Source organism: Chelonia mydas, chromosome 2, assembly GCF_015237465.2.
Source record: "Chelonia mydas isolate rCheMyd1 chromosome 2, rCheMyd1.pri.v2, whole genome shotgun sequence".
Classification (NCBI taxonomy): domain Eukaryota; kingdom Metazoa; phylum Chordata; order Testudines; family Cheloniidae; genus Chelonia; species Chelonia mydas.
In genome coordinates, this window is record NC_057850.1 from 225,937,077 (window position 1) to 226,008,806 (window position 71,730).

At 40.3% G+C, this 71,730-nt stretch overlaps 3 protein-coding genes and 1 long non-coding RNA gene across 8 annotated transcripts in view; 3 read left to right on the forward strand and 1 right to left on the reverse strand.

The window, feature by feature from the left end:
• Nucleotides 1–8,970: 8,970 nt before the first annotated feature.
• Nucleotides 8,971–33,888, reverse strand: LOC122464748. Of its 2 annotated transcripts, none has more exons than XR_006289068.1 (3): nucleotides 33,630–33,888; nucleotides 30,928–31,027; nucleotides 8,971–14,226 (listed from the first exon to the last, which is right to left on the reverse strand). It is a non-coding gene; the product is annotated as an uncharacterized LOC122464748 (long non-coding RNA). The 2 variants fall into 2 exon arrangements; XR_006289069.1 differs by having other exon boundaries at nucleotides 32,038–33,888.
• COMMD3 (COMM domain containing 3) lies at nucleotides 33,834–38,311 on the forward strand. 2 transcript variants are annotated; one of them, XM_007058507.4, is made up of 8 exons: nucleotides 33,841–34,018; nucleotides 35,684–35,795; nucleotides 35,895–35,958; nucleotides 36,044–36,078; nucleotides 36,422–36,482; nucleotides 36,570–36,626; nucleotides 36,722–36,781; nucleotides 37,865–38,311. In XM_007058507.4, the coding sequence occupies exons 1-8, from the start codon at nucleotides 33,880–33,882 to the stop codon at nucleotides 37,922–37,924; spliced, it is 588 nt and encodes a 195-aa protein (XP_007058569.2). In that variant the 5' UTR covers nucleotides 33,841–33,879; the 3' UTR covers nucleotides 37,925–38,311. The 2 variants fall into 2 exon arrangements, 1 of the variants encoding a protein (XP_007058569.2); XR_005224056.2 differs by having other exon boundaries at nucleotides 33,834–34,018; nucleotides 36,427–36,626.
• A 1,953-nt stretch (nucleotides 38,312–40,264) lies between these two features.
• Nucleotides 40,265–51,742, forward strand: LOC102936272 (polycomb complex protein BMI-1). Of its 3 annotated transcripts, none has more exons than XM_007058471.4 (10): nucleotides 40,265–41,201; nucleotides 46,171–46,304; nucleotides 46,653–46,749; nucleotides 47,484–47,539; nucleotides 47,639–47,689; nucleotides 47,959–48,067; nucleotides 48,154–48,199; nucleotides 48,788–48,886; nucleotides 49,420–49,500; nucleotides 49,586–51,742. In XM_007058471.4, exons 2-10 carry the CDS (start codon nucleotides 46,193–46,195, stop codon nucleotides 49,913–49,915), a joined length of 981 nt encoding a protein of 326 aa, XP_007058533.1. In that variant the 5' UTR covers nucleotides 40,265–41,201; nucleotides 46,171–46,192; the 3' UTR covers nucleotides 49,916–51,742. The 3 variants fall into 3 exon arrangements, with proteins under 3 accessions (XP_007058533.1, XP_037746768.1, XP_043397252.1); XM_043541317.1 differs by lacking the exon at nucleotides 40,265–41,201 and adding an exon at nucleotides 45,545–45,656; XM_037890840.2 differs by lacking the exon at nucleotides 49,420–49,500 and having other exon boundaries at nucleotides 40,642–41,201.
• Nucleotides 51,743–66,689: 14,947 nt separating this feature from the next.
• The window catches only part of SPAG6 (sperm associated antigen 6), a 45,703-nt gene continuing 40,662 nt past the window's right edge, over nucleotides 66,690–71,730 (forward strand). The window contains exons 1-2 of the mRNA XM_037890841.2: nucleotides 66,690–67,051; nucleotides 67,197–67,292. Coding sequence (XP_037746769.1) covers nucleotides 67,027–67,051; nucleotides 67,197–67,292 — 121 coding nt within the window. The 5' untranslated portion in view covers nucleotides 66,690–67,026. The remainder of the gene's footprint in view (nucleotides 67,052–67,196; nucleotides 67,293–71,730) is intronic.

Here is a 71,730-nt window from a genome sequence, read left to right on the forward strand (position 1 = left end):
CCTAGGATATCCTCAGGACCAGCATGGTACTAATCAATAATTTGGGAGTGCTTTTGAGCCTTGATCCCATTGGTTTACGTACATGTTTTACTTTACACACATGAGTAATCCTACTGAATTCAATGGACATACATAAGCCATTAGAAGACTGGAGTGTTGGAGCTTGCATGTAAGAGAGCGATGATGTAGGAAGTGGGAAGGGATTGGGTACTGTTTAAACGGACTTTACACATATCCTATACCCTGTGCCCTCCTTAAAAAAAAATGCAGTTTGATGAGCTAGAAAACTGAGAAAAAGTTTCACGTGTAATTTCAGCACTATGGGGGCTGGAGTCAGAGGGCTCTCCCAATTACACAATAAAATTACCAAATTATTAACTACATTCCTACACTTTTTCTTGGGAAGCGTCCTTTCTGCAATTTGCTTTAAATGTATACAGACCTAGAAGAGTAATTTATCATTCTATACATCATTTTCTGAAAGCTAGCTGCTTTCAGGGTGCCATCCATTCTAGAGCCCAGCTAAACAGCCTTCTAGACATTGCAAATGTGGAAACACCCACTCCCATGTCTTCCAAAACATATTAATTGCTTATTCTGGTGTTGAAGCTTGGAGATATAGCTTAATCCTTCAGAGTTTCTTGCACCTTTCTATGAAATATCTGGTGCCAGCCACTCTCAGAGCTAGAATACTGAACTAGATGGGCCACTGGTCTAATCCAGTATGGCAATTACTAAGTTTCTATGACAAAAAATAATCAAAGGCTGATTTCCCTCTGGAAATCCCATGGGCCAACTTTTATTTTTACAGAGCTCCCAACCACAAATCATAGAAAAGTGTGGTTTCAAAAGAGGGGTTCAAAACTGAGGACGATTAAAGAGCAAGCTGGTTTTCTTGACTGAGAAAAATATTTTTATTCCCCCAGTAAAATGTATTTGTGAATGGCATCCATAGTCTTTGTATTTTTATCTGTATTATTTTAAATAAACATTGGTTAGTCATGAATTTTGAAAATGATTTAATACATGTTGGGTCTTTATTAGCTGTTGCTAATCGCAGGGTATTTAGTAACATCGGAAGTCAATCATTGTTCAGAATGTTTCAGAGAGTCATCTTTTATAGGAAGGGAAAATGGGGTAAGCTGCATGGTTCTGGATCACAAGGCTCAGTCAATACCATGTGACAGTCATTCAGTGACAGAGAGTATGTGAACTGAGTTGGTCGTCTCAGCCCAGTTCTTTCCTAACAGTCAAGTGTCAACATCACAGAACACCCACCACTACTGGCCATAATTCACAACCTGGCCGGCAATATCAGCTGAGGGGCTAAGGACTGAATGAGAGAGAACTATCCGCTTACTCCTAGGCATGATCTCATCTGAGGCACAATAGTAAGAAAGTAAAGGGAGTTTGCATTGCCACTCCTTGTAATGTACCTGTCCTGTGGATAATGTGAGCACTTCAGTCTTTAGGACTGTCAATTTAGCAGCTTTCACAAGCACTAAAAGAAACTCCTCAAATATAGAAAAGCATTTTAAAAATGGGAAGAGGAATAAAAATGGTCACTAGTACAAAAAGTATGAATCATGCCAGTGATGGCTACACTGATGTAGCTTCCACATGTCTCACGCACAATTCTGTTTGACAGACCTTGGAAAGGGTAATCCTTGTCTTTGCAGTTTTGTAGAACTGCATCTACTTTTATCACTTCTTGCTCTACAAATTGCTTCAGAGCTAGGAGAGACAAAGTGGAGAAGTTATTCTTTTCTGTTTAATATTTGGAAGCTTTATTTTTTGATAATCCAATTGCTGCTGCCCCCTCCCCCCAAACACTCAGAGTTCCAAATGACTATTCTTTTTGACAATCCTGAGATAAATTTGGCTTCAGGTTTATAAGTAGTATTGAAGACAAATGTACCAGAATTATTTTGCTAGATTCCCTTATTTCCAAGGAAATGTCTCACTGTCTTTGTTTCTATACCTCACCACAGAGCTCAATAACAAAAGATCATAAAGCTGAAATCTGTTGTTATCCTTTTGGCTGGAACATTGTTTCTTTCTTTTTCTTTTTTTTCTATTAGGGGCCTCACTGTGTAAGTAGAAACTGCCATAAAACCAAATAATTGTATATACTCAGAAGGAGTTAAAAAGGGAATCTCTTGTGGTTTGCAACAAATCCTAAATTTGCAACACTGCTATTATCACTTACTGGAGCTTGAATAGCTTGTGAAATATAATTAATACTGAATATTGTTGAGATAAATAAGTCTGATGCTACTCAACTTTAGTGCAGCCACTACTGACTGAATGTTTTATGGAACACGGAGGGAGGCAGATGAATTCCTAGATTCTACGCTCCCAGAGGCAGCAAAGCTTTTCTAAGGTTCCTGGTGGTCCAGCACTCTGAGGTTCAATATCCAAAAATTGGCTGCATCCAGGAAAGTAGGCTTATTCAGGACAGCACTTAAGCATGTGCTGAAGTCCCACTGAAGTCTAATTAGGAGTAGATCGCAGTTTACGGTAGGATTTTCTTAAATTGGTAATGATGGGAGGACAAATTCTAAAGCAGATTCAAACATTTAGAACTTTAAAAATCTTCTCTCAATTTGAAGAAAATAAGTGGATTTGTACCCTTACTGTACCTGTCACTTTGCTCAATAGATAAGCCCAAAGTGAATTAAAAATATAAAGACAAAAAACACTTTTTCCTAAAAGGTTGATTGCCTGGCATTTAGTCCAAGATGAGCACCTTCATCTCCCTTCTGCAAAGCCTCTAAAATTGGGTTGCCAGTTGGTTTCTGTATGGTTGAGCCAGGATATGTTGGGTGGTTAGATAAGCATGCCTACCATTCCTCTCTATTTCCCCTCATTATAAGTGATATCCTTCAATATAGACTGCCTGACACAAATGCTGTGATATCTTGGTTGTACATTACTTACATCATGCATGCCAACTCATAAGAGTCCAGTTACATAACGTTATAGATGCTAATCAATCCTTCATATTTTAAGAGTCCTGCTCAGTTTTTTTCTATGTTTACCATGTTTTAGGATAGGTCTTCATCCAAAGTGTCACAAAATTTGAATCTTAGTAGTCCAAGAAACAATATTCCCCACTAATTTCAGCATTGCCAAAAAAGATTCAGTGGATTGAAGAGTCTATATATTCCCAAATCCTTAATAAACTAATTTCCAAAAGCATCTACTTCAGCTCCTGTCAAAATTAAGCAACATGGCCAACCACATTAGGGGAAAAAGCAGATAGTCCTATGGCTTCACTACAGACATTTCCAACTAGTGTCTTAAATCTATTTAAGGGTGTTTTCTGCCAGCTCAAAAATTTTGGTAATCCAGCCAACAATCTCAGGGAATTTAAAATGGCAAGTCTAATTAACATGATGGGCCCTTTCCTGAGGCCTTTGCCTAATCAGGAAATTTAAGAGAGGAGACTAACATCAAATTCAGGTGTTAATGCTTCTTTATGGGCACATTTACACCCTTATGTGGTTCCTGCGTTGCATATCAAAGGCCTTTTCGAGGGAGGTCTCTGTATAATCTGACACACAGAGTCTAAAGAACCACACTAAGGACTCCATATATTTTAGGCCTTCTGGGCTGCCTACAGTTCTCTGATAATGGAGTTCAGCTGTCAAAATTGGGGGCCCAAACTTTCATTTAATCTAATCTTCTATTGTGAAAATAATCTTAAACTACCTGGGGTTAGCCCTGGCATAATTCTGCCTGAATCCTCTCTCCCTGAGAAGCAGTGCTAAGAAGCTCCTTTCCATCACTGTCTACCTCAGTTGTCACTTGTAACACCAGAGGGATCCTGGTGAACTCCAGGACAGCATGAAATCTGATAGCCCAAACCTGCAAGAAAATATTGCTTCCCATGGTTAGTGCAGAAATGATGTGACTCAGGAAGCGTTATTTCTTTCCCAAAAGGATTCTTTAAAAGGTATTTAGAGTCCCCAGACAAAAGCAAGAGGCTATTCCTGCTTCTGCTTTGTGATTTGGGAAAGTGGTCAAGCACCAAATGTCTATCGGACTAAGAAAAGGGATCCAGATCAGACATGCCAAACCTGCAAAAAAACACAGAAATTTGGCTTGTTTTCGGCTTAATTGGCTTGTGAGTTGCTTGTTGGCTAGTTTTGGGCTTTTGGCTTGTTTGGCTTGTAGCTTGTTGCGTCTTTTTTTTTTTTTTTTGATTGGCTCCCAGCAAGCAGGGGCAAGGGGCAAGCAGGGGCAAGGGGAAGGAGAGAGTCAGGGGTGCACAGCAGGCCCACCACAGTCCCAGACTGCATGCCAGGGGGATCTAGTCACATAGAGTGTTGGATTTCTTAGGGATTGGCTTGTTTTGGCCTTGTTTTGAAATGGGATTATCTTGATTTTTGGCTTATTGTGAAAGTTGGGGTGCTTATTTACCAAGTGAAAGTTGGCAACTGTGATCCAGACCTATATATTTGAATTAATTAAGTCAGTATAGGCCCTTTCAGCCAAGGAACCTGAGGTGAAAATACATCTTGCTAATCCAATGAATGAAAACATCAGAATAAAACCAATGTGAAGATTGCATTCAAACATCTTCTCATGTTTCTGAGAGGCACAGATGCTATGGAAATGGAGGCCCAAAGCATACCTATATATAAAAGTGAGATTGATGGTCTTCTCAGTACTAGGAAGGATAGGGGACAAAAATGGGACGTGGGTGCGGAGTAACAACATTTATATTTAAAACCATTAAATGGAGGACAAAAAACAACTTTTCCTTCTTATAATTCTGGTAATTAAAATGAATCCTGCTTTATGATGACTTAACATATGTAGGGATTTGTGGAGACATTCTAAGTTAGATCTACAGGCACAGAGATTCAGGCAGTAAGGTAACAAGACTAAGGAAGTGATTTCCTTCTTCTGTGCTTCTGTCTTGGAGCAAATAAAGAGATAATGAATGAAAAATAAATCTCTGGGTCCTAAAATTGAATGTATCTATCTGTGACATTCTGTACCTTGGGGGAGGACTCTGTAACCCCCATATTCCTCATTTACGTATGATTGTGATCTTGCATATAAAGCATGCCTTGTAAGGTATCAGGGGAAAGGTTAGGAGTACTTGTGGCACCTTAGAGACTAACAAATTTATTTGAGCATAAGCTTTCATGAGCTACAGCTCACTTCATCGGATGCATGCATGTAGCTCATGAAAGCTTATGCTCAAATAAATTTGTTAGTCTCTAAGGTGCCACAAGTACTCCTTTTCTTTTTGCGGATACAGACTAACACGGCTACTACTCTGAAACCTGTCATTATGCAAGGGGAAAGGTTATGATCTGCTGAAAGTCATTTCTCTATCCGTACATGTATATCGCATCCATAGAGGAGTGTAGGAACAACAATTATCTTCTAGACCTGGATCTTGGTGTCCTGCCATTGGTCACGGTCTGTGAAAATGCATCAGAGAAATTTCCCAAAGGAAGCACTTGCGCACTGGATCTTGTGCTGGATCTGTCGATTTCTGCATTTTGAGAAAGTTGGCTACTGAGGTAGCAAAAGTGCTCAACTGTCTCCAAAGTCTGACCCTCGATGGTGATTTGTGGTGGGTCATGTGCAAGGCCTGAAGCATGTGGATAGAGCACTTTAGTCTTCTCAATATTGAGTGAGAGTGACCTATCAACAGCACCTCAAGGATTTGGAGAGGTATCACCAATGATGTCTCTGGAAGACCCTTTGCGTCAAGTGGCAAGATCACCGTACTAATGCCAGCATCCTTGCTGAAGCCAAGGATTGAAGCAATGATCCTCATGCACCAGCTTCACTGGGTTGGATATTGTATGTGGATGCTAGACTCTCACCTCAAGTTGTTGTAGCTTGTTGCTTCTTTTTTCTTGATTGGCTCCTGGCAAGCAGGGGTGGGGGGGCAAGCAGGGGCAAAGGAGGAGAGAGTCAGGGGTGCACAGCGGGGCCACCACAGTCCCAGACTGCACGCCGGGGGATCTAGTCACATAGAGTGTTGGGGTTCTTAGGGATTGGCTTGTTTTGGCATTGTTTTGAAATGGGATTAGCTTGATTTTTGTGACAAGTCGGGGTGCTTATTTACCACATGAAAGTTGGTAACTGTGACAATGGCCACATGGGGGGGCCTTTTCTCCTGACCCCACCTATGCTACAAGCAACAAAGACACTGAGAAGAAGACTGAAGACCCCAACAGAGGAGACTGGCCCAGATTTAAGGGACAATTCTGTATATTAAGGATTGCAATATCCAGTGGGGTGAGAAAAACTGCTTAATCTAGTTGCTGCCCAGTCTAACAGGGTTGAGAGTTTAGACTGCATGCTTATATTTTATTTCTTTTGGTAACTAACTCTGACTTTTTGTCTATCACTTAATATCACTTAAAATCTATCTTTTATAGTCAATAAATTTGCTTAACTGTTTATCTCTACCAGCGAGTTTGTATGAAGTGTGTGGGAAATCTGCTCAGATTTTGCAAAGACTGGTGTATGTCCACTTTCCATTGATGAAGTGGTGAACCAATTAATAAATTAGCACTACTCCTCTTGAGCAGTGCAAGACGGTATCTTCCTGGGGTACAGTGCTGGGAGCTGTGGGGGGGGGGGATTTGGCTCTAATGCCTTTCTCAGTGTGATTCATGAGTGGTTCTGGATGCATTCATGCAATCTAGCTGGGTGTGGGGCTCCACATGCTGTTGTTCTGAGTGATCACAGTGCCTGAAGGGGCTTGCTGCTGGGCACTAGCAAGGCATTGTGAAAGACAGCTCAGGCTGGAGAGCGTTCAGGGGGCACAGCAGTCCGACAGTTCCAAGCTGCACCCCGGGGATCCCATCACACTATCTATCTGTCTTTAGTGACTGATCCTGGAGAAAGAGGAAAAGAGAAAGAAAAGGGTGCAGAGAACAAAAGAAGGGAAGAAAATAAAGATATAAGGGAAAAGAGGACAGAAAGAGAACCAAGAGAAAAAAAGCAAAGGAAAAACATAAAAAGGAAGTATAATATTAAGATTCATTTTTTAGCAGTGCCATATTCTTGCTTCCTTGGATTTTTTGCCAATAGAAAGGTGCCATTTTTGCAGCTTCAGCAGCCTCTGGTGGGATTGTTGGCAAATGGAGAGAATACAGAGGGAATTAGCTTCTCTTAATGCCCCAGTTACTGCTGCCTTCTTGGATGGTGGAGTCTCCACTAAGGCAAAAGAACAGACAAGGTACCTATTGATTTACTCACAGTCAAGCCTCCCCCTCTTCCTTCTCTTGGCCCCTGGCTTCTCAGATCTTTCTATTAAACTTTTAATAGTGGGAAACCCTGGGCTCAGGGTAGCACTGCAGTCATTCATTAATGTCTACCTAGCAAACAAATAACTCTTTAGCTGCACCCTAGGTGTCCAGCTTGCTTTGTGCCTGGAGGGGGATTTGTAATCGAAACAGGGAAGCGCAGGAGCAAAGGGAAAAAATGGGCTATAATAACCTGGGAACGGGCCTTTCATTCAGGTAATGTACAAGACACATGTTAATGATTTCAGCTTAAGTACCAGGCAGAGAACTAACTAACCATGCAGAAAACCACCTGCATGTACCAATGTAGTTGCACAGGGACTTCTAAGGAAAGGGACAACAAAAGGTAGGTTGCTGGATTTGGGGGGGAATTGTTTTGTTGTTTCTTGTTTTATTCTTTTCAAAAATATCTTTTAAAATATCTCCCTAATGGAACAACATGCTAAAAATTCTCCCAGATATGTCCTCCTGTCCTTTTGGCATAATGTAGTTCTGTGGTTGGATTAGCAGTTTTTATGGATATTTAGATACAGTGAATTGACTTTTTTGGCAGCTGTACTGTAAATAGAACCAGGAGAGCAGGCAGGTATGGACTAGGGTGGGAGAAGAAAAGACTGCAGTGTAATTAAGTCCATCTTCAGAATTCAAAATCTGCTTTGCAAAGACATTCAGGATGAATTTTTGTGCATAGCAAATTAACAAAAATATAGATACAAAGGAATCTAGTTTTGCTTTCTAGAATGTTATATCCAAAATGATTTGGATGCAAAAAGGACTTTTCTCATCTCTTTCTTCTTCTTCTTCTTCTATTTGTCCATCTAGGTCTGTCCTCTCTACAATGCCAGCTGACTGAGGCACTAATTTGTCCACATTGCTGATGCCATAAGATGGACACACCAGACTGCTGCATGTAATAGTGAGATAATATAATAAATAATAATAATAATAAGATAAATACAACAAAAGGAAAATGACTTTAAAAAGGGGGAGAGGACTGTAAATTCCTTAAATAGAGGCTAGATTTCCTTTTTCATCCCTAAATATTTGCAATCAATACTTCACTACTACCCAGGCTACTCAATAATCCAATGACAGTATCAGAGATGTAGTTAGTTACTACAAATTGCCAACGGGGCTTTGATGGCTCCTACAGAAGAGCTATCATTTTTTGGATAATCTCTTACAGAACACCCTGGAGCCTTAGACTTTAATATAAAAATATGTCTATAGGAAGGGAACTGGAGTGATATTTAGGTTTCATCCCAATCCCTTTGAAATTAGCTGATGCTATTTTGTAGCATCATGTGCTAAAACAATGACAAAAGGTAAAAGAGGGGTATATTACTAATGTCTAAAAGTCTGAATGTAATGTACAAGATATTAAGAGTCCTAAAAGCATTTGGACATTAAGTGAAGCTGAGCAGGTCCATAGGCAAACAAGCCAAGGTAAGGGTGCTTTATATAATGACCCATAGTCCTTTCTTCTCATCTCTGTTGACTTTCCCATGGGGGACTTCAGAGGAATGTTATTAATTATTAACTATCATTATTAGTCCCTGTTATAATCTATTACAGAGGTAACAATGACCTAAATCCTTCTCACTTTGCACAATTCGTTCGACTCATTTCAACAGGCCTACTCATGTCAGTAAGCCAAGAAGAATTTATGCATACAAAAATAAAGAAGGTTATTAAGATTCTTTAATGCTTAAGAATAGGAAATATCAGTTCTCTGCTGCTTAATATATTTGGGCTAAAATCCAGACATCAGCACCTAGCTCAAGCAGCCACAACATGCATTGAAATGTACAAGGCCTCGTGGAAAGGGATCCTCCCATCCAAGCGACTCCAGGGCTGCAGAGTACATTCTTCAGCCCTTGGCACAGCCCTCCTATGGGGTGGAGAATGGCAGGATCTGCAGAGCAACAAATCCCTGACACGGCTCAAACCCAGCTTTCCCACTCTCCCCCTACATGCTGTGATGCAGAGACCCTGCACAATCAGCTCCATAACAGGCGGGAGATGTACATCCCCCTGTGACTCTTGGCATCCAGCCAGCTTCCCTCCCTTGGGCAGTAGAACCACACCTGCTCAACTGCACAGGAGTGCCCTATAGCTGCAGGAGGGGCCCCTTAGTCTCCCTCCCCCTCTTTCTGTCATTATATGAAGTCCATTCTAAATTTCCTGAGGTTCCTATTTGAATTATATTATAACTGAGTGCTCAGTTTACATACCTGAAATTCAACTTCAGTAAAGCAAAAATGAAATACAAAAGGGCATATATAGCCACGGTCATTGTGTAGGCACCTCGGGATCACACTCTGAGATACTTATGTTTAACACAAATCTTTCAAAAGAACATAATCCAAAATTGTTTCCTTTTTCCACATTCCCTTACATTAACTAAAAAGGATTGTAATTAACTGTTTTTTTCTCACATTGCAGGTTGCTACGCTACATACCTTCTGATCAGTGTCCAGGAGAAACTTTACCTCATTGGAAGTACAAAACATGAAAAACATATGACCACGTATGGCTTAAATGTTATGGCCCTGCTATTCTTGCCATTACACAGTTAACTGGCATTTAAAATATTGTAATAACATTTACATCGCTTTAACAATTGGTTTCTTTATGTATTCGGAATTTCCAGATTTTCACAGAGTTTACTTTGCTTTCTTTGCAATATATAAAAATAATATGTTAACCTGCTTACAGAGAAGACGTGTGTGCCTGTTTATGCACCTGGAAACCTTTAATCTTTTTTTTTTCTTCAATTAAAATAATCCATTCAATTGTACGGTTCAAAACATTCCACTCCCAAAAAGATAAGTAAGCAACCCTAAAACAGCTCTTGTTTTCTGAATTTGTTCTATATGTTTTAAATACATGATTTGGTTAAATTTGTTAAAATCTCAAGCCAAACAATATAAGCTGGAACAACCCATTAATATAAAACCAATACAGAAAATAATAATAATTATGATCTTCTATAAATATCTAAGGGCCCTATTCAACAAAAATTCACCCAGCCCTTGTGTCCTACATGGCCATAGAGAACCACAGAAGCATTGAAAAAATCATGTTTTGGGGCTTCTTCCACCTTTAACAGGATTTCGCTGCCTAGTCAATAGATGTATTTTTATCTAATACAGCCAAAAGCCATTAACCCGCTCCCCAACCCATATTTCTCTTAAATTACATAAATTGGAAAATTGCTCACTTCCTCTTCCTCCAGTTGTGGCTTAATATATCATGAATTTAGCTAAATTGTGCTGAGAATGGATGTGAGATTACACTTATATACAGATATCCTTGCATAAAACTATTCAGTGATGCAAAACACCCAGGGACTTCAACTATTATTATATTATAAATAAGGCCCTTCTTGAACTGAGGGATGATTGTCAAAAAATTGTTGCTGAGCTCTGGACAAGCCATGGAAAATTGCAGAAAAGTAATAATGGACCTTATTATTTGTGGTAATAAAGTCCATTATTACTTCTCCACGATACTGTATTCCGCTGTTGGCTGCCTGGGGCTGAGAGCGGGGTCTCCTGCTGTCGGCTGCCCAGGGCTAAGAGTAGGGGTCCAGGGCTGACAGGGGAAACATGGAGCAGAGAGCGGGGGGCTTCTCCTGTTGGCCGCCCATGGCTGAGAGCTGGGTTTCCCACTGTCAGCTGCCTGGGGCTGAGAGTGAGGGCTCCCGCTGACAGCTGCTCAGGGCTGATAGCGGGGGCCCAGGGCTGACAGCGGCCGCCTGGGACTGACAGCGGGGGCTCCCGCTCTCAGCCCCAGAGTGTCTGGGGTTCCCACTGTTAGCCATGCACGTAGCGGGGCTCCTGCTGTCAAAACTGAGGTGGAACTAAGTCTAATGTTGCAGAATCTGCAATTTCTGCAATATTATAATCTAAGTAGACCCTTAATTATAAAACATATCACCGCATTTTTAAGTGTATTTCAATAATGCTTACTGTTTGTCCTAAGTAAAAAACAATGGAAGAGGGATGTATAAAGGAACTGATTATTTTAGCATTTAATATTATCAATACTATTAGATACATTTACAGAGGTTTTGGAGCCCAGCCCTGGAAACCTGACTCAGTAATTTTCACTGGTGTAAGTACTCATGTCAGGGAGGGTTACAAGATTGAGCCCTTCATTCCCATGTAATATAATATAAATTTAGGGGGGAAATCAATCTAGGGGCCTGATCCTGCAATCCTATTCCTCTGAGAGAAGTCAATGGGACTATTTGCCTAAATAAGATTTATTCAGGTGAGTAAACATTGCAGGATTGAGTCCTAGATTCAAGAGCTTTATAGTGCATTTAGTAAAAGGAGACTCATCACACTACCTTTGTACTTTGTGTCAAGTCCTGCTCACCCTGCTCATATGGGTAGTTCTATTGACTTGAATGGGATTATGTGCATAAATAAGGAAGCAGAATTTTTGCCTTAAATGTAAAGTATGCTGACTGACATTAATAATATGAAGATCATAGACTGGTGTTTATTAAATCTGAGTTTAGTAGTCTAGATAGAGGATTGTGTCAGCATTGCCATTATAAATCCAATTTTTAACTAAAGCTGGCACACCAGGACTCAGCCCAGGAGAATCTTCTCTACTTGACATTTGCAAAATATGTTTTGTTCATTTTTATGTCATACAAGTGAGGAAATTGATTACTATTCTGAACTATGCTTGTGCAACTAAACATTGGGTTGGCTGCAAGTATGCACAGTAACTAGTATTTGTAAGGATTTTTAGAATGAATACTTAATTCCTATTTTTAAAACATAAAATTTAGCAGCTACATACAATCATCACAAGGTACATGTAAATAAAATGTGTTTCAAAATATATATACATTTATAGGTACATTATCGATTAAACTATCACAAACATTCTCTTTAGTACATTTGCTTTTCAGTTCAAATTTGTACTGTCTTTGCATAGATGTATGAGTCACACACAAGTCTTCTGACATTTTAAGGATGCAATCTTGCAAATACTTATGCACTTGAGTAACTTCACTCAGATCGGTGGTCCAACTGAGCTCCATGATACTAGTCATCTGAATAAAGCTACTCACATATGTGTTTGCAGGATCAAGCCCTAACAAAGAGCACAGAAATCCCTAGCCAAATCTTGTTTGTCTTACACAAAAAGTCCAACATTTTAAGTTAGGAGACTACCTACACGAGTAAGGTGAACAAAATCTGGCCCCACATCTGACAACAAGACTTCTATATACCAGACAGAGCAGCAAAGAAAAGAACATAATTCATTCATATGAGCAAACTGTACGTATCTAACCATAAAACCAACTATGAGACTTAAAATAACTAGCGCACACTGATAACTTTTTAAACATGTATTTTTTTAAATCTTGAAGCTTTCATCTGTATATTATTTTTTAAGAAATTATCAAATAACTAGTACAGCTGTTCCTCAGTGATTAGTAACTATACTTTTATCCATTATCTGAAGAGATAGTCTATGATGCACTAACTTCTAGTCTTTGTTACTTGTTTATTTTTATAACATGTTCCTATTCTAAGCTTTAGGTGAATGCAAAATTTCATAATTTAAAAATACATAGACACGCCTTGTTCTATTACAAAGTTCAGATTTTTTTTAAATCATGTTAATCTGATTATGATTTACATGACATTTAAAATCAATATTGAATTGTGCCTGCTTTCAAATAATTACAATTATTATTTCAATTTAATTACATTTATTTCTGTATATATTTTGGTGCCTTATATTTCCTTCTGGCATGTATCAAGAATAAATCGTGAACCACAGGAATTCCAGAAGACTAAAAATTTTAAAACTTCCTACAGACTTGGAATTTGACAGACTCTTTGTTTTAATTTTATATGATTTGCCTCGGGTAACATCTTGTGAAATTGTTCTTAAAATAATTACCTCTAAAAACTATTTAAACTGAAGGGACATTAAAAGGTCTGAATTTCACAGACTTTTTACTTTACTAATAAAAAACTACAAATGAACCAAATATACTTTTTGCTACTTTTGAGTCTCTTGTAAACATAAAAGACATGGATCCTGTTCCCAAGAAGTCAATTGCAAAACTCCCATTGATTTCAGCAAGATCAGGAGCAGCAGGTCCAAAGCAGAAGCAATGCATATTGGTTCGTAGCATAAAACAGTCCTTAGAACAATCATCTTCTGGACCATCTCCCTGCCAAATCATGCTCCAATTTGTGATTGTACAAAACACACAACTACACACATACAATATGTTTGTTGTCCTCTGAGCTTAGCTTGACCCCTCCAGCCTAGTGCATCTCTTCCCAGACACTAATTCTTTCCTCCATCTCCACCCCAATCCCACTTTCCAGCTCTTTCTCCAGGTCCCATACACCGAACTCCCTTGGGTGCACTAGTGACTGCTTCCTGGCTCCTCCCAACTCTGTGCTCTTTCTCCCATCTGGACTACCTTCCTCTCCTCTGTTACCAATCTCCTTACTTCCCTCAGACGTCACGCTCCTTCCTCCCACCCAACCCCACACTACTTCCTCCTGCCAGACTTCTAGGCAGCTCCTTTGCTCCAGTGCCTGATTTCTCTCTTCCTCCTGTCTAGTCCTGTTGTTCACCAATCCCCTGGTTATTTCCTCTCTCTTCCCTCCTCAAAGTACCTCCTTGGCCTGGGGACAAGGCCTTTATTTTGACTCCCTTGCCTCTGGCATGTGCTGGGGAGGCTGGTGGCTTGAGTCTACAGTGTGGCTGTTCTTGGAGGGGGAAGAAGGAGGAGGCTTTTTTTCAGCACAGCTCATTTGATAATACAGTCGCCTTTACTGGCAGCTCCTCTTTCCTTCTACAGATGTCCTGGCTGCAGTGCATCAAGGGCTTAGAACCAGAAGTCTAGCTCTCTGAGGGTCACTGGGAAGGGCTCTGTTAGGATCCTCTGCGATACATAAAACATAACAATTACACATTAACGTTACTGGATACATATACTTTTATTACAATTATAAAATATCAAGCTATTGTTATAAATATAATAATATGAAACAAAAATACATCGCAGTCTATCAGACACCCCTAAATAAAGACCATATATACCTCCCATATAGCTCACTGGCAAAGAAAAAGAAAAAGAAAAAGAAAAAGAAAAAGAAAAAGAAAAAGAAAAAGAAAAAGAAAGAAAGAAAGAAAGAAAGAAAGAAAGAAAGACCCCATGGATTTCAGTGTGAGTAAAGTCAGGCTGCTGCCTATTATAGCAAAATAAGTTTATTCTAATGTAAGGTCACAGCAACACTAAAGCAACTATTTTAAAAACACGACATGTACCAAAGTTACGACAGATAACCTCATAGCCTTTTAATAAAAGATTCAAGTTTCAAAAGTGAAATTTATGTTTAATATTATTTGCACATTTTTCTCGTACTCTGTGCTGCTTTAGTTTTACTATTGCACATCAATCTTAAATGCAATTGTGTCACACAAAGAAGAGGACACAAATGACTGTGTACCAGAAATAACTGTTAAGAACTACTGGATTTCTTTGCTGCCAGCTATGGTCTAACTCTGGATCCAATCCTGCTGCTGCTGAAGATAATGGGAATTTTGCCATTGAGTTAAATGGGAGCAAGATTGACAAGGTTTCATAAATCAATTATATTGTCTGTGTGAATATTCTGGGACTTCGTTGTCTCATTGCACCCAGCCGAACCAAAACAACATTTTGAAGTATTAAACCATTTCAGTTATTGTCTTTACATTTTGTTGTAACAGAGATCTTCTAAAATTCAGTTAAAATAATGTATTAAATTGAAATAAAACGTAAGACCTGATCCTGCAGTTCTCAGTCCCACTGACGTCAATGGAAGTTTTGCCTGAGAAATGACTGCAGGATCAGGAGCAAGGAAAGAATACAATGTTTAATCAATAACATAAAAAAGACTATTTAACAACATGCTACCAGACAATGAACTTTGGATGCACTTGCCCTTGTTGGAGATGGAACACCATACTAGGGGAATCTAAAGGAGACATAATCTCTCTCCAAGCAGACCAAGGAGTGGGTGTAGTGGGCAGACTGCACCATCCTTTAGGATGGCACAGCCTGCTCATCCTGGGGTGGTACAAAAGTGGAGACACAGCCATGACCCTGCCTTCTCCTTGCTCCATGTGAGGGGATGTCCATCTCCCAGGAATGCATAGAGGGAACGACCCTAGGCACAGGTTCTGTAACTGAAGCTGGACCTTGCATACTATCATACCAGTTCCGTTGTGTAAAGGCCAGTCGCAATCCAGCCCATAACATATTAATCCAATCTGCGGCATCTATCCGGTTCCTCAAGAACAACTGGATTGTCAGTTCCATAAATCTATCCATCAGCTGTTGGGAAACCCAGTGCTCTTTCACAGTGAAAGGAGCCTTACATGAAAGGAATATTTGAGGTGGGGAGGAACATGAATGTCTGCATCCACGTGTATCAGGAAGAAGCCTTCTACCTTGAATCGGAAATGCTTTATTATTGGAGTCTCATACAAGAACATTTTATTACAATTTTATTTTTTCTATTATTCAGTATTTATATAACACTATAGGTTTGTGTGGTCATGTACAGAAAACACTTGTAAGAATACCCTTTTCTGGGATTCAGACAATCAGCAAACATGTATAATTATCTATTTCCTGGAATGCTATGTAGAGAAATGATGCTCAGAGCTTGTCATTCTTTTATATGTCTTACAGTTAGGAAGAAGAGAAGAATCATTATTAAGCAACACTATTAAAAGGGATTTTTAAACAAAATCTCAGTAGCAGAAGGTACAGTAGATAAATGATACACAGCAGATCACTGGAAATCAATCATCATCATCATGATTTCAAGGGCAACCAGACTGAGCCAAGTCCTGTTTGCCCGACACGTCTGAAGAGTCCCATTGAGTTCATGTGAGTAAGGAGAGCAGGATTTAAATTTAATAGTATTTTAAAACATATATTTTATCATGCTCAGCTAACTCAAAAACAGGTAAACAGATTTAGCTCTTTTTTAAAAAATCACCTTTAGGATCATAATAAAGGTATCACATGCAGGAGTACTGTGAGAAACTAATCTTTAGTTCTTTGCTCCAGTCACATGACATTGGTCCGAGTTATAAAAGATTATACCATCACATGGCATAAGGGTCAGTTTCCACTGATTCCAGGGGCTACTGTGACAGGGGCCAGGCAACCACAGCAAGTTTCAGCCCAAAAGTTGAATGTTTTGAGAGATTTATGAGAAAGTAAAAACTGCGATTTCTAATAAAAATTTGTGTGTAACCTCAATATAACATTTTTGGGTAGAGAATGCTTTTATATACTGTGCATAATATTACAGTTTTATAGTAGTAACTTCCAGTTGTGGCAACAGAGATTATTTAGTTTTCCTATAAACTACACAATACTGATCTCAAATAGAAGCAAACCTACATCACAATTTAACAAATTGGACCAGTAGCATACAAAACAAAACATTATTCTTTAATCCAAGACAAAATTAAGAAGAATATGAATAATGTATCAAGAAACTCTATTTTCAAGTAATAATTCAGCATTTTTCACACATTTATATATTTGTTTAGAAATCTAATATAAATTCTCATTATTCCATCATTGCAAATAACCTCACCATCACATTCTGCAGACAGTGTAGTAAAGTTTATTAGGGCTGTCAAATTATTAAAAAAATTAATCATGAGGTTAAAAAAATAATCATGATCAATTGCATTTTTAATCGCACTGTTAAACAATAATAGAATACCATTTATTTAAATATTTTTGCGTGTTTTCTACATACCACACTGCTTTGGATAGGTATGGAGCAGAACCCATCATCAGCATCGAAGCATGTCCTTTGGAACATTGGTCGAAGCATGAAGGGGCATACGAATGTTTAGCATATCTGGCACATAATACCTTGTAATGCCAGCTACAGAAGTACCATGTAAATGCCTGTTCTCACTTTCAGGTGTCATTGTAAATAAGAAGTGGGCAGCATTATCTCCCATAAATGTAAACAAACTTTTTTGTCTCAGCAACTAGCTGAACAAGAAGTAGGACTGAGTGGACTTGTAAGCTCTAAAGTTTTACACTGGGTTTTTTTTAGTGCAGTTATGTAACAAAAAAATCTACATTTGTAAATTGCACTTTCATGATAAAGAGATTGCACTACAGTGCTTGTATGAGGTGAATTGAAAAATATTATTTCTTTTGTTTATTTTTTTACAGTGCAAATATTTGTAATAAAAATAATATAAAGTGAGCACTGTACACTTTGTATTCTGTGTTGTAAATGAAATCAATATATTTGAAAATGCAGAAAATCATCCAAAAATATTTATAATAATTTCAACTGGTATTCAATTGTTGTTTAACAGTGTGATTAAAACTGCGATTACTTGTAATTAATTAGTTTTGAGTTATTCGCTTGAGTTAACTGCGATTGACATCCCTAACATTTATATAAAATAATTTTATAACTGGACCCCATAATAACCTCTCTTAATTAAAGGCAGACTTTGTATATGCATTGGCTAGTTATCCATAGACTACATTAAAATACAAAAATATAGGTGTTTCTTTATTTTAAAACTATATACACATTGGTGTTTTTTATATGTGACATTATAATTCACTACTATTACCTATTCCTGCTCCCACTGAAGTCAGTGGCAAACCTCCACTTACACCACTGGGAGTGAGAGCAGGTCTTGCTTCTCATTTTATAACAGATGACAGGTAAAATATCCAACTTTTCCCACTCCTTATAAATGGAAATAGCAAACAAAGCTAGTTTTGAATAAAAAGCACTGTCATATAGATACCACTTTTTCTAAGTAATTAGTCCATCTATCTAGAAAACCATTTCAGAAAGCATGAACATGCACAAGATTATCCAGTATGAATGCTTAATTTGAATGAATGCATCTTAGAAATGTGGGGTGTTAAGTGATTTGTACCAGATGTAGGATATTACTTCAATCAAAAGCTATACTAAATAAAAGTAGAAGTACTGAGTCTTGTCCTAGTGAAGATTAACACTCTATCAAAAAGAAAGACAGGAGGCTAAATCTTTTGTCATTTAAACAGGTGCCACCTCACTGGAGTCAAAAGTCAATGGGGGCTGCGGGAGTGTAACTGAGAGCATATTCTGTCCCATTGTAGGCACAATCCTGCAGTTTTTACCCAGCCAAAATTCCCATGACTTTGATGGTCATTTTGCCTGAGACCCTAAGAGTGCTGCATTGCTTTTTCTATAGAAGCAGCATTAATAAATGAGCTGTCAGTCAAAATGTTGCAGCCATACAAAGTAATACATTTCTAATAGTGCACAAAAGATTGACATACACTGAATATTTATTTGGTTAGTTAAACTTGTGCATCAGCAGCAGTATATTTCTGTATCAGGAAGGTATCATCAAGAGCGACCTGAATTCTAGAAATGGATTCTGCTTCAGAGAAAACCAGACACATTTTATTCAAAATATGAAAAAATAAACAACAAAGTTTTATATCGAATAGTGCAATAATTCATGAAAATTAATACTATGAGCAGGTTATCCTCTCATTTTGACAGCACTGGTCAACAAAATAAATGAAGAGTAAGAGTAAATGGGAATCAATGCAAAGGCCTAGAGAGTAATTACTATTTTAAAATATATTAATTCTGTACCTAGTGTCAAATGCAATGACAGTAGGTACTGAATAAAATACAAAACTGCTTTGGCATTGCCATTTTCTTTTCAAGATGAAAAATGCACTGGTTTGGAATGTTTATTTTGAACCAACCATATGGTATTACTGTAGAGAGCCTGGAAGTGAATGTATTCTTTGGAAGTACAGTATCATAATAAATTATTCTAGCAAGCATGCAGAATGAACACAGATCACAGACACAATCTGATTTGGCAGTCCAAATGCAGACACTGCCTGCACTCCTAGAGGCAAGCCTGTATAGCAGCTATAAGTTACCAGCAATGGGCCCAATCCTGCATTACATATTCAGGAACACTCTCACTGATTTCAGTAGGAGTTTTGCCGACATGAAAAGTAAAAGATCAAGTTCAATATTTAAATTTATTAGCACACATGATGGGATTAATCACATTCTCACTGAAATCAACAAATAAAAATCCCATGAACTCCAATGGGGACAAGATCAGGCTCATTATGTGCTACATATATATTCTTCCAATTGTTACAGTATTTTGTTTTATTGAGTGTTTGTCTCTTACTACTAATATGATTGTGACTTAAGTCCTCACTACTGCAGTGCTGGTGACATAACAGCACGTTGCTATATGAAGCACTGGAAAGCCAAAGAAATCAGTTTGGCCCAAAATTTCCACAACAAACTGATGCACAGATCTTTTGTTCAGATATTCTAATAAAGAGTGCACACAGTCATGAAATCTGTTTATATCCTGGCTCCTGCAATTATTAATGATGAAGTACTTCATAGTACCATAATCAATCTTTCTGTAGCTATTTAATAGCTACGTGAGGCAAATCAAAAAGATTATTCTCCTAACCAGTGATAAAATAGTGACCAAACCCAACACATTTTGTAATCCATCAAATCGGAAACTACTGTACTGGTGTAATATTAATGCCCCAAAACAAACTGTCAGGCTGAAATAATATTAATGTTGTGATGTGACGTTTAAAAGTAAGAGAATTCAAAATAAGGGCTGAAATGTAGCCCTGGACTTGCCTTGTCGTGGCACTGCAGTAACTAGTCGTAACAGGATAAATTATGGATGGGGTGGTTGAGAGTTTCAGTTTTAACATTCCATTCCCTTCCTTTGGTTAATATTGTCATAACCTTCATGTTGCCTACATATTGGTTGTTATTATTGTTATTAGCCCAGTCCTGCAGCCCTTTGGCAAATCTCCCAGTGATGTCAAAGGGAATTTTGCCTGAATGACTGATGCAGCATCAGATATTATTTATTCATCTGTCTACCACATAAAACCATATATTTACAAAACAATTATGGAAGCATCATCTCTTCACAGGTAAGGTTGAAGCCAGCTTCCCATAATAATATAGATATTGCTTAGAACTTATATAACACTTTTTACCTTCAGTGAGCTGTACAGACATTAACTAATGAACCTAGATCTCAGCGTGAATTAAATTCTGGGAATTTTCTTCATTTACTGATGTTTTAAGTTAACTATTTTATCTTAACTCTGTTTCAATTCTGTGTAACTTGTTTATTTGCAAAAATGGTCAACATAAGCAATAACATTTGATTGATTGGTTAATTGAAGTAATTAGTCTGTAAAATATCGATAACGTGATTTTAAAGAGATGGAGCCAAATTCTTTGCTGGCACAAATTGGCACAACTCCACAGACTTCACTGGAGCTGAACCATTTATACCAGCAGAGAATTTGGCTCATAACATTTGACTAGCAGACTGTAATACATAATGGATTAGGTAAATAGGTACTTTGTAAGTCTCTACCTTTGAAAATTCATATTATTGGCCTGATAAAAAGAGCTTTTTAAAGTCAATCAGGTATTCAGCTATATTGGTGAGCCATCTATTTCTTAAACTATATTATAAAGGAACAGCTCTCTTGGATCCATTACAATATATTCTGAATTCTGCCTCATTTGTGTAAAGTACTGTCATTTTATGACAATATAGACTGACACAGCTACATAATCAAATCTGTTAATCTCATAAACTGTACATAAACGGTATGTGTTTGTTTTTATCCACATGCCCAAAATCCTGATGAAATTTTTCTAGCAGAAATTTTTCTAGCAGAATGGCTCAAATCCTCTTCTTATCCCCTCTAAATAACTGGCCTGGGTGCTTGGGAGCAGGCAAAGAAATCTGCCTCCTAGGCTGTGATGGGGTTCTACAACTGCTACTCCAACATAAGGACAGAATAACTTCTTTGGCACTAGCAGCCCCATATCACAGGGTGGGGAAACTCCCACAATCAGTGCAGCCTATGGATCATCAGCCCTATCACTGCCACTTCCCTGGTTTGTCACTACTCTGGGGTTCAAAGCCAAGGACTTTCTATTCAGGACAAAATTCATTTTAATAATAAAATATATAAATAAAAATTTTACTATGTGTTTAGCACCAACAACGTGCTTAGAGCTATATAATGCAGAAAAATAGCAGTCCTTGCCAGGAAAAGTTTGCAGTCTAAATGATGCACACACAGAAGGCGCAACATTCAGGGAAATCAAGAGGTAAGGATAACCGAGGTTTATCTTTACCTTCTTCTTCTTACTTTTTTTTTTTTCCCCCTCAGCACTTTCTCTCGGGTTTCATCAACTAAAGTTCAAAATTTCTCAGCATTGGTTCCTTGTAAAGCTCCTTGAAATCAAGGCTTTGCCATAGCCTCTGCCTATCATGGAGCAAAAATCAGACTGACCCCATATGCTAATTCAGATCTACACTGATGGCTTCAAGCTGTCTCAACGGGGCCTTCTCAGAGAAAATACTAAAAGAATAACAACATCCTTACTTGCAGGTTGGAGAAAATTTTGGCCCTGTTCACACACCAATGGACTACATCCCCATTCACTGTCATTGAAAGAAAGAGAGACAGAGAAGGAAAAGGGGAGGGGGGACGGGGACAGAAGATAGACTGAGACAGAAGGCAGCAGCAGAAACAAAGAATCAGTAGCTAGAGACCAAAGAAGGGAGGAACAGCAATAGAGAATGTCCAAAACACCAGTTTCCTAGCTTTGTAAAAAACAAAACACACACACAAAACACACCATTAAAAGCTAAAATAAAACCATGCACACCTATGAGGGTTTACCCTTTTCTGCTGTCGTGTTCTGTGCATAGCTTTCTTCTGCCTTTCAGTCCCTGTCCTCTCCCTTTCCTGCTTTCTCTCTTACTTGTCTGTCTTAGTTTTTCTCATTTTTCATTCAATATGTCTCCCTCTAGCACTCACACTCTCCTTTTTCTTTGTCTCCTGAATCAGCATTCTTTTGTTCTTCTTTCTCCTTGCTCCTCTCTGGCTGTGTCTCTCTCTCCTTTTCTTCCTGTTCCTGTCCTCTCTTTCTTTTTTTATTTCTGCTCTTGCTTTCCTATTCTGCTTCCCAGGTGTTTTCACTGAATACGTGAACACAGAGCACAAGCAGTGGAAACTATTTTTAATTCTGATGCTCCTTTTCCATCTCCATGTGCTTTTTAGCTGCTGTAGCTCCATTAGCTTTAAAGCACACATGAGGAAGTCACTTGTACTCCCATGTTCTTGAAAACTATCAACAGTTGCATAGTGAAGTAAAAGCACATGGGAAGGGAATGTGTCAGAAAAGTTGCTTGTACTCCCTCCAGCACGTGGGCCACATTTAACAAGGTCAAGGGACAAGTGTGGCCTATGGGCATTAGTTTGACAGGCACTGCAAAAGGGAGCATAATCTTCTTCCTTCTACCTGCCTACGCTTTGCAATTAGGCATTTACAAATGCAGGGTCATGAAGTTTCAAGTGATCTACTTCAATTCACAGGCTGAATGAGACTAGTGACAGACAATCATCTCATTTCTGATTCGACTATTTTCATCATAACCATGGGCATTTCCCAGGCACAAGACCATGGAAATCTTTTGTTTTCCTTTGCCCCACGTGAGAGGGCATCATCCACACACGCTGGTGCTGACCACTCAGGGGTATGCCTCTTTGGCATGTGTTGTCCACTTCTTAGGGCAATGTACAGTGCATTTGTGGAGCTCTGCTCGATTCACTCCTTTGTGGTTCAGCTAGCCCCTTTGTGACATTGCCTGCTCTGCTGTTTGCTCATGTTACGCACATTTTGACACCTCTCAGCTGGCCTCCATGGGTTTCCAAGGCACCTGCTTCAGATCTATTTGTCTTTTTGGAACCATCAAGCACCAGTAATTGCATAGTTTTCTTTCCTCCCTTGTTCCAGTACCTCTTGAATCAAGTGAAGGAAGACATGTAGTGCCCAGTTTTACTGAGTATTGTGCCCACACTTTCTGCTGAAGAAATCACATTTGCATTGTTGTACAGGCTGACTACATGAACTGTTATTGCCTGGCACCTATATTCTAGGGCAAAGGTCCAAGTCACTAATGAGTGGGTAGTAGCCAGGCAAACTGGGGGCCCAGGGATTGGCAGCCAAGAGGCTATGTGTCAGATCTTGACACAGTTACTCAGTTTTCACTCAGGCAACCTCTCATTGGCTTCAATGGAAGCCTGCCTGAGTAAAACTTGTATAATGACCTCACGATTTGGCTCTATGGATGTGCATTACATGTAGGTATTGAGAACAGGATTTCTGGCTGAGACGATCAATTACTCTGTCAATAAACATATATCTTGATCTTATACAGCGACTATATGCTTAAGACATTGCAATGCTGTGATATGTGTGAAACTATTGGAATTAAGGAGTATCTCATTTTTATTTTGAACAAAGGGCATAAGATATTAAAGCTTTTGTCAAGAGAAAAGGTGCTTCTAATATGTAATTTCCCCATTTAAACAAAGAACTGACAGATGATTTTAAAATAAGAAAATTCTTCATGTATAAGATAAACTATACCTTTTCAGGGTGTGCTTTCGATACTTATATTCATGTATAAAATAAACTACACTTTCAGGGTATAACATTTAAAAATGATTGATTATACCATATGCATAAAAACACTGTTTATTATTTCAAATTCTTCATATGTGCACATTGACAAATACTGAAAGAAATATATTTTGATCTTGTACTAAATAAAATTATAGCAAAAAAAAACATATTGTTGAAAAAGACTGTGTTATTTTAGAAAAACCCCACTTCTCAGCTTCCTAAATCCTGATCTTGCAATGTGTGTTCACCTAAAACTCCCTCCAGAGTTAGTAGGAATTTGGGACGTGCAAGCGATGCAGATTTAGGCCTTATATCTCAATGATGAACTAATTTAAAAAAGGTTTCAGAGTAACAGCCGTGTTAGTCTGTATTCGCAAAAAGAAAAGGAGTACTTGTGGCACCTTAGAGACTAACCAATTTATCTGAGCTCACGAAAGCTTATGCTCAAATAAATTGGTTAGTCTCTAAGGTGCCACAAGTACTCCTTTTCTTTTTAATTTAAAAAAAAAATCATCAGCAATCTGTACTATAAAACAAAACAAAACACAACCCAACAAAATAAAACAAAAAACACCCCTCACACCCCGAAGTCACTTTATATCCAAACTATAGGATCCTCAAATTCCTTCATATCCTTTGGATCCTTGGGATTCTTTTGTAAATCTAGCTCTGCTTTTTTATCATCTCTACTACATCCACATTGCTTTATATTAATTAACGTAAGAAATCGCAAGATAGGATCCTAACATTTATGGTTTTGGTGTAATAACATTATTTTGCTTTGTGGCTCTTGTTAGTATTCATTTTGACAGAATACTGACAAATCTGCAAAAAGATTTTCAACAATATGGACCAAATCTTTAAGTCCCTTCTCAGGCAACATTCTCTTTGAAATTCAATGGAAGTTTCGGCTGATCAAGGACTTCAGGATCAAGCCTTATATGTAACATGCATTTTCTGTAGTAAGTGTTAATACCAATTTTATGAGACCATTATAATTAGTGTACATACAGTTAAGCTCATATGCAGGTAACATCCCCATCGGTATCAACACCGTCATATTCTCCAGTGTATAATAACATACAAAAACAGCAGTTTCCCAGACTCTCCTTCCATTTTTTTCCATCACCCCAGGCCTAATGCTATTTGGTAAAGCGAGATTAGGGTATCTGATGATTCCTATCGATTCAAATGTGGTGCTAGGATGCCAAAATCCCCAAGAGTAAAAGAACCTTCCCCTATCACTACGCCACTGCTTATTGATCTAGTTCACCAGCCAACCATTGTAATTTTCTCTCACAAACAAATAAATCTTGCATGAAACAGAGAGTACATGAATACTGGTATTTTTATGTGGCATTGCTAAATTATTATATTTAGGATCAGCATAAGGGTTCTTCTCTGCTTTCCCACGTTGACCATCATGTAAATATTATCTAATAATGGGCAGGATCCTAAACTGTATTTTGAAATCAGAATTATTTGCATATGCTAAATAAACTCAGTGTTACATAATCAGTGGACACTATCCTTTATTCCTTACCCTGGCAAAATTCCATTGACTTCAATGGTACTAGTTGTCTAAGGATTATTTCTGTAATTGTTACAGGATCAGATCCAGTATGTGTAGCCAATAAATGAGATAATCCACATACCCACTGATTACTGCTTAAAATTCTATTAATTGGCATCTTTCTTCTTTTATGAATTGAGCCAAAAAAATTAAGACTAGATCAGGATGTTATAAATTGTTAGTCTATATCCCTCTGAAAATATTGGTTTATATAGGACAGAATTTTAATCTAAGAACTATGACTCTGATCCTGCAAATACTTAAACACAACCATCATTTTCAGCACATGAATAGACTTGGATTTAATTGCTTAAGTGTTTGCAGGATCTCACTGTATGAGCTCAATAGTTATGTCAGAAATGCTAGGCATTGGAATTGAAATATGGGATGTAACTATAAGAAATCTAACACATTTCCTTCACACAATCTGTGAATTGTTTGATGTACAGAATTGTTTCAATGCAAGGGCCTGATGCTTCCCCCACTGAAGTCAATAGGAGCAAAATAGAGCTCCCAAGTTGTCAGTACTCCTTATCAACATTAACTTGCATATACTATTATAGTTTCATAGATTATTAAAAGTGATCAATGCAATATGTAATTGTTGATATGATCAAACCAAAATAATTTGACACCATACATAAATTCGCCCAATTTTGAACACATTGCTCAGGTTAATGTAAGTATTTCAAGAAAACATCAATATGCTATTCAAACTATATTTGCTTTGGGATATGCAAGTATGTTTTATGGTAGCTGATACCCTTTTTTGAGATAATTTATATGGGGGAATGTTTCAACTGTTGTAAATCGGTGTAACTCCAGTAATTCAAGGAAGCTGCACTAATTTAAATAATCTGAAATCCTTACATTTTCTAAAAATTGCTCAGGTATTCCCCACTAACTGTAACGGAATTTTGCTGTATGAGGACCACAGAATTTATTTGTCTACCCTAGCTGTTTCTAAAGTACCTATCATTTTGGTATCTAAGCACCATTTTGGGGCATCTGTCAAACAAACACTTTCAATTAAACCCCCCTTCTTCCCCAAATTTCAACACTTTTAATTTTCCAAAAATACAATATAGTTTCATTCTGGCACCTGCTACATTTGTTACTTTCCTATCATTGTTACAGACCACACACTATCTTTGTGGCTCTTATACAAATACTTTTGCTGCTTGCAACTGCTGAATCTTTCATGTGAATAGAAGTAAAACTACCATAGAAAAATCTCTGTAAATGTTAGACTGTAGATAACTGTTTATATTTTGAGTATCTATCTTCCTTGATAAGAAGCTAACTAGATACAGAGCTAAGAAAAACACCTGTTTGTTACACAAACATAAAATTATTTTATCAATTTGGCCCCACGCGAAATCAGATTTTAGTGGCCTGATATTAAGCACCTGGAGAAAAAGTGATATCTAAAAACATGTTGCCTTAATTTCTTTTGAGGTTTATCTATTTTATAACTCACATTTGCTGAATGCCATCTTACAAAAATTACTCCTTTTTTGCTCTTCTATATGCTGCCTAGTATTAATGTGACAGACTGCGAATGCATGGTGACAATAATAATCACAGAACATAATATTTTCTGTATAGGCTTCCAACAGCGAAGCTATGATCTTTGCAACAAGGAGATATAAACAGGTAAAGTAAGACTGATTTAAAACATTGACATGTCTTAAAATGTATTTGGTTTGCTTTCTAAAAATACTTGCAAAATGAGATTCTTTTCAATAAAACTAAAGCATATAGAAATTTAAAGGTGGAGGACAATTTCTCACTGTAGTGAATGCATGTCTGTGTTTGAACCCTTCTTGGGAAGCATAAATTATATACACAACTTTTAGATTTCTATAAATCATTTCAGTGTTGTGATTTGAATGGTAGCAAAAATGTTCGTATTAAAGACTACTGCAATTAAATGTGTGTTCTCCATAAATACAGAATAAAAATATGAAAACCCAGAAAGATTTATTTTGTATCATACTTTGTAAGTATTTCAAATGGTGTTTATTTGCAATATAAGACTAAAATTTACAAAAACTAAATCAGCATTTCTGCTGATGCACCAGGGTTTACTTTTTGTGCTTCTCTGTTCACTGCTAAAGATTTGCACCCTTTATATAGGCCTCATAAATAAATTTCCATAAATCTGATAAGATATGCTAGAATTTTATCTTGAAGAAATATCAAATGTCTACATAGACTACTTTGTTTGTGTGTGAGAAAGTGGGAGGCTGAGAATGCAATAAATTGTAATTCATTTTATTAGCAAGACTTAAAAATGATGCTGAAACTCTCAAAAAGGCAGAACTACTATTATATGAGAGTTATTATATTATACTATATATTACAATGGTGCCTGCTAAAACAGCTATATAAGTCTTATATTATTTTAATTAATAACCCCTTTTCTAGGAGCTCAGGCATATGAGTATACAAGTTATCTCTGTGCCACTGTTTGACATATGAGGTCTCAGCCTCAAATCAATTTTATAGTGAAATTTGGTGTAAACTGATTTGACATTTTTAAGTAAAATGAGGGGGAAATGTAAAACCTTTATGCTTTAAAACACTTGCTTGTATTGTTATAATTGAGAACTGGCTTTGATTCTTTGAAAGAGCGCAATTACCCAGACTACTTCTGCCTCTGAATATTTATTAAAAGAAAAAAATTCAAATAACTAAGATGTTAAGATTAAAAAGTGGATAATTCAGATATGCAGAATATAGACCTTCATAAAGATTTTTGGTTTTTGTTCTCTGGATATACGGGACTGTTCCCATGTGCCAAGGGAAAGTGGAAAAACAGATCTAGATTTAACTTTATTTCTTGACAAATAGAAGTAATTTGTGACTAAGTCAAAATGAAGTCAATTAATAGCAAATAGATAATGCTTCTTTTTCATTTTTGTAAATGAAACATCAATCCCACTTAATCCAGCAAGATTACAAAACTGGCAACATTAGTTTTCACAGTAAAACTGGAATAAGGTATATTGAATACATGATCAGAAATAAACTAAACTACAATAGTTTTCTTCACAGGTTACAGAAAGTATACAATACATCCTTAATGTTTTTGATATATTTCACTTGAAAGTTGATTTGTTACATTATTGATTAGCACTATCTCTGGGCCACTTTTAGGCATGTTTTGTTGGAGAGGCCCTTTCTACAACCAGACAATGTATTGTATTGGATCAAGGATTCAATACTTACCAAAAAATTGCCAGAAAAGCTGCAACATTATTTTTAGAAAATATATTGTGACTAGTTCTACACTTATACCTTATGAAAGAAATACCTACAAGAGCCTTATCAACAGCACAATCTGGGTCATGGTTTGGTTCAGGGCAGTATTTTGTTTTCTGTTAATGAAGATGGGAGAAATGTTCCTGGGCCATTTTGCTGTGTATGTTCTTTTAGTCTATCATTGCAATCATCGTTATTACAACAGTGATTGATCTAAGAAAGCAAACAGGGCCTATATTTGTCATGGATTTCTCTTTAGATATGCACCAAATGAAAGTTATGTTTCATTGTTACCATTACTTATTCCTTATCATTTTTCTTTTTCTCTTATAATCTGTTTCAAGTATTTTTTCCAATAAAATATGCTTTATAAAAGGAAAACTCAGTACATACCTAAAAGAAAAAGGCAGGATCCTAAACTGTATTTTGAAATCAGAATTATTTGTACATGCTGAATACACTCAGTGTTACATAATCAGTGGGCACTATCCTTTACTCCTTACCCTGGCAAAATTCCATTCACTCAATCTGTGGATGAAACTCTCACTGATGTCAGTAACGGTTTTGCATAATATCGATGGCAGGATATCTTCCTAGGTTATCATATCTTCTTTTCCACTGGAAAAGACTACGTAGAAGACAAGATGCAAACCTAGAACCTATTATTTTGGTCCAACTTCGTACAATTCATGAATAACTATTCTAGGCATGCTAAATGATTTATCATTCAATTTTGAATATTATTGCAATGTTAGTTTTAATGAATTCTTTACAGCTGAAAAAAACAGACAATGGGTTGTGGCAGTTAGTATGACTCATTAATTATTGTTTTAATCTTAATGTATTTACTTTGTACTGTTTTTAATATTCAGGTCAGTTTTCTTTTGGAAAATACAATCAATAGATTTTTTAGTATATATATATATACACACACACACACACATTATGCAAGAGCAACAAAACAGCACTTGCATTAACCTGACAAATTTGTGAATCAATTTGGCCTCCTATCTGAAAAGACAAAAGACTGAGATATTGGGGCGGATTAAATTAAAAATATGATTTTTGCAATGAAGATAAGCTAAACTAATGTATAATCTTTTCATGAATTTCAGGCACTTAAGGAAATACATTGTTAATTATAATTTAGTTTTCAAAATGTCGTAAATGTAAAGAAAACTCTAGAGAAGAAAACTAGAAAACTCTAGTTATGAATTTCTGTAATAGGCTTTTGTGCTATTTATGTGTATTTCAAAATCTTTCTTTCAGTAGTTATCCTTTATTTTATACCGGTGATCTCTTTTCCTCTGTAACTCTATGTTCATATTTCTGACCTATCCTCCATTTTATGTTATCTCCTCTCTCCTCCATTTTATATAGTCTCTTTCATATGTGTGTAAAACAGTCACTATATACTATTATTATATGACACAGCTGCACAGATAGCCTTCTTTTCTCTCCCCTTCCTTCTGTGGTCTTTCACTATTGCAAAAGGAAACTGACCAAGATCCCTGTCTGCCTAGGCTTCAAAGATCATAACACCGGTGACTTTCACTTTGCAGCCAATGTGTCAAAACAGAAATATTGCTTCAAAATGCAGAGCAGATTTCTAATTTTTATTTTCCAATAGTATGAATGCATTATCCTGAAGCCTAGTATGGTATGTATACAGTACATTATATTTTAAGTGCCTGATCCTGCAGTCACTGGGTGCTTCCCCCACCCCTAATTAGGAAGGTGACTGGGCCCTAAGTACACAAACTCTGTTTATACAATAGCTTGACAAGACAGCCCATAGCCCAAGATTTTCCAAGGAAAATCGGAACTAAATGCTGTTCTTCTTACCCATTTACATTATAGGCTGTGCTAATGTGAACAGTCATATACAGACTCTTAGCCCATTTATCTTTCTTTTTTAAATTAAGAAACATAAACATGTATGTTAGAGTAACATTAAAGAATTTAATTAAGCCTACACAAAGGGACTGTCTTTTTGAAAGGAAAACTACAGTAATTCTAAACCTATAAAACCTAATCCTGCAATTCGTACTCAGGAAAAACTCTGATTGGCTTCAACTGCAGGATCAGGCCCTTTAGGTATCTATCTATCCAGCCATCACTAGACAGACAGATAGATACCAATATGAAATTTTTAAAAGATAATATGCTATTCTTTAATTACCTTGATAACTATAAATGGTTCTCATAACTCCCAATGAAAACTGTCTTTTCACTGCTGCTTCCAAGCAGAAGTCCAATCTGCTGAAAGCCCTGTCATCAACCTGCAAACAAAAAGTGATAGCAACATACTTCAGAAGATGAGCAAAACTGAAGTCTCAATTTATGTAATAATTGTGTTGATTTTAATTATAATATTTAATATTAAATATAGGTATATTTTACTTGTTATTCTTACAAATAACAGCTAGGATGAGTAAAGCTGAAAGAAATTAGAGAAAAATATTTTTCTTTCTTTTTATTTTTTTTACTTTATGCATTCGGCAGCACAATGTGTATAGACAGACAGTTTCACTGTTTCCCCTGTCATTTGTGTAGATCTTTAACATAGCAACAGAGGAGACATAAATCTTTTTCAAAATAGGAAAACGTGATTTTAAAATCACAAAAATAGACAGGGACACTCAGGAGCAGGTGTATACTTTTAAATCATATTTTAAAATTACCTAGATTTTAAATTGATGGTGTCCCTTTAAGAAAAATTCTCCTTGACTTTAGTGGGAGTTTTGCTTGAGTAAGGAGTGCTAGATTACACATGGAATGGCTAAGAACATTCAGGTATGCAGGGCAAGTATCATGTCTAAAAACGTTTCAAATTGTTTTATTTTTTATTCAAGGATTGTCATTTTATTTTTATACAACAGAATTCATATATTATAATGATAAGGCCTTTTACACTGAGGATGTCAGATGAGAGTCAATCACCTGATTTGTTCCTTAGCTGACTCAAAATACATGCCATCAAAGGGCCTTATTACTTAATATAGACGGTTAATCTTAAAACACAGCATTTAAATAACAAGTTAACAAAATATAAAGTGCTTATATAACATACTATGTCAACACCTTGTATCTTAGGAATATATTACTTCAACACTTACAGGGTCATCAATCAAAATAATACTATTTATCAGGTGGCATCTACCTACACCAGTGTTTTCTATATGTGAGAATGCATATTATATTGTTGCTATAGGGATAATATAGTTGTAGTTACAGGAGCATTTTGCTTTTAAGACCTTATTTTGGTTGCTTATAATTTAGCAAAATTTACCATTTTGGTTGACATTTCTCCTGGTAGTTCACTAACCCAAATACTGGGTCTTCCTGGGAAACCTTGGTAAAATTCCATCCAGTAAGTTTCAGATAATGTTTATCATGTTTATGAAATTTTTAGGCTGCACTTTTTTCACACTCATATTACTCTAAACCAATTTAATGTGAAAAGTTATGCTTTAGTAAATTGGAAAAAATATTAAGAAATAAAAGTATTAATGAGTTAAAATAATTGTGCTGCAATACATCATTTCCTTACTGTTTCAAGCGCCAAATCCTTCACACAATGAAGTCGTTGGAAGATTTGCCACTGACTTCAAATAGGAGCAGGGCTGAGCCCACAGTGCAATAATCCAGATAAACACAAACTGTATGCATATATCTGAATATGCTCGCTGAAATACAATCACTCATGTTTATTTTAATAATTACATGTTCAAGCAAACAGTGTATTTGTGTTGATGTATCATAATTTGGATCTAACTCAAGTAAATGCACAAAAACTCTGGTTTTGTATTTTTTGTAAAGACATACAAAAAGTACATTAATAGAATGTTACAGATGGGATTTTAAACACACAAATTACTCACAAAAGTCATGGTTAATGTTCCCGCAGCAATATTACATAGTTCATATATTTAAAGCATAAATATATTGCCATATATATTAATAGAAAATTCTATGTATATGAAAAAGAGCTGAGTTATATTTGCTGTGGAAATCATAGCACTAAGGCTTAAATCCACAAACTATTTAGTCTCCTAACCTCCACAGATTTAAATGGAAAACCTTGGGGGTCTAGGTCTAAAGTTCTCTGATTTTTGTGTATGTAAACTCTCAACCATAACATTACACGGATATCAGTTTTTTTCATTTTATAGGTATACATATTACAAAATGTCTGTATGTACAAAAGAAACATTAAGGCCCCAATCCTACAAATACTTTTGGGACTAACAGTATGTAAAGTTAAGCATGTGAATAAGTGCTTGCAAGATCAGGGCCTGTATTGCATAATGGAAGAACAAATACTAAATCAAACAGATTCAGATTTCCACAGCACTTGAGAAAGTATCAGGTCAAAATATACATCTACTATTTCAGCTTTAAAAATAGTATATAATAATACATTAATAAATAATAATAACAATAATAATTATTATTATGGACAATTTGAATGCCCTCTCTCCATAGTGTCCATCTACAAGATACTAGTAGAGTTATTCAACAATTTATTTGTGCAATTCCAGAAGAAAGAGAGACATACAAAGATCTGGAAGCTGCACATTGATGTAAATAACATATAATTCATTTCACAAATGATAATGTAAACCATAGTAAGATATATAGCAGAAAAGAGGAGAAAAAATGTATTCCCTGGGGCTGGAAAGTTATTTAAAGTTCAGAGCCAGGGTAAAGTCAGTTTACAGTGTGTGCGTGGAATTTCCTTTGCTGTTCCCTACAAATAAATCAGTGGTGGTATTTACACCGCAAAAAAGGGGGATGGGGGTTAACACCAAAAGTGTATAAAATTATTGGATGTCCATTAGATTTTTATTATTTTTAGTTAGAAAATGGCTTTGCTCCTACCCTGGTAAAGGAGACACAGAGGACATTGAAAAGCTGAAGGGAGGGGGGGGGGCTAAATACAAAAGCACTTATGTGTGGTGTCTAGCTCGGCAGAAAGGGTGCCCAGCTTCCAGCAGCAGCTCCTCTCGCTTTCTGGGGCTGGGCTGGAACAGGCAGCCGCCGCCGCCGCAGCTCTAGCTCCTCCGGAGCGGCGAGATCAGCTGAGCCTCGGTGTCACGTGGGCTGTGTGTCGAAGGTCACAGCGCTCACAATGGAGCTGTCGGAGTATGTGCAGAGCGGCTTGCAGATCCTAGCCGATTCTGGCTGCTTTTCTCCTAGCGCCTACACGGTTCTGCTCCAGACGGCTTTCCAGAGCCTGCTCAACGCCCAGGCGGACCAGGTAGCTCTAGGTAAGCGCTGCTTCTCGAGTAAATGCCAGGAGAGGAAAGGAGCCCTGCAGTGTCTTTCTGGGAGCTGGAGAGAGACAGGAAAATGGATCTGTTTTTATCTTCTGCTACATTATTGTGACTTGTGTTTGTAGCTAATTGTAGCTAGAGCCAGACCCTTAGATCCCTGCACTGTAACGCATACGATGCCACCTGCACCAAGCAAGACAAACGCCAATGTAATCGCTTGCCCACGTAGTGTTCTTCCCCCATGTTTTGTTATTTCATTGCAGAAATAACTGCATTTCTCGCTCGTGGCCTAAAAGAGATTGCAAGCTCCAGTTAAATGAAAGGAGCGTGGATGTTTTGGACAGCTGGGTAACTATCACTTCTTGTCCTGGCTGGTTATTCGAAACAGCTCTATAGAGAGGTTAAGCCAGGTATATTTGCCAATGGGAGAGGTTAAAATGAAGATGGCATGGCTCAAATTTGTATGTGGCAGTGGGTCCAGTTTGGTTTTGGCATCTGCTGTCCCAGTCGTTAGTCGATGTCCCTGGTATGTATTTTTAATTCCCAGCTCCATTTATTTTCAGTGCAGTTTGGGTCATACAAATCTGTTGCCTCGTCGGTCATTGCACATGCAAAGTAATCGTGTGTTGACATTTGACATGCAGCTTGGCACAGCAGTAGGGTGGAACAACAGGGTTTGTTTTAATTATTCAGCTTGTGACTGCAATATAGTCCAAAATGTTTATTTGAAAATGGAAATCACTTTGGGGGTGATTGTAGCTAAAAGTGTAATTGTTGAACAAAATTCTAGTTGACTTGGGGGAGGGGTTAATCGGTCTTTTGGTGAAATTTAATCTGCAGACAGTTCCGACGTAAAATGTTATTTGGAGGAGTATTTACACTAAACGCGAGTACTTGAGTGTTTAATTGTGTGACTTATATAGCAATTAAAAGGAAGGCATCCACCTATTTGTGTCCGTGCGTCCTCCTGGGTCAGGAACAAAAGTTTTGTTTGGTTTATTTGGTTTTGTTTTCCCTGTGGGATGTTTCTTCCTATGGCAATCCCAGCAAATCCGTGCCCTTAGTTTATCATTTACATTATTCTTAATTGGATCATTGAATTTAATTCCATAAATGAACTGAATAAAATGGGGGTGAGGGGTGGATGGAAGGGGAGATTAGGAGAAAAAGAGCTAATATACTCAGAAAATCTGTGAAACCTTTGTATTTATGTTCTTTAAAATTTTATGATCCGGATTCTGATCTCGGTTATACCGGTGTAAATCCGGAGTAATTCACACCGATGTAATCGAGGTCAGATTCTAATTCCATGTCTCTGGTGATAAGGCTCTGAGAAATGCTTGCGGGTGGGTGATGGGAAGTTAAGGGTTTCCCTATGATACGTAAGATTTTTAATGGGTTGAGGGGAGATGCATGTACCCACTTATTACTGAGACTAACGTATTAGCAATTATTATCACAATATGAAAATACCTGTCTTTTGTGCTGTATTTGGTTAAAAAATTGCCTACACATTTAGTTTCCTACCACCCTCTAAATTATGAAGCATTTTACTTTGTTACGTCTTAGAACAGTTCATTTTAAAAAGGAAGACACGCCCTTTTAAGTTGTTTTCAGGCTTCAGGAACAAGTATATCATCAGTAATTCATTTATTTTAGATCACCCAGTCTTGAAACATATTGACCCAACAGTATTAAAACATTGCCATGCAGCAGCTGCAACTTATATACTGGAGGCTGGAAAACACAAAGCCGACAAATCTACTATAAGGTATTTTGAAGCTACCCTATTTTTCTGGTGGCTGTTACTTTAAATTATACTGCTAATTTCTATTCAAAGACTAATACACTTCTGTTTTTCTCTCTCTAGCACATATCTAGAAGACTGTAAATTTGATAGAGAGAGAATAGAACAATTTTGCACCGAATATCAGGTTTTAAGCCAATTTTAAACTATATTTCCCTTTTATAATTATTCATTCAGTAGAAGTTGGCAAATACATGTTTTCCTTTTTTCAGAAAAACAAAGATACGTTGGAAATCATATTGGGAAGGTAGGTTATTCTGCCAGCAGAAGTCATTTTTCAGTTATAGATATTATTTAAACAAGCAAACAAAAAACTCAAATATATTATGGGGGGAATTATAATGAGCTATTTAAATTATTAAAGTAACAAAAACCGTTCAATTGTATTTAATACCTTTGAACACAAATTTAAACAAAATATTAACTTTTCCTTTGCCCATTTAACACTCTCTTCTTTAAATAAAGTTTGTGAACTTTTGAACAGTCATTTGAGAAAATCGTAAAAACTTGTTAGCGTTTGTTGACCAAAAGCCTTGAAAAACTGACCTTTACTTTTAGGGTAGGGTACACATAACCATTGTATCTTTCAGTATAGGCAGATGTCCTCTGCACATAACCGATGTTTCTTGGCGCCTGGAATATCAAATCAAGGTAATCTTACCACATTAGGAAACTTTGATTTGATTTCCTTCTCTGTGGTAATGTCTGATTTTTGTGTGTGTTTTGTTATCACTTTAGACCAACCAACTTCATAAAACTTATCGACCTGCCTATTTGGTGACCTTAAATGTGGAGGTACTGTATATCACTTTTCCCAGCATAAGTAGATAAAAGGCAACTCCAGGCTCAGGACACATTTTAATTAAACAGATGTTATTCTTTTCCTTCAGAACAGCGACTCAAGATCACACCCTGACGTTAGTTTTAGTTGCACTATGGAACAATTACAGGTATTTTATTTCCTCATCACTGTTTCTGTATTTGACTCCAACGCTGTGAATTTTGATTGGGTGTCAATCAACTGCAAAGATTGTAAACAGTTCAAAAAATATATGGGGTTGGGACGAATGCCTTTTGTAAAAACATATTAAATGCAATATTTTATTGTATCTGTACTTCTGATGTGAAGCTGCCACTGCCAGCTACACGAAGTTATTTACATGGGAATTATTCTTTTGTTGGTATGGCTTTAGAAACGAATGGAAAACATTTCTTATAAATGTAATGCTAATCTGAAAGGAAATCCATAAATTTTTCTACAACTTTGATCTCCTGTGATACAGAGCAAATATAAAGGAGAAAACGGTATGGTATTTGGATAACCACTGCATGATTGATTAAAGTGTATGAACTGAAGAGTTTTTTAATCGGTACTAATTGCACCTAAAGAGGAAGTAATGAATTGAAATATACATTGATCTCTGCTTAGCTATTAAGCATGTAATTAAGTAGTTGGAGGGCTGTTATACTGAAAAATATTAGGGAAAAACTGAAAGACTGGGGGATAGGGGGATGCAAAGATATTCCAATTACACATTTTAAACTCAAGTGAAATGTTTCCCAGAAACTTTGTTTTACCTGCAAAGATATATTTTGGTTAGGTTTAGGTTTTGCTGAGTGAATTAAATTTGACATGCTTTGACTGCAGGATTGTGTTGGCATAAAAGTTGACATTAAATATTTTCAAAATATTTGAAATTTGCTTATGGCTATTGTGATAAGTATCTTTTAATGTTAACTGGGAATACACTGCTGGTACAATCTTCATGTTAAAAATGCACTTTAATATTTTAGTAAAAGATCCATGTGAAAGGCTATTTTTTGCAAATATATGTGGAACACTTTAAGCATTGAAGCATCCTAAAAGTTATTACTTTAATTGACATTTAAATAATTTGTATCAAATATAAAAGTCCTCTGAGGCAAGTGTTGCTCTTCCCATTTTGAGAATCTAAAAATTAATATGTATTTGTCTCTATTAATAGCCAGTTTGTTGCAAAATATCTTCTAAAATTAAGTACTCCATCTTTTAGGATTTAGTTGGAAAACTAAAAGATGCAGCAAAAAGCCTAGAAAGAGCATCTCAGATGTGATCGAAGGAAATTGACAATCCACCGGGTTCAAGAGGAAGAAAAGTGCACTGACTCCTAACAGTTTCTTCGTAGGGAACATGACGAATCAATTTTCTTCTTTCTAAAACTATCATGTCGTCACACACTTAAACCTTATTGCTTATGTATCAGCTATTGAATCTGAGAAAGTCCCTATTCTAGGAAGTGTAACTACTCTTTCTGTGCAGTCAAATGTATGTTTTGTTAAAGTCCTGTTTTCTTATCACAACTATTCTTATGTCAGAGTGCTAGATAATTGATTTGTCTTTAAAATATTCACTTTATTTTACTTTGTGCTTTCTTCTGAAATATTATTTTTCTGATTTTTTTCCACACATTATAATAAAATGGATTAATTTCTTCTCTCTATTTTTGTGGATGAAAACAAGCTCCGTTTAAAATGACGTTTCCTTGGAGGAACAGTATTATCGTTCAAAAGGCAAAAACTAGTTCAGTGCGATACTGTTAAGCGTCTATCGCTATCATTGGTTAGAGTGTAATGCTGTTGGCCGCCCATTGCTGTATCCTTTCACTCCCAAGTGATGTTGCACCTTCTGTGAGATTAAAATTCACTCAAACTTTACAGTAGGAGGCAAAACTGCCATTCGTTGATCTTGCCCCGGATTTGCTCATTTAAAAACGCAGAGCAAGCACCAATCTACCGAGGCAGGCAATGGGTCAAGGTCTGCTCTTGCTGAGAAGTCCATCCTCTGTCATTTCAGTGTGGATGTAGAGATGGAACTGAAATGGGACCTGCGTTGTCTCCACAACCTCTTCACAGACACACCTTCCACCGCATTATCTGGAAGCTTGTCCCTCCAGAAATTATACCCTGTGTATGAAATCAGTGTTGTTACACAACTCTTCTCCCACTGGTCCTCTGCCTCGCAGCCGCTGGCTTTAATCAACAGGCGAGCGGGGGCGCGGGTGACCGACTTGCTGAAGAGAATAAGCACCTGTTTAAACGCAAAAGCGGGTCTGGCTCCTGCAGTCCTGACTCGGGCAAAACGCTGAGGAGCTCAGGTGAAGACTGCTGCTGTTGGATACATCGCTGCCACTCCTTCACTAAAGCTCCGAAGCCACGCAGGGGGGTTTATTGCTCTGCAGCGATCCTAGGACGTCACAGGAGGGGCGGTTAAGATGGGACTGGCCTTCCCCGCTCCCCTCCTCCGTCGGTCAATACTCCCTGGTATGAGCCCTTCCTACTGGGACCCGGGGGGTGGGGGGAGTTCCTCTATCGCAGCCCCTCTGGCGAGCAAGCCCCCAGTATGGGCGGAGAGCGGAGCTTTAGCCTGGGCAGGTTTACGCTGTGGTGGACAGTGTCTAGCACGAATGGGGCTCCCGTCCACACAGGGGCTGTGTCCAGCGGGGGAACGGGAGATGGGCACAGCCCCAGCAAGCAGCGCCGTGCCTGGGGGAGCCACAGGAGGGGCCGAGGCAGTCGGGGTGGGAGAGGGGAAATGGAATATCCTCGGGGAGGTAGGAGAGAGCCAGGCGTGCGCGCAGTACGCACTGGGGACAGGGTGCATGTGGCGGGAGATGGGGGGGCAGGAGGTGTCAGGGCGTGTGGAGGATTCAGTGAGGAGCAGGATGGGTATGCTGGGGGTGGAGGATGCAGGGGGAACAAGGGTATGGATGAAAACGGGGAACGCGGATGTGTAGAAGAGAGCGAGGAAGGGGGAAGAATTTGGGGGAAAGGCGGGCCCGGGGAGGGGGTGTGGGGGGGCAGGGTGGAATGTGCGTCTGGAAGGGGTAGAGCGTGTGTGCAGAGGGGCGAGGAGGGGGAGGTGTGCGGCGTGTAGAGGGGAAGGAAGGTGGAATAGGGGAGAGGAGGCTGATGGTGGCATGTGGATGTGGAGGAAGCAGGACGCAGGCGGTGCGTGGACAGCAGCGTGGAAAGGCAGCCGTGGGACTGTTTGCAGATGGAAGAGGGTCAGGAGCACGATGTGTAGAGTGGGGGCAGGAAATTGTCTGTGTGCACCGAGGGGGGCAAGGGCTATGTGTCGAGGGATGAGGGGGATGCGTGTGCTCAGTGGGGAGAATGCCGGGCCGTCGCCCAGAGTGGGGGCAAGGACCGGAGGAGATGCGTGGAGTGCAGGGGGGAAGAATGGGCACCGTGTGAGTGTGCGGAGTAGTGGGGAGAGCCCGCGTGGGATAGAAGGGTGTGTGTGTAGGGGTGGGCAGAGCGTGGGGAAGGGGCAGCTCTGGGTGTGTACAGCCCATAGCCGTGCAGAGATGGGGCACGAAAGGTGGGCAGAGGAGGAGGCAGCCGGTGTGTGTAGATGTGGGGAGAGGGAGAGGACGGAGGCGGTGTGTGTCGAGAGGAGGGATGGACCGTGTGTGCAGAGCTGGTAGCGTGTGTGAATGGAAGGAGGGGTAGCGGTGCTCGCAGTGTTTGCAGCCAGTGTGGGAGAAGAATAGGGATCGAAGGGGTGTGGAGGGAGAGGAGGAAAAGGCAAAGCGTGGAGTGCGGAGAAGTGGGGAATGTGTGTCGAGGGGGGCCGGAGGGGGCCGGGGCAGCGTGTGTGCAGCGGGGAAAAGGAGGAATAGGCAGGGTCTGTGTGTGTGCAGGGTAGGGGGAGGAGGAGGAACAGGCAGAGTGTGTGTGGAGTGGAAGGGGGAGGGGGCGATGTGCGAGGAGGGGGAGGAGGCGGCTGAGTTGTGGGATTGGGTCATGGGGAGGCTGACGGGCTCCGACTACACCGACACTAATTCCCAGGCCACCCTTAAGGAATGAGGAGCCCCACGTGATGCTGGCGGGGCGGGCGAACTCTGAGCCATTTTGGGGACGGTGTCAGTTTCCACTGTGTGCCTTCAGCGTTGCATTTTTTCCCTCCTCCGCCCTCCCGTCCCTGTTTCCCCACCAACAACTATGAAATAATAATAATAAAAAGGAGACCAAGAGGCAGAGCAGGGGGCCGAGGGGGAGACAATGGGCTGGTGGAGACAGAACCCATCCGGATTAGAAAGATTTTAAACTCCCAGCTCCTCAGCCACCCAAAAACCAGACTCAGAGAGAGAGCGAGAGACAGAGGGAGTGAGAAGGGTCGGTGGAGGAGAGGAGAAAACCCGGTTGTTTTGTAACTAACATGAGCTGAGAGCAGCAGCAGCAGCAGCAATAAGCTTATTGCAATTGACAGCGTCTGCAGTTCATTTCAAGATGGCCGCTTGGCTCACATTCATTTTCTGCTGAACGACTTTTAACTTTCATTGTCTTTTTTGGCCGCTCCGATCATCACCCACCGGCTCCTTTTTCCGGGTATGTATAAAGCGAGGTGTCTCCTTGCCAAGGACGGGGGGCGGCGGGGGCTTGGCGGCGGGTTTAGGCCGGTTTGGGGGCTGCAAAGGGGAGCCTAGGTGTCCCCCAAGCTCTCCGTATGCGAAAAGCGCTGACAGGCTGCTCCAACCACACACACACACACACACACACAGACTCACACAGCAGAAGCAGCAGCAGCCTGTGCACTCACTTTCGTTACGCACCCACATTTGCAAATTTTAGTTCCTTTCTTTCCCCAGCTGCCCCCTAAAACGTTTCTGTGCACATGGCCCCCTAAGAGAATATTTATATTTTCCGTCCCTGTTTCCAGCCCGGCCTCAGCGCCCTTTGTTTAAAGGCAGATTTTGATTAAACGGGGACGGTTCATGAAATCTGGAGCTGCCTAGGTCAAGTGATTTCAGTCCTCTCCGAAAGAAATATGCTTGGGGGGGGTTAAAATGTGAGATACTGCACCCATTTTATAGAGATAGGGTCACTGGGGGGTAGTGATCCCGCTGGGGGGGTTGTTAGACCGGGGGGGACCGGAAAGAAAATTTTATTAACTTAAGTTGGACAAACACTTCTGTGAAATTTGATGGCTTGTAAGATGGCGGTTCCCAGTTGTTTCCAATGCCTCCGTTTGCATTTGTGCTTAAAATGCTAAAGTTTCTGGGCTTGTACCTGTTGAGGGGGGGAGAGGGGAGACCAAAGTTGAAAAATAACTTTTGGTGAAGCAATCACTTTGACTGTGATACTTGAAAAGTGGGTGTGCAGATTTACCATAGCGAAGATGGAGTAACTGCAGGACATAGTGGTATTTTTGAATACTTTCTTTTCTTTAACTGGTATTTTCATTCTAAGCCCGGGAAGGGTAAATTAACATGAATTTCTTGGTAAAGTCTTTAAAGTGCCTTGGATTTACTCCTCGTGCTGTTTATGGGTGGCACTAGAAAGTTGATTGTATATGTTTATGTAATTGTGTGTGGCCTTGACAATACACAACTTGGAGCTTTCCTAGCTATTTACTGTTAATATTAGGAAGTAAACCGGAAAGGAGAAGCAGAAAAAATAAATTTATATAAAAGGAAAAAAAATTTCCAGAATCTAGAAACTAAGCGTCATACCCTGCTCTCCACAAAGTTTAGGGAAATGTAGACATATATACCCAACGCCAAGTATAGCATTCAGTAGTTTTCTGCATAGTTTATAGTAGCCAGTGTTACTTTATTTTATAGGGCTCTTAAAGACTAGAGCGATTCTGGAAATGTAATCCAGTAAAATTGCTTAGAGGGGCTATTTACAATACATCCCGTAAACTAAGACAGACTTTTGTTGCAATTTACCAGAGATGCAAACTATTGATCTATGCCAGATCATGGCGATACCTACAAATTCACGTTAGTTTATTTAGGTAGACTGATTGGGTACTTCAACTAGTTAAATTTATGAACCTGATTTTAAGGGCTGAGGGATTTTTACCCTCTTGCCATTCTTCAGTTCTTTCTTTATGCTGTGCCAAGACGTTCTTTGGGGAAATACTATCCTTACAATTCCTTTAAAACATATGTGGACATTCTTTAGTGAAGGGACAAGAATAGTATTCATAGTAAAAGTGGCTCTTATTCCTAAAGATAATAAGGCTTTAGATGACAGGCTTGTTATTACTGAACAGCCAGTTCTTCGAGTGGATATAGGTGCAAAGTAGGCAAAACCGTCAGAATGAAGTTTTAGGTATACGTTTGTTATACACCTGGAAAACCGAATTAGAAAGTTTATTGCACTCGGATTTTTTTCATAGTCTATCTGATTATAACCACAAGAACGTGCTTCTGTTTTTCTTCAGTTTGACATAACCCTTGAAAGGCCTCTGAACAGTCAGTTGGCTGTCACTGTTTACCGCTAGCAAGTTTTACCATCATGTATTGTTACATTTAGTTGGGGGTTTTTTTGGTTGTGTGTGTAACTATACATATATTCATGTTAAGGGACAGTTTGTGTTGGCTGTGGTGAGTCTCGGGGATTCTTAACGTTAATACCAGTAGAAAAACCTGAAAGGATTTTCCTCTAACCAAAATATGATGGTCAGGTTTTGCTGTAGTAAAATATGTGTGTATGTATAATGGACAAACACATCTACAGCAGTGTATGTGTACCAGGTGGCTTGTAGTGAGTATTTGGGTGTTTGATTCAGTTTGCTGCATGAGATCACAGATTTCAAAGACAGCTCATAGTATGCGATTAGCAGAAAAAGAGCTAACTTTAGGCAATAAATAATACCCTGTAGGGGATGCTACGACTAAACAAGGTTCACGGTTGAATTAAATTCTCCATTTAGGAAGAGGCTACGCTTGTGTGAAATAAAATATGTGTTTTGAAGGACTGCCCTGATATATCAGGGCTTGGGAAGAATTCTAAACTAACTGTCATATGTGACCTCTGCCACGGTTTATTTTGCAATATAGATGTGTATGATTTGCACGGTGTTGGGTTTAACAAATAAGACATAGATCAGTGAAAGCAGCCTATTCATATTTGAGCAATGTAAGAAACCCCATGTCAATAGCATTGCAGTAATATACTTCAGAGACTGAAGTGAAGCCGCCTTGCATTTATCCTCTCGTACAAAAACATGCTGTCCATATCAATAAAAAAGAGTGGCAGGTTGGAGACCGTTGAGGCGATCTCTGAAATCAGAATACAGTGACATTTGTGTCTTGACTCCCTGCTCTGTGCCACGCTCAGCCTTGGGGATATCACCTCCCCCGAGCCCTTTGCCCATTGCTCGCAGTCATTTCATACTGGAGAGTTTGTCTACTGTACCCAGCTCATTCAGCGAGTCTCATGCAGCAGCAAGGGAAGTTGTCTTGCTCAGGTCGCTCGTGGGCGCTGTGGACGCTTTCTCAGAAATGTTGTACCCCTCACCTGGCCAGATTGGCTGACGCTCACAGCGTTTCGGACCCTGGTTCCTATCGCTGGGTTTCACTGCCCGGTATCGAAGCTTGCGAGGATCTGGAGAGAATCTCAAGCACTGTCAAACAGTGAGTTTCAGAAATTCAGATATTTCAGTCGAGGGTAGCTTCTAGACTGTGTCCCAGGAGGGGGTGAGATCCAGAAACTTGGTCCGTGGAGTGGGAGCATTGGAATGGGGAGGTGACTGGCATGCATTGAGCAGCATTGTTATGTCACACTGCTCAGGTTCTGGTTGATAGCAAATCATTTACTGTACAATCGGCGCAGCTGGCGGTTGTTGTTTTTTTCTCCTTGGAGTTTCCTCTTTTCCCTCTTATTCTTTCCTATGTATGATTTTTGTTCGTGCCGTTGCAGCCGATGGGGGTTAGTAGGCTGCGGGCTGGGAACATGACATTTGTTTTTCACTCATGTCGCTGCCCAGCGTTGACAAGGTGTTGATTTAGCTTTAGGAATGGTCTGGTCACGTGGTCCTTTGCATATTGTCATTCCCTCACTGTTTAAAGTAGCTTTTATTGCTCAAAAGGTGACTGGTTCACACACTCTGAGATTTGCACACCGGCTTCCTCCCAAACGGACACCTCATCCCCTTATTGCAAATCTCTTTTCACCTTAGCAAAACTTTGCGCCGTTCCTGTCCGATCCGCGGGAGAATTTCGTTTTAGACCCCAAAAAGCGTTAAAACGAGACCCAGTTAAATAAACATCTCGGTAATGCGATCGCAGGGATCTGGGGCGAAGTCTACAGCTGGCGAGCTCGGGGGATCTGCCTGGGAACGCGGTTCGCCTGGGCTGGGAGAGGGAGGGGAAGAGGAACGATCTCAGACGAGCTCCTTGCACCAAGTCGACGTGGATAGAGGCCCCTGAGAGGATCCGAAATGGCCGAGACTCGGGAGGAGCCTCTTGCATTTGCCTCCACTAGTCTAAGACCCCAACACCGGCTCGGCGCAGCTCTCTGGCCGCCGGAGACCCCTCCCACCACCAGCTCCGCTTTCAGCCCCAATCCCCACCCCCATCCTTCCCTCCCAAATCCGGCTCCGCTCCCTTTGCACCCTGCGGGATCTTGCGGCCGCTCTGCTGAGCCCGGCCCCACCAGCCCCCTCCGCGCCGGACACCACCTCCCCCAGCCTCCCCAGAGCCGCTTCCCCCAGCTGCACCCCAGCCCCAGCCTAGGTTCCTCCAGGCCCAGGCTCTGCCCGGCGCCGCTTCGCAGACACCCGCAGCCTGCCCGGGCCGCGCCCCCTCCCCGGCCCGGCTTCCCCCGGCCCGCATCCTCTCCCCCGCTCCCCCCCGCCTGGCTCTCGTGTGTTCCCAGCGGTGGCAGGATGCCAAGTGTAAGTGTAAGTTGCTATAGCAACCCCCTCGGATAGCTGAGCAGTCCCGAGCCTGCACCGAGCGCGGCGCGAGGGGGGAGCGGCCGCCGCCCGGACCCCAGCCCCGGCCGGGTGGGCAGCGGGCAGCTCCGGGGGCCGGCCGGAGCAGCTCCGAGGTGCGTGTCCCCCATCCCCACCCCCTGCTCTCCGGAAATGCCAGGGCGGGCGCGGCGGGAGGCGCCGGTTCCCCTTTGTGTGACTCCCCGGCAGCCCCGTGCCCGGCCCGCCCCACGGAGGGGGGACCCGGCTCCCTCCGCACCCCGGGCTGCGAGCCCCAGCCGCGCCGAGGGGAATCTGGGCCAGCGAGTGACCGCCGCACCCGCGGGGGAGCGGGTAGGTGCTGTGCAGCCGGCTCGCCCTCCCGGAGCTGGCAGAGGGCTTGGACCCCGGTCCTCAACAACGCGGGGCTGCAGGCACCTCTGGCCCCGGGACATTTCCCTGGGCTGTGTCACCCGGGCATCGCGCCCGCCCGCAATTCCCTGTCTGGCCACTTCTCCCCGTTCAGCCTCCTTCCATATTTCCCTGCGTTTTGGGGATGCAACTTCAGCGTGGGTGGGGAAACGCGGGATCTCTGTCCCTGGGACACTGAGCTCGTCCCCTAGTCAATGGTCCTCTGTGTGTGTCTTTCAGAGCCGCCTTTTCTTAAGCAAAAATGCACCGAACAACCAGAATCAAAATAACCGAGCTAAACCCCCATCTCATGTGTGTGCTCTGTGGCGGGTACTTCATTGATGCAACAACCATCATCGAGTGTCTACACTCCTGTAAGTACAGTAAGGCTCTTCGCATTGTCCCTGTGCTGCTTCGCACCTTTCCCGTGCCACCGGAAAAACGGAGCTATTAGCTAGAACATCCAATATGCAGATTTGTGCGAAAGATAATTTGTTCACATTTCATTTGACAAAACCCTTAGTCTTTGTTAGCTTCGTGTGTGTATATAGCGTCTCAGTTTCACGTTAATTGGGGCTAATTAGAGAACTTGTTTTGCTTAAGCAGCGCATTTCTAACAGTGGACCATTTATTAGCTTGCATAGTGTAAAAATCGCACCTCTGTCCATATTTGAGTATTGCCTAATACTATTACTAAAAGCCTTACGTGTTTTTACTTATAGTCTGTAAGACGTGTATCGTACGTTACTTGGAGACAAGCAAATATTGTCCTATATGTGATGTCCAAGTTCACAAAACCAGACCGCTTTTGAATATAAGGTAGGAGAAAAGTGTAATTTTACTTTATAAAAGGGGTCTAGCGGTGAATATTTTGATGTTCTCTCTTCATCTACAATTTAAATCTGAGAGGAGTTGTCAATTTACATGCTAACGTTTGCCTATGTTCTGTCTTTGGAGTCTTGTCACGGATTGAAATCGAAGACTTGACTGGATGCGAGACAGAAAGTTTTTGTATTTTTTGGAATACACTAACCGGTTGAACAATGTCCTTTTCCCTCTCCTTATTTATCACAATCCCATATTTTGTATCTCCATGTTCCATTTCACACAGACATCCTGAAGTGCAACCTCTTAACTGCTCTTCAGAAACATCAGAAATATTTATGAAACTTAAAAGAAAAAGTTACACTTTTAAAAAAAATCCTCATTCTTTAGCATTATCCTTCATTGCTCCTTTGTGATATTTATCTCCTCATTTTGGTTGGTGGTTACGCGTTTTTAAAGGCCTTCATTTAGACTGAGTGAACACTACAAGACAGATTGCTAGTGGACTGAAAATATTTTCAGTCGGATAAATTGCAAAAGAGTTAACATTTATTTAATAACGTCAATTTGTTTGTGAAGTCTTGTGGGTTAATTTTAATATAGCTGAGCATTTTATTTTTGTAGACGATCCCTCATTGCCACGGAATTGATTGTAAATGAAGAGTTGTAACTTTTATTCAAGTATTGCTGCATTTGCTTATTTGTATCTTGGGGTTGTTGTTTTTTAGGTCAGATAAAACTCTCCAAGATATTGTGTACAAACTAGTACCAGGCCTTTTCAAAAGTAAGTAGTTAAATCAAACAACAATACATAACTAATATGCTGCTTTTTTACCTATAGTACAGAGTAAATTAAGTGAAACATATATGCTTTTCCATCCAGATGAAATGAAAAGAAGAAGAGATTTTTATGCAGCTCATCCATCAGCTGATGGTAAAACTTTCTAGTTTATTAAACCTTTAGTAAACTTGACCTTATACTTAAGCTAAAACATCTTAATATTTCCTCTTTCATTTACAAATTATTTAACCATAAATACATTTAAGACACCCTAGATTCAGCTTTTTGATTAAAGATATAATAATGGCTACTTAAATACTAATAGATTATCTTAGTATTGAGGTTTTCCCCTATTACTGAGAATTGCCGTTCTGTCCGATTTTAATTTAAAAATATAAACTGTTGTGGAAATTTCCCTGCAGCTGCCAATGGCTCTAATGAAGACAGGGGAGAAGTTGCAGACGAAGACAAAAGAATTATAACAGATGACGAGATAATAAGCTTATCCATTGAATTCTTTGACCAGAATAGGCAAGTTCTATGGGAAATATTTTAAGTTTATCAATATTAACAGCTCTATCTATTATTTGTTGTAATTGTTTCATTGTTTTCCCCAGATTGGAACGGAAAGGAAATAAAGAGAGAGAGAAATCAAAGGATGAGGTAAATAATCTAGCTTTACTCGAGACAAAAGCCTAGACAGAAAAATAATAATTAATTTTTGGACAGTTTGGTGGGTGAGCTAAATAAATAATTATATCTATCTGCCAGACGAAACAAACCCCATTAAAAAGATATTAAACAGAGGTTTGCAACCTCTTACAGCTATAGTTAGAAAGAAATTACTTTGGTAGACAAAATAGAAGATGTGTTAATACTTTTTAAATGGAAACTGAAGTAGTTTACTTTTATTTTTTAAATGCCATTTATTAGAAGAAAGACAATTTGAATTTTTAAAATATAATCACTTTAAAAATATCATTAGTAGAGATGTTTCATTTGTTTTAGCACCCTTACATATACAATTACTTATATAGTATTTGATTTTGCTCTGCAAATTTTTTTTTTTTTTTTTTTTAGTATTTAGTGCCTATTTCCAATTTTCTTCATGAGGAATTCTCAATAGAAATCTTAAAAATGTAATTGGTCATTTTATAAAGTTTGTGTGCTTTTATTCAATTATACTGTGTCATCCTAAATTTGCTGTTTGGTCTCAGTACATGGACTGACTTTTTCCAATTATACTGTTAGGTGAATGACAAAAGATATTTACGATGCCCAGCAGCAATGACAGTGATGCATCTAAGGAAGTTTCTCCGAAGTAAAATGGACATACCTAATACCTTTCAGGTACCTGGATATTTTTATTTATTTATTTATTTACTTACTTACTTATTTATGTTGAACAGTTCTTTTATTCTAAACCTTCCAGAGCTGGTTAGCTGTATTGTTGTTTGTTTGTTTGTTTTATTTTAAAGTGGATTTCTGATTAGCTGTTTAACTCAGAACCAAAAAATAAGAAGAACTAGCCATATTTCAAATGTATAATGTAATATTTTTTAGGAGTAAGGAAATACTTTAAAATCCCACAGAAGCATTTGTGTTTATGCTGTAATTCTTTCAATTTTATTTCTGCCCTCTAAATACCGAGGACATTATTCTGCATAAGTTTTTTTAAAAAATGAAATACTCTTTTCATATATGCCAGATAAATAGTATGTATCAAAAGTTCTCCTCTGCCATGCAGTTTTGGAGTAAAAGGTTTTGAAGTCCCTTTGATACTATTGCTTTAAGACCACTTTTCCCTGGAAGAAAAATATATTCTGCTTTAAGTTATTCTATTCTGATACTTATTAACTGAAGGGTTAATGTCTTAAAAATAGATCGATGTGATGTATGAAGAGGAACCTTTGAAGGACTACTATACACTAATGGATATTGCCTATATTTACACTTGGAGAAGGGTAAATACCTGCCGTTCCTCTTCTCACGCTGTAATCTTTCCTGGTGCAGAGAGTGTGCTTATAGTGCCTTCTCTTTGTTTTGCAGAATGGACCTCTTCCTCTGAAGTATCGAGTTCGACCGACTTGCAAAAGAATGAAGATCAGCCACCAGAGAGAAGGCTTAAATAATAGCGGAGAATTAGAGAGTGACTCTGGGAGTGACAAGGCAAGCAGCCCAGCAGGAGGCATCCCCTCTACCTCTTCTTGTTTGCCCAGCCCCAGCACGCCAGTGCAGTCTCCCCATCCTCAGTTTCCTCATATCTCTAGTACTATGAATGGAACCAGCAGCAGCCCCACCAGTAACCACCAACCCTCCTTTACCAACAGAGCGCGGAAAACATCAATAAATGGCTCTTCAGCAACTTCATCGGGCTGACACCTCAATGAGACTGCCGAAACCCCTGATTTATATAGATCTCTTCATGCCATTACAGCTTTATAGATGCTAATACGTGTGACTATCGTCCAAATCGCTTTCTTTTGTAGTGACACCGAACTTGGCTATGAAAGATGGACTAGGTGACTGTTTATATGGACGTTCATCACAACGAAAGATTGTTCTGTAAAGAATTATTTTCAAGGGACTGGGAAGCAAACAGACGCGTACCATGATGTGTTAGGAAAGAGTTGGAGTGATTGCTGTCCCCATCATTTAGTCGTGGGAACCTCCGGAAGTGGATCTAAACCTTGGGATGTAGTTTGTTAATCCAGACTAACTCCTACATTACATTCTCTTCAATTGTTATTGTTATTATGCTGTTTTGTGAACCTGTAGAAAGCAACTGCTTTTTCATCTTGAAATTCAACAAAACGGAAAGAATATGCATAGAATAATGCATATATGTAGCCATGTCACTGTGAATAACTATTTCTTGCGTATTAGCCATTTTGATTCTTATGTTGCATCCTTACTTTTCTGTTGCTGCGCAGAACCGATCAAAATGAAAGTAAACTTCAGTTTTACAGTTTGTATGCCTAAAAGCGGGTATTACCGTTTTATTTACTGACTTTGTTTAAATGATTCGCTTTTATAAGAATCAGATGGCATTATGCTTGTTGTACAATGCCATATTGGTATATGACATAACAGGAAACAGTATTGTATGATATATTTATAAATACTATAAAGAAAATATTGTGTTTCATGCACTCATGATACGGTTGTTAAATTTCCAAACTGGTTCGACCCTTGCAGATGCCACCTGTTTGAATTTTGCTGATATTGCAGAGAACACTTTGTGTGTGTGTGAAAGCTTCATTTGAGAGCTACCACAAATCTCTGTTAACCTGAAAGCAATTGGCAATCTTAATAGGATTTTATGGGCTTTATCTTGTTTCAAGTGATATATTTTTACTTTTACCCAACGATACTAATAGTTTAAATGGTGCAGTGAAGAAAAATTAAGGAACATGGAAGTGGTTTACCTGTTTGGTTAGTTTTATTATTTGGTGTGATGAGATTGTGTTTTTTAAAAGCACATGAAATCATTATAGAAGCCATAAAATATGTGGTATAAATTTTAAGGAACCAGCAAGTTGCTGGATGAAGGCATTTTATCTAAATTTGTTTTAATATATATATGTATATGGTACAGTACTAACTTCATTAACATTTAACAGGTACTTTAATATTTCCAATAAACTGTGGAGAACGCCTCCTCTTTAATGTTCTGCCAATAGGAGCATTTTATCAGAGGCTTCCAAAGGTATTATTTTTGAACTAGAAGGAACACTTTCAACTTAAAATATGAATAGCCCGGAACACTTTTCAGTTTGTGCTTTGCTTTGGTCGAACTTCGTGTGTGTTCATCACCCATCATTTATACATTTGTGAGGGTGTTTATTCTATATGGATATTGTTTCATGTTTGTACGGGAAAATTGTAGTTAAACATTTCATTGTCTCCAGTCTGCAACAGAAGCACAATTCTATTGCTTTGTCTTGCTTATAGTCATTAAATCATTACTTTTGCATATAAATTGCTGTTACTTGTCCTGCTTGTTTTTATAGATCAGGTGACTGCAAATCCTCCACTGGGATTATTGATGTATAATGTCTTGTTAAACGAGATTTGATATTTTTTCCTGTAGTAAACATGTACAGTTCCATTTGAGCTGTTAAAGCGTTCAGTTTTATATACAGGAATATCTTTCATTTATAGTTGATCAAAGAAATAAACAAATAAAAGGGATACTTCATTGAAGAAATAGCAAATGAGCTTTGTTAATCATGTGATATCGAAGGACAAATAGAGTGCTGTTACTGAAATACTCTGTGCGTGTATGACAGGTTTCGGTAAATAGAACAGGTCACCATAGAGTGAAAATAACACAATTGTCTAAACAGTGCTGATTTATTTCAGATGCATGCATAGTGAACAAGCAGTGTTCTTTATTTCACCTGAGTACTTCTTGGGACTAAGTGGTTAATTCTCAAATGCTGACAAAGGAGATTTATTTTGCTTCATATCCGTCCTACTCACACTTTAGGAATGGTGGGGCGAGGGGGAGTAGAGATTGTGTCTCTCCAGCTCTGTATTACTTTTTTTAAAACTTCAATGGAACAAAATATTTTTTAAAAGTAAAGAGAGTTCAATCGCACAGAGAATTGTCTTGGCCTGGTTTCCTATCCTATATAAAATATGACTTAATGCACAACAAAGGCCGACATTGAACCCAAAACACTGGATTGCACATAAATCAAACTAAGCTTCTTTATTTTGGAACCAGTTCAATAATGACAAATGTTGCAATAAAAACTGAGTTAATATTGGTATATACAACCTTTCCGTGAAGAATAAGTGCAAGGAAATGTGAGTTGGATAGTTCCCTTCAGAACTTACACAATTTCTACGGTACACAGGACTTCACTTCATCCAGTCCTTCTAAAAATGCTAAGCACCTCTAACGATCTAACGGAGCTGTAGTACGTCTGTTCCTCCCTAGAAAATGTTTTGCTACGTGCTGTTTTGTTGTTGTGATGCACATATATTGTTAAATTTATTTGGAAAAAATCCAAGATAGCATCTTGATGTTTACATCAAAGCAGTTCAATCATTCTCCTGGTTTCACAGGATTGTCTTAGCAAGTAAAATGCACTGGTGTCAGCAGAAGTATGGGTAAGTCTTTAAGTGATTCTTTATAGCCGTGAAGATTAAATGGACATTGAGCGTGATAATTCAAGAAACTCCTCATACTCGGGTTCATTTTAAAGATTATTTTTACCGGGAAAATAAGCCAAAGTGTGCGATGTCCAATTGCATTTGCTGTAAAAAGATGTTAATCAAATGTATCCTATACATGGATAAAGTTTAAGGCATAGGAACGCTACGTTTTTTCATTGCTCGTTGCTCCAAAATTCAGTTCCGGTTCAGCTGCTAATTGCTCCACGCATAACTTGTGTCCACCCAGAGTGGGGCATGCGAATTTAATGGCCCACTCGATCCACTCTTTTGAAAAGTATTTAAGAACTTTTTTTCCACAAGCAGAATTGTGTCCCCTGAGTTACGAAGCATTGCTTAAAACAACCCATTTCATTGTCTTTCAATAGGCCAGTATCAGCGTGTAGCTATTGCAGCTCCAAGGTGAACTCCAAGGAGCCTTTAGCGCCACGTAATTAGACAGGAGAGCAAGAAGCTTCTTTCATTCACATGCCAAGGTGCCTGAGAAAAAAGGCATCTTTTTAGATAACTCCGTTCAAAGAAGCTTTTCTTCAGTTCTTTGGAAATGAATGGAGGCATTCAGACTCTGATGTTTCAAATTCAAAGGCAGAGAAAATTTAAGCGTTAGATAAACATTTTTGTAAAGTGCAGGTAAATTTCTTCCTTTCATTCTGCAACACTATCAAGCATGTCACTCCATCCCCCACCCTCACTTCTGCCAAAGAATCGACTTGTTTCGTTAGGAATTTCCAGTGAGAAGCCACAAAGACTATTTGCAAGGCACTCGCGGATTAATACTGGGGGGAAGCGTGAACACTCTAGTTTTTTACAGCTCTATGACTTGCAAGCGACTCCTCATATTGACCCCGAGCCTGAATCTACTGTATGTATCCTCTCGTCATATGTAGCTGCTTATTACCTTTCAAAACATCACAAGTGAGCTCTTGCAGTTCCGACCTTTACCACCAAACAGATTCACAAAGATCGGGTGCTTCTAGATGCACATATACAACGGGCTCCCGCTTTCTAGCTAGAGACAAGCAAAGGCAACCTACACCGTGAGTTACCTGGGGCAGGACTCTGATAGTTTTCCTCCGTGCAAGCACCTTCTGCCCTCCTAATTTTGATCTTGTCAAATTCTGAAACAATGTTTACGTAGATAAGTGTTTCCTGTTTCCGCTGTTAATTTTTAATGTCCTTGCTTCTACTCTGGGTACTTGAAACGGATTTCCTTTATTTTAGTATAGGCAGTTTCTTTTTCTTCGCCTTTTCTTAATAGGTCCTACGCAAGGAATGCCTTTGCAATTATGTACAGGCGTATCTAAGGGGCTGAAGACATTAAGTGTTCCGATCTTAAAATCGTTACCATGTCAGGAAACCCCAACGGGACAGCTGTTCTCGTGCCGTATGAATTCAAATTCTGATATCGTGGTTTTCCAGATTTGCTTCTTGCCTTCCCTCTTCTGCAACCAAACAGAAGATTCACAGAAGGACAAAAGATCAAACCCTAACACCTTCCAGAGTCTCATCTCAGTGCTTACTGGATTTGAACACCTATATTTATTTAATGCACCGATTAATTGTACGCATTTAAAAATGTCAAACGCTCGGCTAAAAAAAGAGGACCCACGAATACAACTGGGGCTCGTTTCTCGAAGAGAAGAAAGAAAACTTGCATTCTGTGCTGTCGCTTTGAAGCTGGGCTGCAGCATGCAAATGTCTTGAAACCGTGAAGAGAGCTACGGAGGCGATTTTGGTGCTTGAGCCTGGATACCGAATTAGGGATACGACGTTCTCCTTTCAGTTCCTGTGCGCCTCGCTACAGATGTTAATAGGAGCCATGCACCAGGCGCCTTTCTTACTTCTCTCTCTCTCTCTCTCACCAGCACACCGCACTGAAACTGATGCCCGTAGCTCCATGCGGTGGCTGGCACACACTTTCCTTCTCGAATTTGGAGGAAGCGAAACTAGCGGTGTTAAGCGCCGAAAATGAATTGTTTTGTGCTTTCGGGGCGGGGGGGGGGAGGGGGATGAAAAGGAGCCCCGCGCGTATTGGGAGGTATTATTTTCCCGCATTAACGCGCGGTTATGTGAAAATAACCCCCATGGCTTCTTCATCTGGAGCGGTGAGCGTCAAAGAAAATATGTGGCATCTGCAAATTCCCCCCACCCACTCCGTGCGCTGCGGCTTTGCTCAATGCCTCCACTGAAGCGTACAAGGCTCCTTGCCGCGGCGGCTCACACTGGGGGAAGAGGCCATCTTGCGCCTGCGCAGCTCCGCTCGCCGGGTGAACTTCCCACTTCTCTACCGCCAAATTCAAATGGGAATTTTCAGGCCGCGCACAAGGCAGAGAGCGACGGGGCAATCGGGAAGCGCAGACGCTGCGGGGAGCACTGACGTTTCTTCTGATCAGCCGCCAGGCCACAGAAAGACACATGCTCCTTGCACAGCCATCGCAAGCCGGAGAGCTAACGGGAAAACGAAAGCAAGAGAAAAGCCCCCACCGTTTTTTACAAGTAGCTTGAAAATCATTATTGCCAGTGGCGATCATGAGCGGTCGCCACGTAGCAACTACTGCCCGCGGTAACCTTTTGCCCAACCAGCAGCCACAGCCAAATTCACCCCCTGACAAATAATCAACCATTGCCAGTTGCCATCTTTCTCCCCGGTAACTGTACCCAAAGCAAGCACCCGTTGCAGTAGCGATCCTGGGCAAATGAGCAGCCATTGCCAAAGCAGCGATATTTGCCATACCAGCAATGATTACCAGTGGCCACCGTTAGCAGCTAAACAATTCTGGCCAGCTATAACCATTTCCAGAACGAGAACCATTCCCAGCCGCAGGTCCCTGCGCATTCTTTCCAAACAAGGCTCTGCAGATCAGTTAACCCCACATTTCTCTGGGCATTGCTGGAGAAGGGAAAGAAGAAAAAGCTACTCCTCTCCTGTTCTCCTGGGGTGACACTGTGTGGAGGACACGAATCCCTCAGGCACCGATCGTCCTCCACATACACACATAACTCCAAGCCGGGACAGGAGTGCAATGCAACCAAGTCACAGTCAGACAGACAAGCTTATTTAATAACCAGAGCGCACGGATCTGTTTAATAAGGGAGAATGTCCCTTGAGAAGCCCTGACCCACTAACACGCAAGTCCCAGAGTCTGTGAATCACGGAGTCTCCTCCCCCCGCCCCCCACGTGTTTCCTTACGATGCTACTGGGAGCCTTAAAGTGGATCCAGTTTTGAGGGAAAGTGAACTCCTGACCACAACGGGAATGGGAGGGGGTGACGGCAATGCCCATTGGCTGGTTTAGAGCAACCCCTGCAGCTCCAGCACTCTCAGCTCTCCATGGGACTTGCTTCTAACCCGAAATATCTGGCTTCCAGCGAGGTCCCTCCAAATGCTGCCTGCATCTAGCGGCAAAAATAGGAAACAAAGCTCCAGCAGACCAAAGGTAAGGCAAGGGCCATTTGAAGAAATCCAGGCCTCCTCCCGAATAAACGAAGGTGACTGTAGATGCCATTTGGTGCTTGTGTTTTAATGGCACATTACTGAATATCGCACCTCAGATACAGAGACAAAGGGCTGTATTTCTGATCGCTGTAAAAAAATGCAAATTCTTTCCCCCTCTGACCACCTCGATGCTATTTACATTTTTCACTTCAGTGTGGCTTCCCCTGTATGGACTATTTCTCACACAGAAACTCAATGAAATCTCTTTTATGATACAGAAGCATTTAAAATCGCACAGCTAATAACACAAGAAAATAAAAAAACTACCCCCTAAGACGTTTCCTCTGGTGCTGTTCCCAGCGACAGTGGTGAAATTACAGACTCAAATCCCAGATTAGTCGGAAATGCTCTTTCTGTATTGTTCTGACCTTTGCTGAGAGTAACGATCATTGACATTTCCCTCAGCACTGACATTTTTAACTCTTCAATTCTGATTCGGTGAAAATGATCGCCAGGAACCTTCTCTACCCAGGCACTTTTTGATCGACTAGAAAAGAGAATACACAATCTCTGAAGCTGCTGATGCAGTGGAGGCCTCAGAGACAGACAGATAGTAGGACTTGCTTTCAGGTGGAGATGTTCGAATGATCAGAGAAAAATGTCATCAGGGCGCCTTGTGAAACCTTTGCAATGCAATTTCTGACTCTTGTGTAGCCTCAGCAAGAAAACATAAAATAACCCCCTCGGCTCAGACGTATTTTTTTCTTAAAATAAAATAATTCTCGTGGGAACATTATTTCTGCTGCTTTTGGACTGTGCATGCGACTGGGTGAGGAGGAGGTCTGCTTTCTAGCAAGCGATGTTTGCGAGGCCGCAGCTCGTGCTCGAATTAAGTCATTAGGGGTTTTGAGTGCACATAGGTGGCAGTTTGGGATATTCGCGGGAGAGGCGGGGAGGAATAGCTCGGTGGTTTGAGCATTAGCCTGCTAAACCCAGGCTTGTGAGCTCAATCCTTGAGGGGGCCATTTACGGATCTGGGGCAAAAATTGGGGATTGGACCTGCTTTGAGGAGTGGGTTGGACTAGATGACCTCCTGAGGTCCTTTCCAACCTTGATATTCTATGATTCTATGACCCAGTTTGTGGCTGAGCCTCGGTCGCCCGGCGCGGAAATACAGGGTTGCATTTTCTCAGTGGGTCACCCTGAGTGTGTGGGAGAAGGGGGGATGGGGAGAGGTTGTTGGAAGGACAGGGAAATGCGATGACAAACGAGTATGAAGGGGGAGGCATATAACCTAATCACATACGTATGGAAAAGGGTGTCTATAACCTGATCCTAACCCGATTAAGTATGCCATCCCCTACGGGCGCTGGAAGGGGGATAGATAACCTCCCACTCTGTGGTCTGAAAGGTGTGTATAATTCACCCTCTACAAATGGGGTGCTCGGAGAGGGGTGTGTAACAGCTCATCCTCCTGACATGGGGAAAAAGGGGTGTATATAACTTCACTCTTTATCCTCGGAGCGGGGTGTATATAACTTTGCCCTCTGTGCAGGGAGGGGCGGGTAGATAACCTCACATTGTAAGCACTGAAATCGTATCTCCTTTGCGTTGACTGTGAGCACAGCTCCCATGCAGGAAGGTATACAATCCACGTATGCTGGGAGGGGGGTGTATATAGCGTACCCGCTAGGATCTGCCATCTTGTCTCTCTTTGAATGGACTGGCTTTTTCCTTTCTTGGAGGTGTGTGCACCCAGGCACACGGGGCCTGTCGTTGGAGTACCTTCCTCCCTTCCCTCGGCAGCTGCCTCGCGGGGCTCCAAGGCAGAGTCACCTTCTCTGTGCTCTCTAGGTGACTCCAATGAGCCCAACAAGCCGTGGCCTCTCTTTTCCCAGCGCTTTCCTCGCCACCTCCCTGCTAGGTGCTTAGAGCTCGCAAGCTGTTCAGCTGATTTGTTGCTAATAGCAACCACACGACAGCAATTTCCAGCCCGCTCTGCTGCTGGTGCCTCTTGTTACACCTCCTTTTTTCTCCCGCAGACCGGGGTATCGTATCCTGCCGGCGCGGCATTTATTTGCCCCCACCTTTACGCGCAGCAGTTGAAGGAATCACGTGTGTGTGTGTTTGTGTCTTCGCTAGGTAACACACAAAGCTGATCTTCGCCGTCAAGATTTCAATATTGGCGTACCAACCTCTGCGCCTTATTAGCACAGACTCCGTTTACCTCGCATTGTCTGAGAGCATTGTTCTACATGACCAACGTGCGGATAGATCTCAGCTTTCTCTGTGCATGTTCTGTGTCTCTGGCTAGATAGACATGAACAGTCTTCAGCCGCAACTCAAAATACACACTCATACATATTAATAGACACACAAAAAAGACCTAATTGGTTTCAGATCCTCAAAGTCATTTAAGGCTTCTTTCAGTTTTTGGAACACATCTTCTTCTTCTCTGTGTCTGCCCAAGCTCTGAAGGTTCTACGGGAAGCCAGTGATGTAACTATACCCACGTGGCTGCCTCTGTCTGAATAAAGTATTCCGGGCTATGAGACTGCTGGTTTCATTTATGTAAACTGACCTGTATTGTTCTACCTTTCTTTTAATTTAGTTATATTTATTGCGTTACGTCGTTATTCTTATCCTTTCTCTGAATTAGTACTGTGACCGGGTACTAACTTCCACAAAGCAAATGTACACGATTCAACACCATTTACAAATTTCTGTTAAAATGCTAATGTTGCCTTTTCAAGTCATGAGAAAGGAATGACTCATTTCTAACGTGTCTGCAATTTCTTTAGGTTTCTGGCATCGGTCAACAAAACTTTTTAAAAATATATGTATTTTAAAAGATTTTGTAAATTAAAATTATCGACAAATCTGAGAAGAGGACCCAAAAAGTTATTCTGTTTAGGTATAGCTCAACATTTAGGGGAAAAATGGAATATTATATTGTTCTAATTGTACTTCTCTAATTGTACTTCTTCTCTGTAAAATTAACTCGGGGGCCAAGCCAATGTTAAAGTTAATTAATGAAGTAAAATCACTCGTTGACTAAATTTTAATATAGGAAACACTATGCCATGAGGGATCCCCAAGACCAATATATTCTTCTCTAAGAAAGCATTTAGTTTTCCGGACCCCATAAATATCAATCATAATTCACTTCGCTGCGGAAAAGTTATCAGTTGAAGTTAACAGCGTTAACCTTCTAAGCCACAGAAGAAATCCAGTGAGCGCTCTGCATCACCCTTTCCACCAAAGCCTCAGACTGGCTAAGTGGTGGCAACACTCTGCAACTAAAAAGTCATTTTGCGGATCTATCTGTGCACTCAAAGCAGTTACTAATAAGCTTAAACAAGTCTGGTTGCCAAGATAAGTTGTAAGTATAATGCAAGCAAATAAATACTACACAAGACTAATGAGTAGCGGGAATTCTGCTACATTATTGTAACTTTACGTAATTCTAAGGAACATAGAAAATGTGATTTAGGAGCTGCAAGTTCTACCATCAACTTTTAAATCCTTCTCAGACACTGAAAGCACCTAACGGGTTGGCTTGAAGTCGAAAACAGGAGTCGTTAAGACTGTTGCATTTAGGTGGTAATACAAATCCAGGACAATATAATCCATAAACCCATCAACTAAATGTAACTCGATTTCAAGCAGTCTTGATATATTTCTCATTCTTTGTGAATATATAATTACCTATATAGCCCAAAGCAATTATGCCATTTAAATGATCCATATATGTGTGATGATTTTAGACTCCTTCCGTGAAAAAAAAGTTACCCCCAAACTTCTCACAATGTAATTACAAACACAATGTAAGCGATAAGAGGATATAAGAAATACTTACCTGATATCATACAGGGAACTGAACAACCTGTTGCAATTCATCCTCACTGACACAAAGAAGAAAGTAAAGCATGTGAAAAGTTCTTTTCTTCAGTGTTTCAAAAAATCACAGGCCAACAACAGCTGTGCTGTGCACTGAGTTGAATTGAATATTATCTCACTTTCTCACAAGAACTGCATCTTCTAATGAATCAAGGGACACGATGAAAAACCATCCATATTAATGTGAATTAGCGCGATTCACTTGAATAATGCTCGGGTTTCTTGTTTTATTTTAAACTGGAAACCAGTAATGCATCATGCTTTAACATGCCTAAGGCTACAGGTTTTCCATTATAAGCACTCATAAGCCAAGCAATTAGGTCTGACAACCACGTCATTTCCATAAATGACTTTCTGTCTTGAGCACTTTTGCAAGAATCAATGATGTCTCTGCAGACTGAGTTTCTATACGATTTTTCCCAGTTTATTACTATCTATGTAAGTAGATCATCACAACATACAGGAATGAAATAGAGCAGGAATATTTGGATATGTTTATTATTATAATTTTGGCTTCTTAATATCTATGAACACATGACTTGTTTATCCAGCCAAATCAATTATATCTGTAATGAACACCTCTACTTCTTTAAAAAACGTTGACCATAAATCATTAGTGTTTGTTTATTTTTGTAATTTAACGTAAGAACCCGAAATTAGAATGACAGAAATGTGTTTAACAGCTGTTGCCTTTGTCAAATACACGTGGTGACAATTTCCCAAAATATTGTCTGTTGCAAGTGACCTCTTTGACAGTCTGATTTGATGAGTCCTATTTATTTTTAGAGCGAAACACACCGCCAGTTTTTTTTTTAAAGTAGAAGTTTTTGCACTAAATATTCATCGAAACACTTAGTTGATTGTGGTGGATAATGCTGTTAGTTTCAGTCCATTTTATTTTCAACTGAACAGATTTCACGGATTATTTATTAACATAATATAACTTTCTTAAAACCTGGGTAAACTTTGCTAAACTTTTAAATAAGGCTGAAAGAATAACTTCTTTCAACTGCAAGGTATTTACAGACCTTTCTTATTACTTATCAGATAACACGTTCGTGTCATGAGTGATATTTTTCATCGGACTTGTCACATTTAAAGCCTTAAAGAATAACAACAAAACAAACAAACAGACAACAGTTTCCAAAATCATGATGACATTTTGTTTTACATTCTGAGCTATATGACTTTATACTATCCATTAGAATTTGAAATACATCGGACTTAGAGTAACTTGGCCAATATTTGGGTTGAATACTATATAAGTAAGAAGTTTTGTTCACAAATATTCAACTCATTTCGAATCACCATCAAAGGAATCTGGAGCACTATGTGCAACCTAGGTATATTAAAAGACTGTCAATCTTAATTTTACATTTCAATCCTACTGTTTACTTTAGATGCTATAATGATGACCTCCGGGGTTATATTTATTTATAAATATAATCTTAGTTCTGAGAGATCAATTATAAAGTCAGACTCCAAATTTGTAAAGTAATTATGATACTGTGGAACTACTACTAATTCACAAACACCTTATCCTTCTAGTACTGGAGTTTTAATACCCTAAGAGTCCAATGCAGTGACTAGGTTATCTAATAATTTAATATCTGGAGTCTTTTTTGACAAAATATGAATGTTGTAAAACACAAAGACAACAACTTTCTGCCTTCATCAGGTATGCTCCTTGCTTACATCCCTCTGGCATCTGTACATTACTGCATTGTCACCAACAAATACAACTTTTCTTACTGGTTTTAGTCCTGGATACCGCATTAGAAATTATCAAAAGCTACCAGAGAGACAACCCTATCGCATACAGAATGCACCGCATTCAGCTCCCACACTGATAGCCTCATGCTTGGAATGAACTTTCTCCAGACATATGCAGTAAATAACTCCCGCTCTTTTAGAGGGGAAGAAATGGAATTTTCTCATAACCTCATTTTTGAATGGCAGAAGCCACGTGGGCGCCCCCATTACTTAATTTGCTCCTGAAAAAGGCAATAGCTTTTATTCGAAATTACAACCAATTATTCTTTATTAATTAAGACATCAGCCCTCAAGTCTGTGTACGTGTGTACTTGTGCGTGTGCCCAGACAGCTACATGGTGTGTACACACATTGCATTGTCATAGGAAGCGAATCAAAAAAACAAATTTTATTTCTCGGCTGCACATGCGCGATGCGTGGCGCAGTCCCGTTGCCGGCTCAGCGTCAACACTTGCCCGAGTCTCATCAGCCAGCTGCGCGCTGCTGCGGGGATTTGGGGGATTTTAATCTCAGTACAATTCTTGTAAAGGAAACAGAACAAAGTGCCCGCGCAGTGGCGTGACGGCGAAGGGCTCTGTCTAGCTCATCGATCTGGCGACAAGGGGAGGGAAAAACGGCTCCGGAGCAAGCCGCACGGGGAGCGCCTGTCTGCTGTGCTCCGAGGCGGCTGCTCACGCTCCGTTCCTGCCTGCGGGGAGGCTGGGGAAGCCGATCTGGTCGCGCCCCGCCGGAGCCTGGGAGGAGGCGCGGCCTGCCGGCTGCGCGCAGGGCCAAGCTCGCGTGCTGCTGCGCACCCTCAGGTGGACTGAAAGTGCTCGGTGGCGGGGAGAGGCTCCGGCTCCTCCCCCCGCCCCTGACGGCTGGCCGGAGCTTCTTAGCCTGCGCAAATGGAGCAAGTACAGTATGTTTCCAGTGACGTGACCGAGAGCACAGGGCGGGGGACTCCCGGCGCCGGTAAAGGGCGAGAGTTATGACTAAACGGGTCTCTTCGAAGTACAAGTAGCCCTAGGGGTGCACACAGACACAAAAATCCCCCTGCTTCCCCCCTCCGCCAGCGGCTGCCTGTGGGTGACACACACAACAAGCGGTCTATAACGATAAACACCCCCCCGCCCGCCCCCAGCTTTCCCAACAAACAGAAAAGGCGTTTCCCCCGCGGTTTAGCAGCAGCAGTTGGAAGCCACCCCAAGTTGTTCCTTGCTGAGCAGTCAGCCAAGAGTCGCCACGATGGAGATTTATTTTCTATACAAGACACTCAATGGAGCAGCGGCTGCTTTGCCAGCCAAGTGGTTGGCAGCCGGTCTCCTGCCAACCCCAAATGTGGGATTAGCGAGGTCACCAAAACTCGCCGCAGCCGCCGCGTACGCGCTGGATCGCTGCCGGCAGCAGAGTCCTCGGCAGAAGGCGGCAGCGCCGGCGTGCCGAAGTCACCCCCCTGTGCGTGTCGCCAGGGGCCAAGCTTGCCGCGGAGCTAAGGATTTAGTAGGCGCCGCCGGGCAGTTTCTTTGTCTCCATACGGAATCACCACCGAATCGGATGCTCCTCGTAATACAGGCTTTGCTCGGGCGGCGAAGTGAAAGGAGGAGAGGCCGAGCCTGGAAACATTCACTACCCCCGCGTAGTGCTGTGCTTGCTGCTGCGCGCAGTGCCGCGGAAGTCCCCGAGAGACCCAGAGCGACAGACTTTAGGCGGGGGAGAGTCTCCAGAGAACGCCCGCGGGAGCGGTCTCGTGGCGTGCAGCTCTTGTGAGCAACAAGAGCCAGGTCTATACGCTGCCTACGGCAGAGCCGCCCCCGCCTTTCGGTCCTCCCCAAACTCCCCCGATTTCCCAGGGCTCCAGGGAGCCTTGAACTCTGGGGGAGGCGGTGCGTGGGGGTGCGTAGCTGCGCCCGCCTGGCGCCTCGAACAACTCAGTTCCATTCCTGCCTGCTTGTCCAAGGGGACTTCTCTTCTCCGGCTTGGGGCTATGGCTTTAACTCCCGGCTGCTTGGTAGAGAGCAGCGTGCAAACGCAGAGGCTGCCGATTTCCTTTTTAAAAAATAAATGTTTTCAAACTGGATTAATTCTTTAATCCAGTTACAGAGAAAGGAGGGGCAAAGGAAAATTGTTTCCGAAGCTGAAATCTTTTTTGTGAAGACCTTAAACAGTTGCAGGAGACCCAGCTGGGCTTTGTTAAAATGCCATTTGAGTTCTTGTGAGATATTGATTTTCACTAAACACATTACTTTTTCATCCCCTCCAATTAATAAAGTGGAGAGAAAACCCAGAAGTAATGAAAGCAAACAGGGTTTTAAATTAAAACACAAAAGTAGACCTGCTAAATCTCACTCTGTTGAGGGGGTGAGAGATCCCTTCATTTAAGATTCATTTTAAAGCAGCATTTAAAGGCTTTCCCTCGGGGGAGGAAGGATTTTGCTGTGGCTTTCACTGAAGCATTTAAAATCTCATAACTTTATGAAATCTTTCTTCTCTGGAGCCTAGCACAAGGAGAAACAGTGGTGGAGATGTTTTCCTTATAGGTCGTGAGCACAGTGAATTTCAAATGAAGCTGAGGGTCTTAAGCACCTCTTAAAATCAGACCCCGTGTGTATGTATAGAAGACAGAAATGTCTGTATTATCATTCATATACTACATTGACTTAGAATGACTCTCTCTCTCTCTGAATATATACATAAAACCTAAATCTTGCCACTTAAATATATAGGTGAAATACAAGTGATTTTATATATCACACATTATATATATACACAGCAAATTTTAGGTGACAAATCTGAGGAATTGTCCCAGATTGAGGTGTTGTTAGCGGAAGTTTTGGAACAAACTGATAAACAGTAATAAGTCACCAGGATCAGATAGTAGTCACCCAGGAGTTCTGAAGGAACTCAAATATGAAATTGCAGAAATACTAACTGTGGTATGTAATTTATCTTAAATCAGCCTCTGTACCAGATGACTGGTGGATAACTATAATGCGACACCAACTTTTTAAAAGGTGACCTGGTAATTACAGGCCAATAAGCCTGTACCAGGTAAACTGGTTGAAACTATTGTAAAGAACAGAATTATCAGACACCTAGATAAACATGATTTATTGGGGAAGAGTCACATGGCTTTTGTAAAGGGAAATCATGCCTCACCAATCTTAGAATCCTTTGAGGGTGTCAACAAACATGTGGACAAGTGTGATCCAGTGGATATAGTGCACTTGGACTTTCAGAAAGACTTTGACAAGATCCCTCACCAAAGGTTCTTAAGCAAAGTAGGCAGTCATGGGATAAGAAGAAGGTCCTCTCACTGATCAATAACTGGTTAAATGATAGGAAACAAAGGGAAGGAATTAAAAAATGGTCAGTTTTCATAGTAAAGGGAGGTAAATAGTGAGGCCCCCCAAGGGTCTGTACTGGGACCTGTGCTGTTCAACATATGCATAAGTGATCTGGGAAAGGGAGTAAACAGTGAAGTGGAAAAGTTTGCAGGCCATACAAAATTACTCAAGATAGTTTAGTTAAGCCCAAAGCTGACGGCAAAGAGGTATAAAGGGATCTCACAAAAACTGAGTGCCTGGGCAAGAAAATGGCAGGTGAAATTCAGTGTTGATAAATGCAAAGTAATGCACATTGAAAAGCATAATCCCAACTATGCATACAAAATGGAGGGGCCTAAATTAGCTGTTAACACTCAAGAAAGAGATCTTGGAGTCATCATGGATAGTTCTCTGAAAACATCTTCTCAATGTGCAGGAGCAGTCAAAAAAACTAACAGAATTTGGTACCATTAGGAAAGGGATAAATAATAAGACAGAAAATATCATAATGACACTATAGAAATCCATGGTATGACCACACCTTGAATATCGCAGGCAATTCTGGTTTCCCAATCTCAAAAAAGATATATAAGAATTGGAAAAGGTACAAGGAAGGGCAACAAAAATAATTAGGGATATGGAACAGCTGCATGTGAGGAGAGATTAAAAAGACTGGGACAGTTCATCTTAGAAAAGAGACAACTGAGGGAGAGATGATAGAGGTCTATAAAATCATGACTGGTGAGGAGAAAGTGAATAGGGAAGTGTTCTTTATCCCTTCATATAACGCAAGTATCAGGGGGCACCCAATGAAATTAATAGGCAGCAGGTTTAAAACAAACAATAAAGTACTTTTTTCACACAAGACACAGTCAACTCGTGGAACTCTTGCCTGGGGATGTTGTGAAGGCTAAAAGTATAAAGGTTCAAAATAAAGTTAAATAGGCTCATGAAGGATAGACCCATCAGTGGCTATTAGCCAAGATGGTCAGGGACACAACCCCATGCTCTGGGTGTCCCTAAACCTCTGACTGCTAGAAGCTGGAACCAGAGGACTGGGGATGGATCACTGGGTTAATTTCCCTGTTCCCTTCATTTGCTCTGAAGCATTTGGGACCGGCCACTGTCAAAACACAGTATACTGGGCTTGATGGACCATTGAGCTGACTCATTATGGCCATTTTATGTTAATTAACGTGTGTGTGTTCCACAAAACACACAAAGGCAAACAGGTAATGGGGAGACAGCTTTTCTTCTAGGGAGAAAAAAAAAAGGCAAATAAATAAAAGCACGATATAACGATGTGATAAAATCCATGATATGGTGTCTATGTCACTATATATAGTATAAAGACATGCCATACATTTTATGTTGGATATGTAATATGTCCGCTAGGACAGCCGGATCCTGCACTTACACACTTGTTTAACTTTATGCCCAGCGCAGTGTCTATACCGTCTATAGCTCCTAACAGACTCCGCAGCCAGCAGGTTCATTGCACTTTCCCCGCTACGCCGCTAACAGCCCCCAACGGATCTGCGTGGCAGGTTTGAGCAGCCAAACACCCGCACGCTCTGTGCCCATGGCCGGGGCTGCCCCCGCCCGCGTGCGCGACGTGTCGCGGGGGGAGCAGCTCCGCGCGCTGGGCTGCGGTGTCAGCCGCCTGATGTCACAATCGGGCGGAGGCGGCTCCCGCTCCCTCCTCCCCCCGCCGGCGCCCGGCTTCCGTTTGGTTACCTAGGAGAAGGTACACACTGCGGCGCGGCCCTGCTCCTCGGCCCGGCAGGCAGCGTCAGGGGGTTCGCGCCCCGCGCCGGCAGCCCAAGTCCAGAGCGCCAGGGGCCCCCTCAGCCCCGTTCATTGACTCGGGAGCTTCACCGCCACCCGGAGCCATGAGCCAGAGGCAGGTCTTACAAGGTATTTATTTGGGGGGCCCGCGCAGCGAGCCCCTGGCTCTAGCCGTGTGCGGGGCGGGAGGGACTGGCCCGGCTCGGGATCTCTAGGGCGCCACAAGGTCTCCTCGTTGTTCATGCTAACTCTGTCCCCCCTCTGCCACTTGCAGTTTTCGAGCAGTATCAAAAAGCCCGGACTCAGTTTGTTCAAACGGTCGCTGAACTGGCTACCAGGTCGCAGAACATCGAGACTCTCCAGAATGCAGGTAACGCGCTTCCTTTCTCCCGCGGATCGGGGCCACAGCCCCCTGTGCAGGCACCAGCCCGCAGCGCGTGCCCAGGGTGACTCTTACCAGTCTCTACTTCAGGTCTTTGCGCCTTAAGGCCACTCTGCATTTGCTTATCGAACTGATATGCCCACAGCAAAGGAACCCCAAGAGGTGTAGTTGCATGATTCACAATTGCTATTGCCAGGAAAAGAGAGAAAGGGAGGATCATACTCCCCCACCCAGGAACGAGTCGCTAGTTAACCATTTTTACTTCCCTCTCTCCCCTACTGCAGTTTTATGAAGGAGAGAAAGAGCGCAGGTGTTACATTTAAGGAACAAATGCTAGGGTTTACAGAGTGCTACTATCTAATTTGTGTGTTTAAACTATTGATGGTAGATCGAAAAGGAATGGTAGAAGATTAGCATTTTACTTTGCCATTATAACGGTGTCTGACAATGTTGGAGTAGAAATATTGATCTCATTGATAGAGGTGAAGAGAAAAACTTTACAGCTTTACAGAAATACTTTAAAATATAAATGGTTCCTGTTAAGTTCACAAAAGCTAAAAGTTTTTTAGGCACAGTGTGCTGACTGAAAAAATAAAATATCTGTAATTTTTTAATATTCAGCATATATCTGTGGAATTCTTCTAGAGACGGCTCAAGACTTTTTGTTTTGTTTTTGTTTTATCTGTTGCTTAGGCTTCCAGCTAGTCAATATGTAGGTACTGTATAGTTCTCATTGCAATCATATTTGGGCACCTGTCTGTTGTATCTTCTTGGGTGAAATTTGGAAGTTTAACTATACTCTTGGATTGCACACACATATTGTCTTGCTTGACTGCAATTTTATTTCTAATTTTTTTAAGACTATGGATACCTATGATATGATCCCCTACAAATTCCAATTTATTTGTATTTAAAGGAAAATTTGGCAGTATAAATGAACTTTTTTATTTTATAAATAAAATTGTATTTGGAAGCATGAGGAATCATTAATAAATGGACTTTTAAATGAGGCTAGCTGTGATATTGTAAAGCAAAATCCTACTCAAACGGTAAGCAGGTATATATTGTGCTAGTTGTTTATAAATTGTTGAATGCTTTCAGCCTCTGATGTGTTCTGCAACCACCCAGAAATTCAGACTTATTGCTATTCTGGAATTTAATAAACCAAAATAAGAATAGTAAGGCATGTGAACTGATGAACAGTACAACCTGACTTAACTTATTTTATGGTATTGATAAACTAATTAGAATACTGTAAGCATTTTGTATTAAATACTTGTTTTCCAAGTCTGTTAAACTGGTAGTTTTCCTGAAATGCGATAGAAACAAAGAAAACATGTACAACTCGATTAATAAATTTTGAACCAAACCATATCACTATACCTAAGTTCTTGTTAAAGAAAGGTTGGGCTTGATTGTGCAAATGATCCATGAATGGAACACCCATTAAGTAAGCCTTTTATAGTATTATATGACTGTGTATACCTCTTGATTTTGTCTTCCACACAACCTGATCTTGGTGTCCTTACTGATGCAATTTGTCCTCATTTCTGAAACAGGACAGTTTGCTTGAGTATGAATTACTCATGATTAAGGGATTTGGGATTGGGCCGAATATTTCAACAAATTGTATTTCTTTTGGAAACAGTTCTGCAAACTATTCAAGTCAGGATCAGGCCTTATATTTGCTATTTAAAAAAATGACTAAAGAAAGTTATTGTTTTCAGAGAGTGAACAAAAAAACCCAACTAATCAACCAGATCAAACCCACCAACCAAACAAAACACCCCTAACCTCCAAGCACAGTTATACTCTACTTTGTTATTTTAAAACACTTGTGATTGATTAACTTAGTGTAAAGCTATTTGGCTAGTTGAAATTCTGATCACTTTACAAACTGGAAGGAAGAAGTGCAATGTCTCTACAACTAACTAACAATTAGAAAAAGAAAATATCAAAATAGCTTTTTTGAACTTAAGTAAAATGAAAACAATGATATGGTTTAGATGAACAATAACTAATTTTAAAAAATAGGAAATGGGTTTAATGCACTAACTAGCATTTCACTTCAATGTCCTGAGGTCAAATAGTAGACTAGCTCAGGGGTTCTCACAACAAATTTTTTGGTGGCCTCAGAGAGCAGCCATCAACTCTTGCTGGTGGCTGCTATGACAATTTTTCTTAAAATACTTAATTAATTTTAGGAAAAACAAATAAATATGCATGTATAAATGTCCAAATCATTGTAATTTATTTATGTAGGCTTTTTTTGCACACTCAATAATAAAAATAATGTACAGTTGTCCCAATTCTTTACTGGACCTAAATAGAATAGAAACACAAATAAGGTGCTTTGCATGTTTTGCTTTTTTTGGTTGATTTTTTTTTTTTAGACTTGATAGCTAGTAAGTCTACTATTGTGAAAGTGATATTTGTATATTTGTTAATATCACTTTGCACAGCAGACTTACTCATCCTCGGCAAGTTGGGGGACAAATTAAACCCTGGATGGGGAGGTGGGTATGGAGACAGGGGGGCCGGGGTGATGCGGGACTGGATGGGAGGATGGAGGAGGGAGCGGGGGTCAGGGTGATGGTGGGGGGTTGGGGTGAGTCCGGCGCTGAAGCCTTGGGTCCTGCTGCATGGGTGGGGGCTGGAGGCAGCGGGGGCCAGTGGTGAAGTGAGGAGGGTGAGTCCGGGGCCAGAGACCAAAGCCCTGTGGCTGGGGAACAGAGCCTGCTGCCGTAGGGACAGAGCCTGCTGCCCACCACCGAAGGGCTGAAGCCAAAGCCCAAGCCCCACCACACCCAGGAAGCTGGGGAACTCACACTGGTTGCCTGCTCCTACAGTGTTTGTGGCTTCAGAAGGAGGCAGGGTCCAAGCCCTGCTGGTGACCCCGGGGTAGGGGCTGCTGCTATGCTCCCCTCCCCCCCAGTCACCACCCAAGAGGCTGTGGCTGCAAGAATAGCCCCTGGTGACTGCATGTGGCCACGGTGGCCGTGTTTGAGAAACGCTGGACTAGCTTACAAGTGAAAACAATGACTCAATACTGCACCCACTGACATAAATGGAAGCAGGACTGGGGGATGAGTTTCATAGTTTTATCCTAGTTTCCACTTGTGCGCATCATAAAACCATCAAGCAAATTGGCATGATTCAGCCTGTTGACAGTTTCTGTTCAAAATAGGCCTAGGACTGGGATATCTGAAGTACTCCAATTCAGTATTCCAGTTCTTTTTTTTTTTCTAAAATATGTATTCTAGGAATTATTTTGGGGAAGTCCTATGGCCTGTGTTATACAGGAGGTCAGACTAGATGATCACAATGGTCCCTTCTGGCCATGGAATCTATGAGGGGCCTGATACTGTATTTGTTGTGCAGCCAGAATTCCTACTGAGTTTTGGGTGGACAATGAATGCAGGATCAGGCCCCAGCCTACTGGTGTATTTGGAACAGCAATGCACAATGTTTGGGTGCCAGACCTGTTTCGGTTTAGTCCTGTTACTCCTGTTTCATAAGTTTTAAATTTTCTCTCAAATTTTTAGATAAGAAAAATATTTGCAATGATAGTTTTTGTATAATTTTTTTAAACTGCTGACATTCACAGACATTAAAAACAAAACCTGAATTGCTCCTTGAAAACCAATTCATAATCATATGATTGTAACAACGGCTGTTGGTATTGAAATACTTCAGCAGATGTGTCAAATGCACAGTTTCTAAAACTGAATGTGGTTAATTGCTTAAAAAAAAAAAGAACCAAGAACCATATTTTGAGGCATTGTTGTCTAGCAGACAACTGTCATGTCCTTTTTGGTGATCCTGCTATATGAAGCTGTTTCTAATGAAACAAGGGGAGAGGGCAGTTCCTTTATTACATAAGAATGAAACCATTCTGCATACACTTAAAAGTTGTCTCTTTGCTTATCTTTGTAAATAAAGCTCATTGTTTATTAAGCAGAGAACTGTTTTAAGAAGATGTAGCACTGGATCCTGAAAGATACTGACTGCCTAAACTTCCATTGATTTTAATAGGAGTTGAGGGTGCTTGTCACCTTACAGGAGAGGGCCCCATACTGAATTTAAAGGACTGTCAGGCCTGATCCTGCTCCCAGTGAAGTAAATGGAAATTTTGCCATTGAATTAAATTTGAGCAGCATTGGACCTTTAAATAACTTACTTTACATCAGTCAGTGTAGAAATCCTTAGCAATAAATACATGAAGTTTCCTAATGTCAGTTCAAAAATGAAATATAGTTTGAGAGGGCTCTTGCTCTTTATAAAACAGTGTCCTTGATCAAAAGCACCCAAGCTGGAGATGTTATTTTTAAAAATTTTGATTACACTTCAAGCACCACTTATCTAGTATCATAATAGATGCCATTTGAGGAGGCGTGTGAACCAATAGTGAGTAACAAGAAATGCA

What these genes read in the sequence shown, in the direction of transcription:
- COMMD3 (XM_007058507.4), top strand. Translation starts at nt 33,880, where the DNA reads ATGGAGCTGTCGGAGTATGTGCAGAGCGGCTTGCAGATCCTAGCCGAT. An exon ending in TTGGAAATCATATTGGGAAG is followed by an intron (nt 36,079 to 36,421) that starts GTAGGTTATTCT and finishes TGTATCTTTCAG; the next exon opens with TATAGGCAGATGTCCTCTGC. An exon ending in GCCTGGAATATCAAATCAAG is followed by an intron (nt 36,483 to 36,569) that starts GTAATCTTACCA and finishes TTATCACTTTAG; the next exon opens with ACCAACCAACTTCATAAAAC.
- LOC102936272 (XM_007058471.4), top strand. Translation starts at nt 46,193, where the DNA reads ATGCACCGAACAACCAGAATCAAAATAACCGAGCTAAACCCCCATCTC. An exon ending in AGACCGCTTTTGAATATAAG is followed by an intron (nt 46,750 to 47,483) that starts GTAGGAGAAAAG and finishes GTTGTTTTTTAG; the next exon opens with GTCAGATAAAACTCTCCAAG. An exon ending in GAATTCTTTGACCAGAATAG is followed by an intron (nt 48,068 to 48,153) that starts GCAAGTTCTATG and finishes TGTTTTCCCCAG; the next exon opens with ATTGGAACGGAAAGGAAATA.